At 42.8% G+C, this 72,089-nt stretch overlaps 1 protein-coding gene across 1 annotated transcript; it reads left to right on the forward strand.

The window, feature by feature from the left end:
- The first annotated feature begins 31,912 nt into the window (after window positions 1–31,912).
- Window positions 31,913–54,581, forward strand: LIF (LIF interleukin 6 family cytokine). Its single transcript, XM_033956010.1, has 3 exons — window positions 31,913–31,970; window positions 45,567–45,745; window positions 54,165–54,581. Exons 1-3 carry the CDS (start codon window positions 31,913–31,915, stop codon window positions 54,579–54,581), a joined length of 654 nt encoding a protein of 217 aa, XP_033811901.1.
- The last annotated feature ends 17,508 nt before the right edge of the window (window positions 54,582–72,089 follow it).

The following is a 72,089-nucleotide window of genomic DNA, read 5'->3' on the forward strand; positions in this document are numbered from 1 at the left end:
AGAGCTCAAGTTCCGAAGAGGGGAGGTAAGGTTGTTCCAGAGCTCAGTGATTTTGAAGTGGAGGGAGGTCCCTAGCTTTCCTGTGTGGGAAATGCCTTTTAGCGAGGGGAAGGAGAGTTTTAATTTGTGGGAGGATCTGGTGGTATTAGGGTTTGAGGAATTCCAAGAAAGAGGGATAAAGGGAGGGAGGATACCATATAGGATTTTGAAAGTTAAACAGGCGCATTTATAGTAGACCCTGGCGATTATCGGAAGCCAGTGGAGCTTGGCCAGGAGCGGGGAGACATGGTCAAATTTACTTTTAGCGAAGATGAGCTTGGCCGCAGCATTCTGAATCCGTTGGAGTCTGTGGAGGTTTTTCTTAGTTAGGCTTAAGTAGATAGAGTTGCAATAGTCCAATCTGGAGAGGATGATGGATTGGACAAGGAGGGTAAAATGTTTTTGATGAAAGCAGGATCTAACTTTCCTCAGCATGTGAAGGCTGAAAAAGCATTTTTTTACCAAGGATTGGAGGTGGTCATTGAAGGACAATGTGGAATCAATGATGATGTCCAAGACATTGCTCGAGAACTCAAGCTGCAGAGAGGAGCCAGAGGGTAGTAATATGGCGTGGTAATCATAATATTATATACTCAAACATAACATATGGCACTTAACTCTGGAACCTAGCATGGTGGACATGGGATAGAAAATATTGTTTCGTGGACATAGCACGTGAATTTGTAGCATGGTAGAAATGGCATGGCAAATATAGCAAGGAAGATACAATGTATAGACCCAGGTTTATCAATACAACAAGAAAATTGACCCTGATCCCTCCACAAAAGGAAGCACAACCGAAACCAAAAGACTTGTGGAGAGTTGCTGTCATAAAAATGTCCAGGGCTTGAACCACTGGAACCAATTGGACCCAACTCGGTCCATGTTTCGACAAAATTGTCTTCCGCAGGGGTCCAATGGGTAAAAATATATATAAGTATGAGATGATATGTATCTTGATGCATACTGCCAACATTCACGATTGTCCTTGATACCTCGCACCTCCGAACAGTCTTCACTTACACTATTATTATCGCTCTAGAGGTCACTTTTCCGCTAGGATTTGGCACCAGTCACCATTTTCACATATATAGCTGTTAAAATTTTCCACAAATCACTAACACTCTCATAAATTTGTTCTCATGAGGATTTTATTCCACTTTTACACAGTATACATCAAGATACATATCATCTCATACTTATCTAATCTAATCTTCAGTTTATATACCAGGTCATCTCCCGAAGGAGCTCTACTCGGTTCACAATTGATTAAAATTAAAATGACGTAAGAGTAGGCCTGAGAGAGAGAGTGTGCTATTGGTGTATCATTTCCAGAAACAGGTACGCTTTTAAGATATTGTACTGTAAACCAGTGTTCTTCAACTGCCGGTCCACGGTGCGATCGATGCGGCGTTATCTTCGAGCCAGCTCCCTCTTCCTAACTGATTCAGTGCACAAAGCCATGGGCAGCGGCTCCTACGGGCATCCTGCGCCTGAACCGGAAGCCTTCTCTCTGACGTTGCAACGCCAGAGGGAAGACTTCCAGATGAGGCACAGGACGTGCAAGGTGCAATTAGTACTATTATGGGGGCGGGGTCTGGGGTGGAGATTGGGTAGTGATGGGCGGGGTCTGGCCCACGACTTAGCCCAGAGTTCTTCAATAGCCGGTCCACAGACCGATGCCGGTCCACAGAATAATTTGCCGGTCCATAGGTGTAAAAAGGTTGAAAAACATTGCTGTAAACAACCAAGTTTTTAGATCTTATATATATTTTTACCCATAGGACCCCTGAGGAAAACAGTTTTGTCGAAACACGGACTGTGTTGGGTTCAATTGTTTCCAGTGGTTCAGGCCCCAGACATTTTTATGTGGATTATTTATCAGTTTTAATAAAGTCTTCATCTTGGACATCAACTCTCCACCAGTCTTTTGATTTTGGTTTTAGACCCGGGTTTATATCAGTCTGTACAGGGAAGTCAACAACAGTGTGCAGATTATTTCACCTTGTAATGCGCAGTTGAAGCAGTCAATAAACACCAAAGCTAAGTATGGCAAATCATATGACAAATGGGGTAGCAAAATGGTAGCCAAGTCAATGAATGGGACTCTACATGGCCCATTTTTCTAGGGTTACCAGACATCCGGATTTCCCCGGACATGTACTCCTTTTCGAGGACATGTCTGGGGGGGTCTGGACGGCTATTCCAGGTAGCAGCGACGTCGGGATGGGCATGTGTGGATGCAACGCGGTGATGTAACTCGCATGCGTGCATGCATGCAATGTCATTGCATCTCACCAACACACACGTGGATGCCTTCCCAACAAGTGACCAGGTGAGGGGGCGGATCTGGGAGGCGGGCCTGGGGCAGAACAAGGCGGGTCTAGGGGCGGGGCCATGTTCCTGAAAATCTGGTAACCCTAGGTGTTTCGGCACGTAGAAATGCCTTTGTCAGGGGTCGAACCTTGACAATTCTAAGCTGGTCCAAAAAAGAAATCCCAATTCAAAAAGCACAAGTGGTAAAAAAAAATCTCTGAACGTCAACGCTGAGCTATTACTGCCAGTTGTATTTGTTTCATTGTTTTTATTGTTATCGATTGTTTTATGTATTTGATTTTATGTTATCAATAAACCTGGGCATTTCGAGCCCATCAACTCCACTTTGCCTGCTTTGGCTTCCTGGTTTTTTCGTTTGTGATTTCTTCTTCGCATAGTGGAGGACTGAGGTTCTTTGCCTGTTGCTGCGCTGGTTTTTCCCAGCATCATTTACTGATTCTGGCCCTAAGTGTGTGGTATAACATGGAGCAATGGATCCCCCCCCCTCCCCCAGCCCTTTCAGAAAAACAACTTATTTATCCCATTGACAGAGACAAATAAGGATAGACAGGAGTGTTGCAGCCCTATGCAACACATCCCCAAGTGCTTCTGCCCCACCCATTTGCATCATATCAGCAAGGGAAGGCAATGGAAGGGGCACCATTTTGGCACCCCGGCTTTCCTTGTGCCCCGTGTGGCTGCATCGGCCACCCATAGAAAGCTACAGCCCTAAGGACAGAGAACAGCTATTTCGCCTACTTCTCAGAGACCCTAACTTTAAACTAGCAAGCCCAGTAGCCCGTTCTCACGTTGGCCAATCCAGGCCACTAGTACCTGGCCAAAACTCAAAAAGTGGCAACATTCCAGCATCTCAAAGAATAGCAAGATTCTTGAACCCCAATGAGAGCAACATTCTGAAGCTGAGATTGTGATGTCATAATGCCTCATTCCACAGTGCCTCAGAGCCAACCTCATCAGTGATGTCACAATGGCTTGATTGGCTCACTTAAGAACATAAGAATAGCCTTACTGGGTCAGACCAACGGTTCATCAAGCACAGTAGCTTGTTCTCACGGTGGCCAATCCTGGCCAAAACCCCAAAAAGTAGCAACATTCCATGCTACCGATCCAGGGCAAGCAGAAGCTTCCCCCATGTCTTAATAACAGACTATGGACTTTTCCTCCAAGAATTTGTCCAAACCATTCTTAAAACCAGCTTCGATCTCCACTTTTACCACAACCTCTGGCAATGTGTTCCAGATCTTAACTATTCTCTGAGTGAAAAAATATTTCCTCCTATTGGTTTTAAAAGTATTTCCCTGCAGTTTCATCGAGTGTCCCCTGGGTGCTGGTGTCTGACATGTTGATTTCTATCTATTATCTTTGCTTGCGTTCCGTCTCTGGCTGCTCCTTTATTCTGGTGTTTCTCCCTTCTTCTCTTTTTCTGAGCCTCGTCCTCTTTCTTTCTTTGTTCCCCTCAAAGCAAATATTTTAATCCTTTCTCTGTTTCTCTTTCCCAACATGCTCTCCTTTCCCCAGTCCTTAGCCCCTTTCTCCTAAATTCCTTCCTTCCTCCATCTTTCTGAATTACTAGCCTCCCCATCTGTTCTTTCTTTCCTTCTCCCGTCTTGGGTCCTTTCTCCCTTTCCATTCATTCTAGGCATGGAGGAGTAGCCTAATGGTCAGACCACTGGACTGGGTATCAGGGTTCAAATCCCACCATAGCTCATGATTGATTTTGGGTATGTCATCCCCAGGGACAGAAAAATACCTAATGTACTCATACGTGAATATTCCGAACATGCTTGGATGGCCATCTTTAAACACATAAATGCTGATTCTGACCCGATGCAGGTATTCTCTGCCCTCCCTTCTCATCGCTCATTTCAGCTTCCATCTCTTTTCACTGTAATAATAATAATAATAACAGTTTATATACCGTAGGACCATGAAGTTCTAAACGGTTTACAATGATTAAAAGATGGTACAACTTGAGTGGAATAAACAGAGTTAAGAGCTAGTGATTAACAGGTATTGATTAACAGTTATTGTGGAGAAAGAGTTGTACGGGTCAGCTGCCTAAATACTTCAGGAACAGATGTGTTTTTAGGCGTAAGCAATTGATCTAGATCTTTACCCCATAATGCTGCCTGATGTGAGAAAAGGTGTTGATGGTGTCTTTTGAGTTTATATCCTCTAACTCAGGGATCTCAAAGTCCCTCCTTGAGGGCCGCAATCCAGTCGGGTTTTCAGGATTTCCCCAAGGAATAGGCATTGAAAGCAGCGCATGCACATAGATCTCATGCATATTCATTGGGGAAATCCTGAAAACCCGACTGGATTGCGGCCCTCAAGGAGGGACTTTGAGACCTCTGCGAGGGGAAACAAAATTCAAATGTGAGCTTCTCTTATGTCTGTTGGCTGAGAAGGAGAAAAGGACAATTATATATTTAGGGGCTAGACCAAATAGTGTCTTAAAGCAAAAACAACCGAACTTTGCATTGGCTCCATCGGCAGCCAATGCAGTAGTCGATAATAAGGTGTTACATCAGGGGTGTCAAAGTCCCTCCTCAAGGGCCGCAATCCAGTCGGGTTTTCAGGATTTCCCCAATGAATATGCATGAGATCTATTTGCATGCACTGCTTTCATTGTATGCAAATAGATCTCATGCATATTCATTGGGGACATCCTGAAAACCCGACTGGATTGCGGCCCTCGAGGACCGACTTTGACACCTGTGTGTTACATGATCGGACTTCTTCAGTCTGAAGATCAGTTTAATCGCTGCATTTTGCACCAGTTGTAATCATCGCATATTCTTTTGGGCAATTGCCAAATAGGCGATATTACAGTAATCAAGTTGACTTAATACGAGGGATTGTACCAGAATTGTAAAGGCTGACATGTCAAAATATGCTCTAATGCAGTGGTTCCCAACCCTGTCCTGGAGGAACACCAGGCCAATCGGGTTTTCAGGCTAGCCCTAATGAATATGCATGAAGCAAATTTGCATGCCTATCACTTCCATCATATGCAAATCTCTCTCATGCATATTCATTAGGGCAGTGGTTCCCAACCCTGTCCTGGAGGAACACCAGGCCAATTGGGTTTTCAGGCTAGCCCTAATGAATATGCATGAAGCAAATTTGCATGTCTATCACTTCCATCATATGCAAATCTCTCTCATGCATATTCATTAGGGCAGTGGTTCCCAACCCTGTCCTGGAGGAACACCAGGCCAATCGGGTTTTCAGGCTAGCCCTAATGAATATGCATGAAGCAAATTTGCATGCCTATCACTTCCATCATATGCAAATCTCTCTCATGCATATTCATTAGGGCAGTGGTTCCCAACCCTGTCCTGGAGGAACACCAGGCCAATTGGGTTTTCAGGCTAGCCCTAATGAATATGCATGAAGCAAATTTGCATGTCTATCACTTCCATCATATGCAAATCTCTCTCATGCATATTCATTAGGGCAGTGGTTCCCAACCCTGTCCTGGAGGAACACCAGGCCAATTGGGTTTTCAGGCTAGCCCTAATGAATATGCATGAAGCAAATTTGCATGCCTATCACTTCCATCATATGCAAATCTCTCTCATGCATATTCATTAGGGCAGTGGTTCCCAACCCTGTCCTGGAGGAACACCAGGCCAATTGGGTTTTCAGGCTAGCCCTAATGAATATGCATGAAGCAAATTTGCATGCCTATCACTTCCATCATATGCAAATCTCTCTCATGCATATTCATTAGGGCTAGCCTGAAAACCCGATTGGCCTGGTGTTCCTCCAGGACAGGGTTGGGAACCACTGCTCTAATGGACCGAAGCTTCCAAAGAGTGAAAAAACTCTTTCTGATTAAGGAGTCAACCTGGTCTTTCATGGTTAGGCTCTGATCCAATCTTATACCCAATATCTTCATAGTAGATTGAATAGGGTAACTAAGTTTATTGATGCAGAGTGATGTTTTGGTGTCAAGTGGGTGTGGGGAGGCTACAAAAATTTTTGTTTTTTTCTGAGTTGAGTCTCAGCCTGAATTCAGACATCCACTGCTCCATCAGAGTAGCTTCCGAAAGAGAGTTAGCTCTATCACCTACCTCTCCTCTTCATGTTTGCTTCTCTGAATGGGGTCCTGGCTCCTTTCAATCTTTTCGCAAAACTTTAAAACCAACTTTGTTTGCCAATCATTTTGGACATCGCTCTCATTAGTTTTTCTCTCCTCTGATTTATGATCCTTTTTTTCTTGGTTTTGTCACCTTTTTACAATTATTCTTAACCGAGTCGAGCTCCTCATTTGGTGGTGACGCGGTAGACAAAGCCAAGTTTTGGCTTAGTTTCGTTGTTCCTTTTACTCCCACCTTCTCCCATTCAGATCCTACTTTGATGCCGCTGCTTTTACAATTTTAGTTCAGACACTACTTCTGAGTATACTGGACTATTATCGTGAGCTCCACTGGCTTCCGGTCGAGGCCCGGGTGATCTTTAAGTGAAGTTGCTTTTGGTGTTGTCCCATTATATCTTGCCGACAGATTTGTTATTGTGGCGCCTGAGAATAGTAGAAAATGTCATGCCCTATTTACGTTCCCTTCAGCCAAGGGCTATAAAAGTAAGAAACATCCTGGGCATTGTCTTTCCTACCAAGCAAGATTTCGGTCCATTATTAATTAGATCCACGTCTTATGAACATTTTAGAAAACTCTCTTTTTTAAAAAATATTTATTAATTTTTAAAACTAATACAAAGTGCCAGAAATTATAGAGACATTAATAATCATCGTAAGCACTTCAATTCCATCAATACCAATGCAGAAGAAAAATATCCCGCCCCTCCCATCCAATAATTTAATCAAGAATAATTTAATCAAGAAGATATCTCCCACCCACCCACCCCGTCCTGGACAAACTCTTGAAAACTTTTCTTTTATCTAAATTTCTGATCGATTAGATTTCTGTATCTCATCTTATTCCTGTATTTTTTCATAGCATAGATCTTTTATTAACCGCATTGAACTTACAGCTATGCAGTCTAGAAATCTGCTAATATATTATAATAATAATAATAACAACAGTTTATATATTGCAGGACCGTGAAGTTCTATGCAGTTTACAATGGTTAAAAGATGTTACAAATTAATTAGAATTAACAAGGTTAGAAGCTAGTTATTAACATCGCTAGAGATCAGTTTTTGTGGAGTAGGATTGTACAGGTTAGTTGCCCAAATACTTCAGGAACAGGTATGTTTTTAGGTGTTTCCTAAATTCCCCATAAGTAGTAGGCGTGAGCAGTTGTTCCAGTTCTTTGCCCCATAATGCCGCTTGATGTGAGAGAAGATGTGTTATGTTCCTCTTCACATCATAATTATCGTTTCTCCATTCCCATCCCTCCACACTTCTTACCCTCTTGCCTCCACCCAACTTCCATTTCTTTCCATCTGCTTCTTTTCTCTTCAATATTTGCCCCCCTTCGTCCCCTGCCGCTCCCCTCCCTCCACTTTCCACAGCATCTTGCCCCTGCTTCCACCTCCCTTCGGCACCACCTGCCCCTCATCTTCCTCACCAGTATCCGCCCTGTCTTCTACCCAGTTCCCCCGCCATTGCTTCCTAACTCCCTTTCCCCCATCTTTTTCTGCCTCCCACTCCCCTGCACAGGTATCTGCCTCTCCCTCCTGTATCTCACCCCTTTCTGTCTACGCAATCTACATTGTATATATTTGCTGTTATTTAAAATATAATTTGGGTTAGAAGTTGTTTGTACCTAGTCAGTTCTCTTTGAACTGCTATAATAGCATGTAGCTTATACATTCCATAATTCCTTATATTGTAAGTCATCTTGAAACTAATTAGGCATGGTGTGACTCAGAAATACATGATTAGATTACATAACATTGTATTAATTACACAAGCCAACAAAATATTTTTTTTCTTGGCGCCTTGTTTTGTTTTGTTTTTTTTTACCTGTTCCTGGGGTTATTTGAGGTGCTGATTCAGAAAATTGCATTGGATAGACTGCATCAGTTCTAGTTTCTTAGATATGATATCCTTGTTTTTAATGCCTTTGGGATAGTAGAGCCAAACATGAACATTGGGCAAAAAATGATTGGTCACTGCGGGAATATATAGAGGACACATAGGCAGCGGAACGCTTTTCAGTGATCTTAAGGTGGCCAAACAGGTTGAAAAGGTGACGGCGAAAGCTAGAAGGAGGCTAGGTTGCATAGGGAGAGGTATGGCTAGTAGGAAAAGGAGGTATTGATGCCTCTGTATAAGACTCCGGCGAGACCTCATTTAGAATATTGTGTACCTTCAAAAAGATATAAAAAGGATGGAGTCGGTCCAGAGGAAGGTTACTAAAATGGTGCGTGGTCTTCGTGATAAGGTGTATGGGGACAGACTTAAAGATCTGAATCTGTATACTTTGGAGGAAAGATGGGAGAGGGGAGATAAGATAGAGTGGTTTAAATACCTACGGAATGTAAATGCACATGAGTCGAGTCTCTTTCATTTGAAAGGAAACGCTGCAATGAGAGGGTATAGGATGACATTAAGAGGTGATAGGCTCCGGAGTAATCGGAGGAAATACTTTTTTACAGAAAGGGTGGAAGATGCATGGAACAGGCTCCCGGAAGAGATGTTAGAAACAGAGACTGTGTCTGAATTCAAAAGGGCCTGGGATAGGCACTTGGGATCTCTCGGAGAGAGAAAGAGATAATGGTAATTGCAGATGGGCAGACTGGATGGGCCATTTGGCCTTTATCTGCCATCATGTTTTTATGACTATTGTTGGAATCTTGTGCGGAATTGTCCTGGCAGATCCCACTCTCGGAAGCCTTACAAAAGGAGCTTCTTGTGTGTCGAATGGCTGGAAAGTTTGTATCATAAACTTGTGCTTTTCGTATGAAATAAGCGGATTTTCATGTCGTACACTTTTAATTTTTAAAATGTTTCCTTCATATTAATTTAAATGGTACATTCAAATATCCAGAATTTCTTAATGGGCGAGCGGAGTGAAGAGTGGTATATGTTCTGTATCTCAAAAACTAGAGCTGATAGGATCAAACCGGTGCCATTTTTGGAATCAGCAGGTCAAATATACCCAGAAACAGGTTTAACATTCGAGGCATGTCCGGAGGTCCCCCAAAATTGTATCCTGCTTGACCAGAGCAAGCAGCTATGGCAGGGCAGGGGATGGGGGGGGCTGAATTTTACAAAAGTAAAATCTGGCAACCCTAGTGTTATTTATTAATTCCTTGTGCTATATATTTCTTTGCTTCCCTCCCTCTCCATTTCATCACTGAATAATAGCTCGTCTGTTCCACCCCCTTCCCCCTGGCTCCCACACTTATGTACTTGAAATAGCCGAGACTCTATTTCTGGCTGGGGATTCACCTGGTAGGTACAGCCAACAAATTGAGCAGGTGGAAACTCTGGGAGTAGGCATTTCCTCTTCTCTGATCTGGTACATCATGAGACCAAAAGCTGCAGTACAGATAAGAGAAGCTTCAGCCTCTTTGAGGAGTTTCTGTAGTTGCAGAGCGAAAATGCAGAGCAAAGACTCAGCGAATTGCACGGGAAGAAGGCTCCCAGGTCTCCTACTGCAGCTGGACGTTTCCAGCTCGTGTGAGGGAAAGTGGAAATTGACTCCCTAGGCAGGGAACCAGCAAGCTTTCACAGATGAAACTGGGAGTGCACCTCATCCACTGAAAACTGCAAAAAATACTGTAACTTCGCTGTATCAGAAAATCACTGGTGTCAGGACTTAACTGTGACAAATGACGAAGTGGTGATCACTAGGAACATTCCCATATCTACTGATAAAAAGTGTGAAACTAGATAGTGGTAAAGGGGAAATCCCCATGAATGCCACTGTTAAAAGTGTAGTAACAGCGTTGCCATATGTTGTGGTAAAAGCAGATAGCGCAGCTAGTTTTAAGAAAGGTTTGGACAAATTCCTGGAGGAAAAGTCCATAGTCTGTTATTAAGACATGGGGGAAGCCTCTGCTTGCCCTGGATCGGTAGCATGGAATGTTGCTACTCTTTGAGTTTTAGCCAGATACTAGTGACCTGGATTAGCCACCATGAGAACGGGCTACTGGGCTTGATGGACTATTGGTCTGACCCAGTATGGCTGTTTTTATGTTCTTACATGAGCCAAATATAGGGCAATCGAGCCACTGTGACATCACTGATGAGGTTGGCTCTGAGGCACTGTGGAATGCGGCATTATGACATCACAATCTCAGCTCTGGAATGTTGCTCTCATTGGGGTTCCGGAATCTTGCTAATCTTTGAGATGCTGGAATGTTGCTACTCCTTGAGTTTTGGCCAGGTACTAGGGACCTGGATTGGCCACCGTGAGAACAGGCTACTGGGCTTGATGGGCCATTGGTCTGACCCAGTAAGGCTATTATTATGTGAGCCAATCAAACCATTGTAACATCACTTATGAGGTTGTCATTGAGGCATTATGACATCACAATCTCAGCTCTGGAATGTTGCTCTCATTGGGGTTCCGGAATCTTGCTATTCTTTGAGATGCTGGAATGTTGCTACTCCTTGGGTTTTGGCCAGGTACTAGGGACCTGGATTGGCCACCGTGAGAACAGGCTACTGGGCTTGATGGGCCATTGGTCTGACCCAGTAAGGCTATTCTTATGTGAGCCAATCAAACCATTGTAACATCACTTATGAGGTTGTCATTGAGGCATTATGACATCACAATCTCAGCTCTGGAATGTTGCTCTCATTGGGGTTCCGGAATCTTGCTATTCTTTGAGATGCTGGAATGTTGCTACTCCTTGGGTTTTGGCCAGGTACTAGGGACCTGGATTGGCCACCGTGAGAACAGGCTACTGGGCTTGATGGGCCATTGGTCTGACCCAGTAAGGCTATTCTTATGTTCTTATGACCATCCTGTACCAAGTGTGGAAGAAAGAAGATCATCAAGTTCCATAAAATGTAACCAGATGCCAGAAAAAAGTGGCAGAAAGATCCAGCAATTGATCTAGCCACTAAAATAATTTCTAAGCACATCTCGATGTTTTTCCTAGGGCAATAAATTTCCCTTACTATCTGGTGAGTTCCAGTTCCTTTACCAGACAATAGAAGCATGGTTTATTAGGCTTAAAAGTGATAATAACTGTATAAGTTACAGCATTTATTGATTGATTTATTGCCTTTTAAAGAAATTCACACCAGGTGGTGTACACTAAGACTAAAGCAAATATAGGCAATACATAATTACGGCAGTAAAAATATTCAAATAATCTACATTATGGCATAGTATGCTTCTGAGAATACAACACACATAAAAACAGCTTAACTTTTTATTTATTGATTTAAGGTATTTATAAACTGTGTTACCAACAGGTCTGCTGGTTTATTTATTTTTTAATGGCACAGATATTTTGCGTGTTTTACACATGCAAAATATCTGTCCCCCCCAAAAAAATTTAAAAAATGCCCCACTGCCACCACTGACCCTCCCCAACAACCCGCAAACAATCACTCGCCCCCCCTCCTCCGACAATTGCCGTGACACCACAGGCTCCGCTGACGGGCCCCCGCACAAATGTGGCAGGAGGGATGCCCACTCCCGCCTGATGTCAGACCCCCCTGTGCCGAACTGATATGGCAGGAGGGATGCCCACACCCTCCTTCCGTCGGGTTCCCCCCACCATCGCCCCCTTACCTTTAAGTCAGGAGCAGGAGGGATGATCAGTCCCTTCCTGCTCCTCCGCTGGCCTCTGTCAGCAGTGCGGCCTTAGGCCCCTCACCAGTGCATCATGTGATGGATGGGGAGGGGCCTAAGGCCCTGATTGGCTCAGGCACCTCGGGCTTCTCCCTTGGGAGGGGTCTGAGGCATCTGAGCCAATCAGGGACTTCCTTAGGGAGGAGCCTAAGGAAGTCCCTAATTGGCAAATACAATGGCCAATCAGAGACTTCCTTAGGCTCCTCCCTCTTGCCATATCAGTTTGGGGCGGGGAGGGCGATGGCAGGAGGGAGTGGGCATCCCTCCTGCCATATTTGCGTGGGGTGTGGGAGTGTCAGGGGGAGCGTCTGGTGGTAAGAGGTACATTAGATAGACTGCCCCAGGTACATTAGATAGACTGTGAGCCCACCAGGACAGCCAGGGAAAATGCTTGAAGTACCTGTATGTAAATTGATTTGAGTGTGGTTGTATAACTACAAAAGGGCAGTATACAAGTCCCAATCCCCTTCCCTGATGTCATAATGCATGGCAGAAACCCGTAGATTAGCAACATTCCAGAGCTGAGATTGTGATGTCATAATGCCTCATTCCACCAAAGCCTAAGAGCCAACCTCATCAGTGATGTCACAATGGCTGGATTGTCCTATATGTTGCTCAGTTCTGGTATTGGAGGAGAGTGTGGCGCAGTAGTTAGAGCTACAGCGGTAGCCCCCTAAGGTTGTGGGTTCAAACCTAGGCTGCTCCTTGTGACCCTGGGCAAGTCACTTAATCCTCCCATTGCCCCAGGTACATTAGACAGATTGTGAGCTCATCAGGACAGACAAGGAAGAATACATGAGTATTTGAATAAATTAATGTAAACCATTCTGAGCTCCCCTGGGAGAACAGTATAGAAAACTGAATAAATAAATAGTGTGAAAAGTTTTAGCCTCTGATAATAAAAGCTGGCATTGTGATGTCATAATGCCTCCTTCCACCAATAAGAGCCAGCCTCATCAGTGATGTCACAATGGCTTCATTGTCCTAGACTTGTCTCACTTTTACTACACTTTGATTTCTAGAGTGGTGCAGTGGTTAAAGCAGGGGTGTCAAAGTCCCTCCTCGAGGGCCGCAATCCAGTCGGGTTTTCAGGATTTCCCCAATGAATATGCATGAGGTCTATTAGTATACAATAAAAGCAGTGCATGCAAATAGATCTCATGCATATTCATTGGGGAAATCCTGAATACCCGACTGGATTGCGGCCCTGGGTTAAAGCTACAGCCTCAGCACCCTGAGATTGTGGGTTCAAGCCCACGCTTCTCCTTGTGACCCTGGGTAAATCACTTAATCCCCCCACTGCCCCAGGTACATTAGACAGATTGTGAGGCCACCAAGATGGACAGGGAGAAATGCTTGAGTACCTGAATTAATCCATATAAACCGTTCTGAGCTCCCCTGGGAGAACAATATAGAAAACTGAATCAATCAATCAATCAGAGCAGTGTTGGAGCATTTAGCGCTCCAGGCCATGGAAGAAACATCTACTGCAGCTTAATCAAAGAGGACAATTTCTGTACCTTTAACCATCTCTGTATTTTTTTCCCCATGTGTTTGAAAGTTGGGGGTTTCCCCCTTGACTACTCTGGAGCCAGGGGAAATGAGCGTTTCAGAAGCTATGCAAATGAGGTGGATGTGGGCAGTGGTTTTGGTTCTCTACATAGGCCATTTTGGGACAAAATTGTTCTGTGTCCAGATTACTCAAGAATGCAGCGATCTAGGCTTTTGAAAAGCGGGGCAGATGCGGAGGATGTGGTGTAGTGTGTCATTCTCCACACTTTCCCCTTTTCATCATCCCTTCTGCTTTCTCTCTGTTATTCTTCTGCTTCTTCCAGATTCTTCTAAATTTCTTTCTTTTTCTTTATTTATAACCCGCTTTTTACAGAGTGGTTCACAAAACAGAATATACATAATAAAAACATATACATACACTCAATAAATATTTGACATCCAAACAAAAGCAACCAGCGCACAGAGCTTACAAATCATCAATTCCCATGTTTCATACTGCGCAACAAATGGCTTCAATAACTTCTTGAAAACACCAAGGTTCCCCTGCTGTGGGACATACATTGGTACTCGGTTCCTTTCCTGAGGGCCCATACAAGAGAACATACTTGCACATGATGTATTCAATCTCAAGCTCTCGACAGTAACATAACATAGTAACATAGTAGATGACGGCAGATAAAGACCCGAATGGTCCATCCAGTCTGCCCAACCTGATTCAATTTAAATTTTTTCTTCTGGAAATTGGAAGGACTATACTAAACTTAATTATACCTTTTGGTGGAATTCAGTCTGTCATATTTATAAAATGGAGAGAGTGCTTGCTATACAGCAAGACAATTATAATAGTTTCAAAAAGATTTGGGGGCCATTTATTGCATATTCTAATAATTAGACACCTTGGACACCTTTTTATTACATAGGACTATTTTCAATGTGGGGATGGGGAGGTATGTTATGTGATTTAATGGGTTTATTCCTGATGAATGGGATGGGTGGGGCAGGGGTCTTTTTTATATGCATTTGACAATAATTGTTAGAATGTCAAGTGATTTGTACGAATTATCTGATTGAATTTGGTACACTTGTTGCAAGAGTTAAAACTGAATAAAGAATTTAAAAAAATAAAATAAAATTTTAAACCGCTTAATCAGGTTTCTAAGTGGTATACATATAAAAATTACATAAAAACAGATTAAAAGTTAGGGATACTAAACAATACCAGAGTAGCTTAGTGAAGCACATAATAAGACATATGGACTTACTTCAAACAGTAGGAAAGAAAGGGAAGAACTACAAGCATGAAAGAAATAGCAGAACAAAAAAGGGAAAGAACAATAGATTATGGCAATTCTGGTCCTCGAGAGCCGGAGCCAGGTCAGGTTTTCAGGATATCCACAATAAATATGCATGAGATAGATTTGCATCTCAAGGAGGCAGTGCATGCATATCCATCTCGTACATATTCATGGTGGAGATCCTGAAAACCTGACCTGGCTCCGGCTCTCGAGGACCGGAATTGCCTACCCCTGGGTTAAGGTAAAAAGTGATAAAATCTGTGTGTTTTTGTCCTTAAGAGGACAGTTATTGTCCAAAGGCATCCTGGAACAAAAATGTTTTTAATTTTGATTTGAATTGTTTTATTTTGGATTCACTGTGCACATGATTGGACAGTGAGTTCCAGAGAGAAGGGGCAGTGACGGCAAAATTATTGGAATGCAACGTGTTGATTAATTTTAATGATGATATGACGAGGAGATTTTGTGACATTGAACGAAGTGATTTTAAAGGATTAAAAGTCTGTTAATAGTAACATAGTAACATAGTAGATGACAGCAGATAAAGACCCAAATGGTCCATCCAGTCTGCCCAACCTGATTCAATTTAAATTTTTTTTTTTATTTTTTATTTTTTCTTAGCTATTTCTGGGCAAGAATCCAAAGCTTTACCCGGTACTGTGCTTGGGTTCCAACTGCCGAAATCTCTGTTAAGACTTACTCCAGCCCATCTACACCCTCCCAGCCATTGAAGCCCTCCCCTGCCCATCCTCCACCAAACGGCCATACACAGACACAGACCTGCAAGTCTGCCCAGTAACTTGCCTAGTTCAATATTTAATATTATTTTCTGATTCTAAATCTTCTGTGTTCATCCCACGCTTCTTTGAACTCAGTCACAGTTTTACTCTCCACCACCTCTCTCAGGAGCGCATTCCAGGCATCCACTACCCTCTCCATAAAGTAGAATTTCCTAATATTGCCCCTGAATCTACCACCCCTCAACCTCAAATTATGTCCTCTGGTTTTACCATTTTCCTTTCTCTGGAAAAGATTTTGTTCTATGTTAATACCCTTCAAGTATTTGAACGTCTGAATCATATCTCCCCTGTCTCTCCTTTCCTCTAGGGTATACATATTCAGGGCTTCCAGTCTTTCCTCATACGTTTTCTGGTGCAAGCCTCCTATCATTTTCGTCGCCCTCCTCTGGACCGCCTCAAGTCTTCTTACGTCTTTCGCCAGATACGGTCTCCAAAACTGAACACAATACTCCAAGTGGGGCCTCACCAATGACCTGTACAGGGGCATCAACACCTTCTTCCTTCTACTGACTACGCCTCTCTTTATACAGCCCAGCATCCTTCTGGCAGCAGCCACTGCCTTGTCACACTGTTTTTTCGCCTTTAGATCTTCGGACACTATCACCCCAAGGTCCCTCTCCCCGTCCGTGCATATCAGCTTCTCTCCTCCCAGTATATACGGTTCCTTCCTATTATTAATCCCCAAATGCATTACTCTGCATTTCTTTGCATTGAATTTTAGTTGCCAGGCATTAGACCATTCCTCTAACTTTTGCAGATCCTTTTTCATCTTTTCCACTCCCTCTTCGGTGTCTACTCTGTTACAAATCTTGGTATCATCTGCAAAAAGGCACACTTTTCCTTCTATCCCTTCAGCAATGTCACTCAAACATATTGAACAGGATTGGCCCCAGCACTGATCCCTGAGGGACTCCACTAGTCACCTTTCCTTCCTTCGAGCGACTTCCATTAACCACCACCCTCTGGCGTCTGTCCGACAGCCAGTTTCTGACCCAGTTCACCACTTTGGGTCCTAACTTCAGCCCTTCAAGTTTGTTCAACAGCCTCCTATGAGGAACTGTATCAAAGGCTTTGCTGAAATCCAAGTAAATTACATCTAGCATATGTCCTCGATCCAGCTCTCTGGTCACCCAATCAAAAAATTCAATCAGGTTCGTTTGGCACGATTTATCTTTTGTAAAGCCATATTGCCTCGGATCCTGTAACCCATTAGATTCAAGGAAGTACACTATCCTTTCTTTCAGCAACACTTCGATTATTTTTCCAACAACTGAAGTGAGGCTCACCGGCCTGTAGTTTCCTGCTTCATCCCTGTGACCACTTTTATGAATAGGGACCACATCCGCTCTCCTCCAATCCCCAGGAATCACTCCCGTCTCCAGAGATTTGTTGAACAAGTCTTTAATAGGACTCGCCAGAACCTCTCTGAGCTCCCTTAGTATCCTGGGATGGATCCCGTCTGGTCCCATCGCTTTGTCCACCTTCAGTTTTTCAAGTTGCTCATAAACACCCTCCTCCGTGAACGGCGCAGAATCTACTCCATTTTCTCGTGTAACTTTGCCAGACAGTCTCGGTCCTTCTCCAGGATTTTCTTCTGTGAACACAGAACAGAAGTATTTGTTTAGCACATTTGCTTTCTCCTCATCACTCTCCACATATTGGTTCCCAGCATCTTTTAGCCTAGCAATTCCATTTTTTATCTTCCTCCTTTCACTAATATATCTGAAAAAATTTTTATCTCCCTTTTTTACATTTTTAACCATTTGTTCTTCCGCCTGTGCCTTCGCCAAACGTATCTCTCTCTTGGCTTCTTTCAGTTTCACCCTGTAGTCCTTTCTGCTCTCCTCCGGTTGATTATTGAAACGTGTTGTAAAAGTTAAAGGTAAGATTTTATAACGAATTCTATGTTCAACGGGTAACCAATGTGCGCTGAACAGGAGAGGTGAGACGTGATCGTATTTCTTAGCGCCACAAATGATCTTGATAGCTGTGCTCTGCACAATCTGAAGCCGTCTACTTTCCTTTTTTGTAATGCCTTTATAAAAGGCATTGCAGTAGTCTATGCATGAAATTGCTAGAGAGTGGATCAATGTATTCAAGGAAGCTGGTTCTAGTAACTTTGCAAGAAAACGTATCATTCTAAGACGATGGAAACATTTCTGAACAACCGTTCTAATGTGTTCTAACAGTTTTAAAGTAGAGACAACTTTGATAGGGAGCGACTGATATTTCAGGGGAGCCTGAAGAGTTATTCCTTCTTTGAAAGGAAAAATCATAAGTTTTGATTCATTGATGTTAAGAGACTGTTTGAATCTAACCCAAATATCTGTTCATCTCAGTCCTTTTCTCTAGCTGCAAACTGAGTAAATTTACTCCCTTGTGGGCAAAATACAGAATATTAAAAATAAAGTTATTCTTAAGACCTCCAAACAATATAATTTTATAGGCGCCTATTTCCATGCTTAAAATACTGCTTTGCACACCATAATAGCTTTTAAAATTCTTCCCTTTCTGTATTTCTAAATTGCAATTAAATGTATTCTATTTACTCCCCCTTTTACAAAACCGCACAAGGGATTTTAAGAGCTGGCCGGCGTGCTGAATGCTCTGCGCTGCTCCAATGGTTATAGAGTTCCTATTAGAGAATGACACGGTGACAAAATTCATCACCGTTCCCCTCCCCGCGGATAACCGCGGGAAATAATCCCATGTCATTTTCTAGTGTCTATTTCAACCTCGGTCCTTCTACACCAGCATTCTTCAAAGCAAAGCTTGCGGGTCAGTGGTTGTGGCCATTCATACTCTGATTCTTATGGGAGCCAAGGATAATGAAGCCATTGTGACATCACTGATGTGATTGGCTCTTAGGCACTGGTGGAATGAGGCATTATGACATCACAATATCTGCTCTGGATACCAGAGACTGTCATTCTGTAGTATCTGTTTCAACCTCAGTCCTTCTACACCAGCATTCTTTGAAGCAAAGCCTGAGGGTCAGTGGTTGTGGCCATTCATACTCTGATTCTTATGTGAGCCAAGGATAATGAAGCCATTGTGACATCACTGATGTGATTGGCTCTTAGGCACTGGTGGAATGAGGCATTATGACATCACAATATCTGCTCTGGATACCAGAGACTGTCATTCTGTAGTGTCTGTTTCAACCTCAGTCCTTCTACACCAGCATTCTTCAAAGCAAAGCCTGAGGGTCAGTGGTTGTGGCCATTCATACTCTGATTCTTATGTGAGCCAAGGATAATGAAGCCATTGTGACATCACTGGTGTGATTGGCTCTTAGACACTGGCGGAATGAGGCATTATGACATCACAATATCTGCTCTGGATACCAGAGACTGTCATTCTGTAGTGTCTGTTTCAACCTCAGTCATTCTACACCAGCATTCTTCAGAGCAAAGCTTGTGGGTCAGTGGTTGTGGCCATTCATACTCCGATTCTTCCCTCTCTCCTTAAAGAATGACATGAAGATGGTTTCCCGCGGTTATCCGCGGGGACGGGGACGGTGATGAATTTTGTCACCGTGTCATTCTCTAGTTCTTATGAGCATCATTTGTGTTTTAGGAATGTATAAACTGGAACTCAGTGCTATAGTTATCAAAACGGGCTACTGTTATGATGTGTTATTTTACCACTAAGAGGGTGGCTGATGCCTTGAATACCCCCCCGAGGGAGGTGGAGGAGATGGAAACAGTGACAGAATTTTTAAAAAACCAAACGTGGGAAGAACACAGAGGATCTCTAATTGGAAACTAAAGGGTGTAAAACCAAAATTGAAATGGTTATGTGTGTGCTTGATGTGTCAAATGGAGTTTAGATGGCAATTCCGATTGTCTAGGACTAAGGCCAGTACTGGGCAGACTTGCACGGTCTGCGTCCCGTATATGGCAATTCGGTTTAGGATGGGTTGGGGAGGGCTTTGATGGGAACTCCAGCAATTTGGAACAAGAGGGCAATGCTAGGCAGACGTTTACGGTCTGTATCGTACAAATGATAAGATGGCTTGGATAGGCTGGAGTGAGCTTCGAAGGCAACTTCAGTAATTGAAACCTAAGGACAGTAACGGGCGGATTTCTATGGTCAAAGGAAAAAAGACTACTACTACCACTACTATTCATTATTTCTATAGCGCTACAAGACGTACGCAGCGCTATACAGAGTCACAAAGGAGACAGTCCCTGCTCGAAAGAGCTTACAATTTAAACAGGCAAGACAAACAGGATGTCTTGGATACAGTTAAGGGGAACTGTTAATCTTCTGGCTGGGTTGGAGGGCAGAGAGGAGAACAGGACAATCAAGCCATTGTGACATCACTGATGAGGTTGGCTCTTATTGGTGGAATGAGGCATTATGTCATCACAATCTCAGCTCTGCTTCCCAAAGACTGAAACTCTTCACACTATTAATATGAATTATTTCTATAGCGCTACCAGACGTACGCAGCACTGCACAGAGTCACAAAGAAGAAAACAGTCCTTGCTCAAAAGAGCTTACAAGACTGACAAACAGGATGACATGGAGACAGTTAAGAGGAATGGTTAATTGGTGGGCTTGGTTGGAGGGCAGAGGAGTAGGCTTAATTTTTCATTGTTATTACTGTATATGTGCTTTATCAACTGAAATCACTTGCTGCAAAACTCAAAAAGTGCCACTTAGCTATGAATGTTTTTTGAATTTTGCAGCAACTGATTTCAGTTGATAAAGCATGTGCTGTATATTGGAGAATGACATGGGGAAAAATCTGTCCACGTCACGGCCCCATCACCGGACCACCATTCCCTTCACCGCCCTGTCCCCACCGTCCCCTTCACTATCCCGTCCCCGTCCCCGCCATCCCCTTCACCGCCTCGTCCCTGCAGCATCCATCCTTCCCTCAGGCGGTCTGTGCATCTCCCTCCCCCTTACCTTCATGGCACATTTTAAGGTTTCAGTCTTGTTAAAAGCCGCTGGAGTGTTCATGCAGCATGTGTGTGTGGACAGAAGCTTCGTCAGAGGAGAAGCTTCCGCCCACACATGCGCAACTGCACGTACGCGCCAGCGGCTTTCAACAAGATTGAAACCTTAAAGTGCTGCGAAGGTAAGGGGGAGGGAGAGAGATAGATAGATTCAGGTGGGTAGGTAGGCAAAAGGGAGGGGGCCTCGCGCGTTCCCTCTCTTAACTGCGGGGACAAGGCCATTCACCGCTCCACGGGGCAGTGGATGGCCTAGTCCCCGTACCTGCGGTGAGCACTTTCCCCCCTCCACCGTTTTGGCGGGTTACCCGTGGCTACTCGCGGCTAGCTGCGGGTAACATCCACCGTGTCATTCTCTACTGTATATATAACAATGAAAAATATGAAAGTATAACACATATATCTAAAGTTTAAATTCTTTGACATATGATTACGTTTAACAGAGAGTTTTGGGGATCAATGAAAGACAACGGAACACGGATTATTACAGGCATTATTTTCAAATTGGTTTGTCTTTAGGGTTGCTTTCAACATCAACCGTTGTCTTATTTGAGGAACTTAAGATATCCCAGCCTGGAACGTCCAGAAATTTGGATGTCTTTCCGATTTGGATGTCTTTTCTAAAATACTGCTCTTAATATTTTGTAAACAACCGCTTTGAGTGGTTACCTGGGTCCAAGAAGGTAGGATACAAGTGTCGGAAAAGGATTTTGAACAGAGAAACTAAACCATAAGCTTATATACTGCATCTTCTCGATAAATATAGAGCTCGACACGGTTTACGAAAATTAAAAGGGAAGTCCAGAGGCAGTTGGCGGAAGGGGGAGGCGTAAATTTACATTTTTGAAAATAGCCAAATTTTCAGGTGTCTTCGGAATAGTTGGAAAATGCTGCAGAATTTGAAGCATCAGTTAATATTCAGAATGAGAGGCCAATGGAAAACATTTGGAAAACGTCAGCTGAAATTCTCCTCTAGAACTCCGCCCAATGTAGTTTGAATATTCTCAGTTGTTTGGGGTTCGACTCTATTACATCTGCAATCTGACAAGACATAATAGAAATAAATCCATGAAAGCAAAGGTTTTGGGGAAGAGGGATCATTTTCTGATACGCAAAGGCATTCAGTGTATCTCTTATAATAAAACGCTAAGCGCGCATGCGCACTCTCACCGGCGTGTTGCCTGATCTGTAGTTCCGTGGCCGGCAGAGTGCGCATGTGCGCTTACCACGCATCTCTCTGTCTCGCAGCGGGCTTGCCGGCTCCGGCCAGACAAAGTTCAGGTGCGCTCCAGGTCGGGCCGCATCTTGCGTGAGCGCAGCGAGTCGATGGTGTCTAGGATCCATTCCTGGTAGCGGGGGGTTGGCGCCGGGGCCGGGGGGGAGGCGGCGATGGGCCTGCCATGTCGATGAGGAGGAGGAGACGCGGGGCGCGAGCGCGGCCGAAGGGAGCCATTGGGGCTTGCGTGCGCCGGCCTCTGGGCACGCGGGCGGGAGTCGTCGCCGCCGAGGTGGGTGAAAGCGGCTTTTAAGGTGGACTGGGACAGTTGCAGCCAGGCGCCCTGGCGGGTTTCTGTCTTCATCCAATAGGGAATAGCTTACGGTCCACCGGTTCAAAACTGCTAAAATGGCCTCTTCAGAGGAAATGATTTGATCAGTAGCTCTTGCAGTTTTAGCACAAGTCCCACTTCGTTACTAACAGTAAAATAACCTTTTATATATATATCTACTAGCACCCGTTAATGTAACGGGCTAAAACAATAGTTTTAAGATAAAAAGGATTATCTAGATCTGAGACAGGCATATCAGCTGAGACAGCCGTGCCAGATTCTTTTTTTTTTTTTACTGCTTATTTGGATTTTATTTTTTTTTAATTCTTTATTCATTTTTGTATGTTACAACAAGTGTATCAATTAAACTCATATAAAATTTAAAGATACACACTTGATTAACTCGCATATTAACATTAAATTTAACATTTCATTAGAAAATTAGTATTCTATAATGTTAAAATATTATGTAAGAAATCTAAATTTATATAATTCTTATTGAATATAATAATCCCCCATCCCTCCCTCCCTCCCAATTCAATAATACATAAAATCATCTTTATTGTGAATTCATTCAAATATTGATATATTATGCAATAATCAGAAATAAAATCCCACCCCTTTTCCCCCCTAATCAAATATTTTATCATGGGAAAAGTTAATCATTCATTACAAAAATCTGTTAACGGTCCCCAGACTTTCTGAAATTTACTCACATAACCAGATTCTTTTCTTTCCTGATTCTTGCATTACAAGGAGTTCATTAGTATTAAAATGAGCACATAGCAAGGAAAGTCCACCTTTTAGAGTGCAAACTTTTCCAGCAAGTTGGAGCAGTCAGTAGCATGAAGGTAGGAACATTTTGCTTGAATTTTAAAGGCAATGCCTATGCATGTGTACCGTGTATAGATGTGTATCTTACAGCTGTGCCTAAAAGAAAAAAAGACTCCCAAACTCACTACGGTAGAGAGGCTTCAATGGCAGGTTTTTGTTTTTGCCCTTGTTGCTGCTTGTTTGGAGACTGAGAGGGGACATGATCGAAACGTTCAAGATAATGAAGGGAATAGACTTAGTAGATAAAGACAGGTTGCTCACCCTCTCCAAGGTAGGGAGAACGAGAGGGCGCTCTCTAAAGTTAAAAGGGGATAGATTTCGTACAAACATAAGGAAGTTCTTCTTCACCCAGAGAGTGGTAGAAAACTGGAACACTCTTTCGGAGGTTGTTATACGGGAAAACACCCTCCAGGGATTCAAGACAAAGTTAGACAAGTTCCTGCTGAACCAGAACATAGAAACATAGAAACATAGAACATGACAGCAGAAAAGGGCCACGGCCCACCTAGTCTGCCCACACTAAAGGCCCACCCCCTAACTACTTCCATGAAGAGATCCCACATGCCAATCCCATCTTTTCTTAAAATCTGGCACGCTGCTTGCCTCAATTACCTGTTGTGGAAGATTATTCCAGCGATCAACCACTCTTTCGGTGAAGAAATATTTTCTGGTGTCGCCATGAAATTTTCCACCCCTGATTTTCAACGGATGCCTTCTTGTTGCCGTGGGTCTTTTAAGGAAAAAGAGATCCTCTTCCACCTTGATACGACCTGTGACATATTTGAACGTCTCAATCATGTCTCCCCTCTCTCTGCGTTCCTCGAGTGAGTACAGCTGCAACTTACCCAGTCGTTCCTCATACGGGAGAACCTTGAGTCTCGAGACCATCCTGGTGGCCATTTGCTGAACCAACTCAACTCTCCGCACATCTTTTTGATAATGCGGCCTCCAGAACTATACACAGTATTCCAGATGGGGGTCTCACCATGGATTTGTACAACAGCATTATGACCTCGGGCTTACGGCTGACGAAACTTCTACGGATACAGCCCATGATTTGTCTAGCCCTGGATGAAGCTTTCTCCACTTGATTGGCAGTCTTCATGTCTTCGCTAATGATCACCCCCAAGTCACGTTCTGCTACAGTCCTTGCTAGGATCTCACCATTTAGGGTGTAAGTCCTGCATGGATTTTTGCCGCCAAGGTGCATGACCTTGCATTTTTTGACATTGAAACTTAGTTGCAAAGTCTTTGACCAATGCTCCAGCAGGAGTAGGTCCTGCGTCATACTGTCGGGCATTGAGCTTTTGTCAGGCACTGTGCTTTCATCTGTTGTGCAGTTGCCTACCATGTTGCATAGTTTGGCGTCATAGGCGAATAATGTAATTTTACCTCGAAGCCCCTCAGCCAAATCTCTTACGAAGATGTTAAATAGGATCGGGCCCAAGACCGAGCCCTGGGGCACTCCGCTGATCACCTCCGTCGTATCGGAGAGGGTACCGTTTACCACTGCCCTCTGAAGTCTACCTCTAAGCCAGTCCCTAACCCATGCGGTTAATGTTTCACCCAGTGCCATCGAACCCATCTTGCTCAATAACGCAGGTATGGCTAGTCTCAGTTAGGGCACTGGTCTTTGACCTAAGGGCCGCCGCGTGAGCGGACTGTTGGGCACGATGGACCACTGGTCTGACCCAGCAGCGGCAATTCTTATGTTCTTATGTTTAGAAACTTTAATTTAAATTATTTCAAAGAGAAGGCAGTGCAGTGACTCTTAAAGTGCTATTGATACTTATTAATTAGGCTCTCCCTCGCCTCTCCCTTCACCCATCTTTCGTCTTGCTCTTTTTTTTTTTTTATACAGATTGCTTCTGGGGGGTCAACATTTTCCTCCTGATTCACTTAATTACATTGGCTGGCCCTTGTCTTTGGTTGAGATCCACTCACTAGTCTGCCTACGAGACTTTCAGGAGGCCTCACTCCTAGCAGTTGGAACAACTGTTTTAACAGAAAAACCTACTTCTTGTCTGTCTTAATTAGATTTCAAGATCAAGAAGCAGGGACTGTCTCCTACATGTGTCTATAAAAGACTGTGTACACCTAGTAGCACTATAGACATTAAAATTAAAAAAAATGTACAACTAGGTATGGGTCATTGATGTGTCAATATCAGGTCACAATAGAGTAAAAAAAAAAAAAAAAAAGCAACTCAAGTAGCTAACAAAATTCAAAGAGATACAAGTCAGAACTGAGCAACTGTGGAAGAAGAAGGCATTTGTGCCAGTAGAACCCGATGCTCTTGGTACAATTCCCAAAGACATCAGGCAGCAAAAAGATTTCCAGCTGCTGCAAAAAGCAGAGCTACTTGGCACAACCAATATCCTATGATGATACCCCTAGATGTCTTAGGCCCATGGGAACGGTATGATACCTAGAGATCTAAATCCAGTCACTAATATCTGGTAGATTCTATGGAATCGATGTTCAAAAGGATTTAACCGGCTCCATAAGTCTTGTGTCTCCGGAAATGTTCTTATTCGTTATATTCACTCTGCTCGTAAACCATCCGTTCTTTTCCCCTACATGGATCCAAGTTTTGCCAAATTGGGACTACATAATGGTAATGAAGATTTTAGTGGCATTGGCTGTGGTGTTATCACTTTCACACTTCAAGATAAGTATTATGACTTTTATTATATTTATCCACATGAAATAGTTGATGCAAGCTTGAGATGGTGCCTTTAAAGTGATAGTATAACCCAGAAGAGTCAAATCCACAATCACAAAACCAAAGGAGTGAATAGTGGCGTACACTCTTTGACAACGCTTTCAACTATTAATGGACTATCTTTTTCTGTGAATTCTTTCATTACAAAACAAGACTTGTGAGACTCCTGAGGCAGGTCCTTTTGGGCCGAAACATGTACATGTCGAGTCGTTGAATGTTTTATTGAAGAAATAAAGTGAGTTCACCAGTCTTCTTACACTTACAGACTTTAAGTCAAAACTAAAGACATTTCTCTTTCTTGACACTTTTGACTCCTAATTGTCCTTTTAAGGACTACCCAGTATTTAGAAGGAATCTTAATACCTGTCCCCCTTCCTATTGTTCTGCTCCCTTTCATGTTCTCTTTTTCTTTACATATTGTAGTTCCAGCCCTCCTTTCCCACTTGTCTCTGTTCGTTAATTTTTTTGTTAGTTTATTAGTCCTTAAAAGCTAGTATTTGCCCTAGTGTTGTTGTGTGTTTTTTTAAACTGTATTTTAGTCAGTAGATGGTTTTAACATTTTTGTACATCACTGCTGTTCAATATATTCATAAACGACCTGGAAACAGGGACGAAGTGCGAAGTCATAAAATTTGCGGACAACACAAAACTCTCCAGTAGAGTCAGAACCGTGGAGGATTGCCAAGAATTACAAGGAGACCTAAACAGACTGAGTGAGTGGGCAATAAGATGGCAGATGAGCTTCAATGTAGAAAAATGTAAGGTCTTGCATGTGGGGAAGAGGAACCCAATGTACAGCTATACGATGGGAGGGAGGGTACTGGGGGAAAGCAGCCTTGAAAAAGACTTGGGAGTTGTGGTGGATAAAACGATGAAGCCAGCGGCACAATGTGCAGCAGCCTCAAAGAAAGCGAACAGAATGTTGGGCATAAACAAAAAGGGTATCATTACCAGAACGAAGGAAGTTATTCTACCATTGTATCGAGCGATGGTTCGCCCACATCTGGAGTACTGTGTCCAGTACTGGTCACCGTACCTTAAGAAGGATATGGCGATACTCGAGAGGGTCCAGAGAAGAGCGACACGGATGATAAAGAGCATGGAGAATCTTTCGTATGCTGAAAGGTTGGAGAAGCTGGGGCTCTTTACCCTGGAGAAGCGGAGACTTAGAGGGGATATGATAGAGACTTATAAGATCATGAAAGGCATAGAGAAGGTGGAAAAGAACAGATTCTTCAGGCTAGCCGGGCCCACAAAAACAAGAGGGCATTCAGAAAAATTGAAAGGAGACAGATTCAAAATGAACGCTAGGAAATTCTTCTTCACTCAGAGGGTGGTGGACACCTGGAATACGCTCCCAGAGGAGGTGATAGGGCAGAGTACATTATTGGGTTTCAAAAAGGGATTGGAAGACTTCCTGAAGGAGAAGGGGATTGAAGGGTATAGGTACAAGTATTAAATGAATAGGGGATGAAAGACTTAGGTAAGGTCCAATGACAGGTCACGGACCTGGGGGGCCGCCACGGGTGCGGACTGCTGGACACGATGGACCCCTGTTCTGACCCAGCAGAGGCAATGATTATGTGCTTATGCTTATGTGCCTAGAAGGTTTGATTAGGAATTTTAAATAAACTTGAAACCTGTCCACTCCTTTGCCTTTTAAATGATGACGCTGGTTGGCGCATGAACCTCTGAGCACCCTCACACAGTTTGTTGAATGTGTATAAATATTTGTTCAGAAAATTGTTTCTCATATATTTGGCGACTTATAGATAGTAATGTATTTTGTAGTTATTCCCATATTTTTGATTTTCAGTCTGATAGTAGATGCTACATTTGGGTTTGAGGAGGGAAGACTTATAAGTGCTTCTAGTGGTGCGTTTCGGTCAGAGAAGGAAAACTATATATATCAGTGGTCTCCAACTCAAACCCTTTACAGGGCCACATTTTGGATTTGTCGGTACTTGGAGGGCCGCAGAAAAAAAATAGTTAATGTCTTATTAAAGAAATGGCAACATTGCATGAGGTAAAACTCTTTATACTTTATAAATCTTTCCTTAATGGCTTCTGATCATTTCAGCTATACACAGCTGAAAGCAGTGCAACATGCAGAAAGTGAAGTTTAGATAGTTTTTCATTTTCTGCATGTTGCACTGCTTTCAGCTGTGTCTAGCTGAAATGATCAGAAGCCATTAAGGAAAGATTTATAAAGTATAAAGTTTAACCTCATGCAAAATTGTGATTTAGATTCTAAAGTGTCAACTGCAAGAGACAAGATTTTGGTGTCGTCCTCTGGGGGAGAATCAGTGCCCGACTTGTGCCTGGAAAGCCTGTGCCTTAAGTGTCCAGTGGTCGCGTCCGCAACCGCCTTCCGCTCTCGCCTCCTCCAGCACCGGGACACAACCGCCATCTTACATCAAGCAGTCACCGCCAGGAGAGGTGCTGAATTTCACGAGAGTTCACGAGATGACGTACACACGCACAAGCTGTACCGCCTCCAATGGTTACTTTACGTTCTGGACCGTTGGCCGCCTCACTGCTGTAACCTCACGCAAGCGCTTTCCTGCATCTGTACGCGATTGTCCTCTCCACTCTACCTCACAATCGCGTACAGACGCAGGAAAGCACTTCTGTGAGGTTACAGCAGTGAGGCGGGCAACGTTACAGAACAATGGTAACATACCGAGGGCTTCAAAATAGTACCTGGCGGGCACTGATATGCATGGATAGCATCATCATTCTTCTGATCAAAAATCTACCTGCAGATGCAAGAGGCTAAGTCTACTTTGCTTCGGTGGCAGCTTTCAAAGGGAAAGTATCTGTGTATTATTCCTTTTTAAAAACTGGTGACAGAAGCAGATTTTAAACCAATACAGTGGTGCCTCACACAACGAACTTAATTGGTTCCAGGAGCAAGTTTGTTATGCGAAAAGTTCGTTATGTGAAATGCGTTTTCCCATAACAATACATGTTAAAAAAAATAATTCGTTCTGCAGCATAAAATATGCTAAGATGACATAAAAAAAGATAAATTTGTCAAAATGGTGAAAATGGTGGTCTTGCTGAGGCCAAACTCTTTGACGAGGTCACACTGTTTTACCCCACATTCACTCCTAATTATTTCCCGTTTCATTTCAACAGAAATCACCTTCCTGCTTTTTTTAGAAGCCATGATATATAAAAAAATATTGAGTTTATCTTAAAAGGACGACTGTATACAGTGAGAGAGGGCAGTTAAGCGCAATGACTAACGACTGCCTGCAGTGCCTGCGCGGAAGGATGCAATACATCGGCAGCTCGTGCGACTTCGTTGTGTGAAACGAAGTTCGTTGTGTGAATCAAGACATGAAGTTCGTTGTGTGCAGTGTTCGTTGTGCGAGGCGTTCGTTATGCGAGGCACCACTGTATATGCAGTCTGAAAATAAATATTTCTTCAACAGAAGGACTGTATATAACAGAGAGCGTGAACACAGAATATGTTCCTTCGTGAACAGAACATTTAACTCAGGCAAGCACACAGAGATGAAATTATTAAGCACGGGCTGCTGTTTGCAATGACATGAGAAATGAAAAAGATATATCCCATGTTATTTATTGCATGTCTCAATTTCAGTTTATTTGATATACCGCAAATACAACCACAGTTAGTCTAAGCGGTTTACAATAATAATAATAATATATTATTAAAAGAAAACTAAAAAAAATTTTTTTAAACATAACAAGGGAGGCAATATACAAAACCAAAAATTCAACCAACATACAAACACAAACGGGTACAAGGGAGGGGGATAAAGAAAGGGGAGGTTACGATAAAACTAAAAAGGTTGGGGAAGGGAAGGGAAGTCACAGTGAAATTGTGCCCAAACAATTAAGGATATAAGTCGAGAAGAAAGGGTGATCCATAGCATGAGTAAGGTAAGGGAAAAGGTCAAAAGCGGAAAGCCAAAGAAAAATAGTAGGACTTCTATTGCGCCTTAAAAGTCGCAAAAGATTAATGAGCAGAATTCGTACATTCAGAGAGTGCGCGTACCTTTGAAAGGATGTTGTCTTTCCCAAACAATGTGCCCCCCTCAAACTATTGTGCTCATGTGAGCCATTACACATGTGCAGACTACTGCATGCATGTGAAAAGCATGTGCATGCATGTACTTTTGTTAATGATTGTCTGTGCCTTATGTTATGGGGGACAGGGTTTATTTTTTAGACTGTATCTTTGTGGTTTTAATATGTTTTATTACGTATACAATGATTTGATCCGCTTAGAATTGTGGATTTGCGGGTTATAAATTTTTAAATAAATACTTTTGGGAATAGATTGTGCCCTCTTTCTGAGTGTGTATTCTTTTGAGCGAGTGTACACTCAACGACTTTGCTCCAGTAATGATGAAATGGCCAAACAAAACTGAATAAAAACACCATTCTCAGAAATAACGTGAAAAGAAGAGAAAACAAACATTTTCTGGTTGTCTCATCTCTAGAAATTATGAAAAGCCTCCCAGAGGTAGTGGTAGGGTGGTTGTTCCATACTGCACAGTTACTTACCATAACAGGTGTTATCCAGGGTCAGCAGACAGATATTCTGACATGTGGGTGACGTCATCCACAGAGCCACGCTACCGACATTGTTAAATGTGAACTGTTACTTTAAGTTTTAAGAAATTTTGCGACTGCCCGCACCGCACATGTGTGAGTGCCTTCCCGCCCAAACGTCGGCTCACAATTCCTCAGTTCCGTAAGCAAGCTAAGAAGCCAACCAGGGGAGGTGGGAGGGATGTGAGACTATCTGCCTGCTGTCCCCGGACATCACCTGCTACGGTAAGTAACTGTGCTTTATCCTAGGACAAGCAGGCAGCATATTCTCACATGTGGGACTTCCTAGCTTATTGAAATGGAATAGAGGAAAAGTTGGCCATTAGGAAGAAAATAAATTCTGTAAAACTGCTTGGCCAAAACGACCATCTTGTCTGGAATAGGATTCTAGCCCAGGGATAGACAATTCCGGTCCTCGAGAGCCGGAGCCAGGTCAGGCTTTCAGGATATCCACAATAAATATGCATGAGATAGATTTGCTCTCAAGGAGGCAGTGCAAGCAAATCCATCTCATATATATTCATGGTGGAGATCCTGAAAACCTGACCTGGCTCCGGCTCTCGAGGACCGGAATTGTCTACCCCTGTTCTAGACAATAGTGAGATGTGAATGTATGAATTGAGGACCAAGTAGCTGCTTTGCAAACTTCATCAATGGGAGTGGAATGTAAGAAAGCTACTGATGATGCCATAGCTCGGACTTCGTGTGCTATTATATGACCCTCGAGCTGCAGCCCAGCCTGAGAATAGCAGAATTTCCACAGGCTGCTTGCCATGTGGAAATAGTTTTCTTGCCCAATCTGTTAGGATCAAAGGAGATGAACAGTTGAGGTGAAGTCCTGTGTGGCTCTGTCCTTTGTATGTAATAAGCCAAGGCACGCTTACAGTCCAAAGTCCACAAGATGTTCTGGGGGAATATATCAGCCAACTTCTTTACAAGATGTTTAAAGTAAAATGCCATGTAGAAGTTGTAATTTAGCACTTTATTAGCCAACAGAGTTTTGGTAAATACGGTGACCAAATTTGTCCATGAATGGACCCTTACGCCCCAGTGGTGCAGAAGCATAAACTCTGGTACTGGAAAAATTTTTAAGGATTGACTCCACAAGCAATGATTGGTGTTGTAGCTGCAGTTTGTCAAATCCAGGACAAGAAATTATTCTATAGAGCGAATCAATCTTTCTTGGGGCTGCAGTAACAGAAAAGAAAGTCTCCCAGTTTCGAAGAAAATGCCTCCTTAAGAAGATAATGCATAGGTAACTTGAGTACAGTAGTTCCTTAGGAGGTTCATCATAATCTAAGCATCTAAGAGCTCTGCTCTGGGCTTAATGTCAGTTTCCAATTTGACAGGGAGGACCTTACCCAGCTGCTAACGTATTTTATAAAAGAGAGTCCTTCCGGAGGAGATTTTCTTCTTGGAGGAGGGAGAAGGAGGAGGAAATGGATCTGAAGGTATACCATATGACTCAGTGGCAGACAAAGTAGGCTCACACTCAGATCAGAATCAACTGCAGGGACTCCAGGCAACTCTCTGCAAGATGAAGAGTGTAGTACAGAACGATGAGAAGGATGAAATGATGCTTCTCGATGTCTACGGTACTGATTCGATGAAGATGATGAAGAGGAGCGACGAGAAGCTCTCTTACCCCTAGAAACATGTGACTGATGCGATGTAGAATGACATTTTCTCAATGGAGAGCGTCTAGTTGATGAAGAGTGTCGTGATGGAGGACATCAATGCCCTGATGGAGAACGTTGATGTCTACTGGTAGATTGATGAGAGGTAGACTAACGCCTCGATGGGGATCTGGTATCGGTACCCCGTGGCCTTGAGGTGCTATGCTTAGGCTGGGATGGTACTGAGGGAGTTGATGTAAACACCAGTGTTGCATGCAATTTAAGCATTGAGTTGTTCTTTGAAGAGCTGCACCGGTACCCTTGGCTCAACAGCCAATACCATCGGTGCGGCAGGGTGTCTAGGGGTGGGTGACCTTGAAGAGCAAGCACACCCTGAAGAAGAAACAACTTGCAGAGATGGAGAGCAATGGCATCGACATTTGGCCTGCATCGAGGGACTCGATGCTGTAGAGGCCTGTGCCACTTGTTGGAAGAGGATGGCTTCTTAGCAGGCTTCCCTGATGCTGGAATTTCATCTGATGTCGATGCCGGTACCATCGGTACCGCAGGCTCTGAGCTTTTCTTGTTGAATGTGGCGAGCCTTTAGAAAGCGCTTTTGTAAGGTGCAACAGGGTGCGAAGATGTCAACACGATGCTCAGGGCCCAAACACTGCAAACACCAACTATGCGGGTCAGTGATTAAAATAGGATGTTGGCACCGACAGCACTTTTTAAAACCGATCAACGGTTTCGAAATGGACGGAAAAATTGCAACGGTGAAATTAAACTCAATAATAACAATGGAAAAAGCCTTCTGAGAAAAGAACATGAAGGCTGAAGGTCCAAGATGAAAGAAAGAAACAAAAATATATTTAAAAAAATTTTTTTTTATAACTACGAATATACTCAAAGAAAGAAATGGCTAAAAGCCACTGTAGAAATGGAATGGGTTGAAGGCAACGCAGACTGGATGAAATCCAGAAAAACACACTTCACTCCACAGAAAACAAAGAACCTAGGAACCGCGAGCCAATGTTGGATGAGAAAACAATCGTGTATGCGTTGTGCGGGCAGTCTCAAAGTTTCTTAAAACTTAAAGTGACAGTTCACATTTAACGCTGTCCATACCAGGCTTCGTGGATGTCATTACCCAAATGTGAGAATATGCTGCCTACTTGTCCTAGGATAACAGAAGATATGGGATTCCTCTCGTAAATGGGCCCTCTTCTTCCCTGAATTCCCCCTCCCATATTGGTTGCTTGGGTGAAATTTACACCACTGGCTCAAGATTGGATATAAACATAGAAACATGATGGCAGATAAAGGCCAAATGGCCCATCTAGTCTGCCCATCTGCAGTAACCATTGTCTCTTCCTCTCTCTAAGAGATCCCACGTGCCTATCCCAGGCTTTCTTGAATTCAGACACAGTCTCTGTCTCCACCACCTCTACCGGAAGACTGTTCCACGCATCTACCACCCTTTCTGTAAAAAAGTGTTGCCAGGATTACTCCTAAGCCTATCTCCTCTTAACTTCATCCTATGCCCTCTCTTTCCAGAGCTTCTTTTCAATTGAGACTCGACTCATGTGCATTTACCCCACACAGGTATTTAAACATCTCTATCATATCTCCTTTCTCCCTCCTTTCCTCCAAAGTATACAGATTGAGATCTTTAAATCTGTCCCCTTACGCCTTATCATGAAGACCACACACCATTTTAGTAGCCTTCCTCTGGACCGACTCCATCCTTTTTATATCTCTTTGAAGGTGCGGCCTCCAGAATTGTACACAATATTCTAAATGAGGTCTCACTAAGTCTTATACAGGGGCATCAATACCTTCTTTTTCCTACTGGCCATACCTCTCCCTATGCAACCTAGCATCCTTCTAACTTTTGCCGTCACCTTTTTCAACCTGTTTGGCCATCTTAAGATCATCACATACAATCACACCCAAGTCTCGCTCTTCTATCATGCACCTAAGCCCTTTTATATTCTATACCGTTCTCCCAGGGGAGCTCAGAACTGTTTACATGAATTAATTCAGGTGTTCAAGCTGGTTTTGCTAAAACAATACAAAATACAAAAAGATTGGTATTATGAGTGATGATCTCTCCTTAAATGTCCCTGGGGGTGATACAGAAAAAGAAAAATATATACCCTGAATAAGTATAAAAAACACAATCAACAAAATAAATCAAAAGAATCAGTCAGTACAGGCCCGGTGCCCTCGTTTCAACCATTGGCCCCGGGCAGTGTTTTCTTTTTCTGTATCACCCCCAGGGACATTTAAGGAGAGATCATCACTCATAATACCAATCTTTTTGTATTTTGTATTGTTACTGATATTGGTATTTATTTATATTTTGGTATAGTTTTTTGGCCATTTTTGCTAAAACAAGACATAAGTGAAGAAATTGCCTAATGGTTAGAACAGCCTGATTCAAATCTCACTTCTGCCCCTTGTGATCTTGGGCAAGATACTTCATTCTCTGTTTGCCCAGATTCAAATTTAGATTGTGAGCCTCCAGGGACAGAAAAATACGTAGTGTACTTGAAAGTACACCGCTTCAATAGCTTTCAGGCTACTCTTCATATTTTGAAGGTGAATTGTGATGCTCCACACTGAAAGAGAAACCTTGGAAAGCTTCAATTATATTACATGAGTATAAAATTATTTCCACACCTAAAGAGGGCAGATCCTCGGCTCACTACCTATCAGCTGGAATCTCACCATCCAATAAAACCATTCTCCTCTACAAACTAACCAGCTTTAAACACTGATATTCTTTCATTTTTTCCTTCCTGAACTCCAATTTTGGCAGTAAATCCGATGTGACGATTTAAGAGCAAAGGAGGCAGGAAAACCACAACTTTAATTCATGCCTAATGAAATGCAAAAAGATTGTACAATGCTTCTTAGAAGAAAAAAAAAACTTCATTCACATTTTCCAGCTTACTTCCTGCTTGAGCGAGTCATACAGGGAGGGCTACAAATGACTTCAGTATATAATGAGTTCCTAATTTCAACATGAAACACACGAAACCTGCTCTGTCACAGCATCAGTTTCCAACAAGTTACCTACCAGAATAAGCTACTGACAATGAAGTTCTTGGTTACAGGTAAACTCATATTTTCAAGTGCAACCATGTTTTGTGATTAGATTATTTTGGACAAGAATTTACTCTGCTCTGAATTAAACCACCAAGTTGGCATCTGCTGCTGATAGAGTTATCGGGGTTAGTTGAATTGGTCGAGATTTCTTGGCAGGTGTGTTGGACAGTTATCACACGGCTCCAGATGGAGGCTGATGAAAATGCACCCCCCAAAGAACGGACAAACAGGGAAAGCAAGAGTTGTGAACTGTAATTGCTTTGGATTGTCATTATCTATATAGAATAGAAAATTGCTAAATTTTAGGAAGTTAACCTTTTCTGCCCGGACAGGGACCGTAATTCCTAGCATTTGTGGCTAGCGTTTTGTGCGAGAGTCTTACTGTGCGTTCTGTAGGGCCGAGACCAATTGCGCTAGCGTGCGCTAACCCCGCGCTAGGTGGCTAGAACGAACGCCAGCTCAACGCTGGCGTTAGCGTCTAGCGTGCGCAGCATTGTAGCGTGCGCTATTCCACGCTTTAAAGCCCTAACGCAGCGTAGTAAAAGGAGCCCCAAGTTTATACAAGAGCACTGTGATACGTTAAGCTTATTTTGTCCATTCTGTATCAATGGGAAAATATTTGGAAATGGCTATGTTTATTTATTTATTTATACCACTTATAACCTAAGTTGTATACATTCGGCTACTTAAGCATTTTTCCCTCTCTGTCCTGGCGGGCTCACACTCTATCTAACGTACCTGGGGCAATGGGAGATTTTGGGCTCCTTTTACAAAGCCGCATTAGTGGCTTTATCGCACGGACATTTTTAATTGTTTTAAGTTTTTAATTGATTTTTTCATATACCAACAAGTGCTATAAATTTTCCATACAATTGTCTTAACAATACACTTGAAGTCTCTATAATGTACTTTATATAAACCATATTTTATATTATTCTTCTTATGAATTTATATAACATATATATTGTAATAATTTTATTAATTATTATTTAATTATGAACCCTTTTCCCTCCCTTTATTACATTAATTTCACATAAGATTATCACTCATTATAATATATTATTTATAATGTATTATAAAGAGAATAAATTCCTTACCCCTTCCCTCCCTCCCTTCTTTAACCATTATCTTATTATGGGAAAAAATGAAAATCATTCATTGCAAAAATCTGTTAATGGTCCCCAAATCCTCTTGAACTTATCCATATATCCTTTTTGTGTTGCGGAAAATTAACGCACGCTATTACGCGCGTTAAACCGCTAACGCGGCTTCGTAAAAGGAGCCATTTACTTTTTTTTTTAACAATATTGTGATCATTCAGCAAAACAAATACCAAGAATCTGTTTATTTTTGGCACCTTGGAAGTAATTTGTGATATCACTGGATGTTCACAATGTGGGTGATTCCACCCCCTAAATTTTGGGGTTTCAGATTTAAAAAGAAATGTAATCTGATGAAATTTGTGAAATGATGTCCAGGTTTTCCATTCACAACTTCTGGTTCTCAGCATGAGGGTAATAGATTGTGCTGTAATTATTATTATTTTTTTTTAAATACCTACTATTCTGTCATATTCTGTACTTTAATAAATTAAAGTGGCGGTTTTTACCAAATGGTTAAAAGGCATTGAACTGCCGTCGGCATGACTGCATTGGACATACTGGGCTCCTTTGATCAAGGCGCGCTATGGGGGTTAGCGCGTCGGACACTTCATCATGCGCTAACCCCCGCGGCAAGCCCAAAAACTAACGCCTTGTCAATGGAGGCGTTAGCGGCTAGCGCAGCAGGCGGTTTAACGCGCGGTATTCTGCGCGTTAAACCCTCTACCGCGCCTTGATAAAAGGAGCCCACTGTTTCAAACAGCAAGAATCCCTCCTTGGAAATAAACGTCTGGTTCAAAACACAAGCCAAATTGATACGGAATGAAATTGGCTCACGAAGAGTCGACTTGAGAAAAATATCTACTACACTTCCTGCCCCAATGCTGTCAGAAAGAGAAGGCAATTTCTACGTTTTATTATCACGTTACAAACTTATCAAACAGATACGTTTTTAATAACTTTCTAAAAGCATAATATGATTGTGCTTGAGGAATCAGAATACTTAACCAGGAATTCATTTTGCCTAACTGAAATGCAAAAGTCTTATCTAAAAACCTCTTATAACGACAAGCTTTCAAAGATGGACACATGAACAATTATTTCGGGTATTTTTAGTCGACTTATAGTGGCTCGTCTCTGCACCCTCTCCAGCAGAGTTATATCCTTCTTAAGGTATGGAGACCAGTGTTGGACACAGTATTTCAGACCTCACTTGGAATACTGTGTCCAACACTGGTCTCCATACCTTAAGAAGGATATAACTCTGCTGGAGAGGGTGCAGAGACGAGCCACGAAACTAGTCAAAGGTATGGAGAATTTGAGCTACGAGGAACGCCTCAGAAAACTGGGACTGTTCGCCCTAGAGAAGAGAAGACTGCGAGGGGATTTGATAGAGACTTTTAAAATATTAAAAGGATTTGATAAAATAGACCAGGAAGCAGCATTGTTAACATTTTCGGAAGTCACACAGACACGGGGTCACAGCCTGAAACTGAGTGGCAGCAGGTTCAGGACAAACGTCAGGAAGTTCTGTTTCTCACAGCGAGTGGTTGGAGCTTGGAATGCTCTCCCGGAGGAGGTTGTGGCGGAGACTACTGTTCTGGGTTTCAAGCGCAAGTTGGATGCACATCTTCTTGAAAACCATATTGAGGGATACGGGAAATCCGGGTCTCCCAAAAGGTGTACTTAAATGGGCCACCGCGTGAGCGGATCGCCGGACAAGATGGACTTCGGTCTGATCCAGTGAATGCATTTCTTATGTTCTTATGTAAGAAAAAGAAAAGGTCATTAACTAAGGGCTCCTTTTACGAAGGCGCGTTAGGGCCTTAACGCGCGAAATGGCACGTTAGCCGCTAGCGCCTCCTTTTGAGCAAGCGGTAGATTTTCAGCTAGTGCGCGCTACTCCGCTGCGTGCATTAAAACGCTTAGCACACTTTGGTAAAAAGAGCCCTAAGTAGTTACATAATTAACGGACAGGACTTAGACTGGTTTGATACATAAGGTAGTGGTTAGGATGGGAGAATAAAATACATCGAAGTAAAATAAATAAATAAATGGGAGGAAAGGAAATAAAAGGAAGGTGTCGCTTCTTAAAAGTGGTTCAATTTCTTCCTTGATCAGAGGAGGGGTGGGAGAAGAGTTCTTGTCTCATGTTAGAAAGGCGTCTTGGAATAAGAATGTTTTGAAGTTGGTTTTTTTAGAGAAAACGCAGAAAAACAAACACCACACTGAACAACAAAACGGCATAGACAGGAGTACATAGGTTTAAGAACATAAGAATTTGCCGCTGCTGGGTCAGACCAGTGGTCCATCGTACCCAGCAGTCTGCTCCCGCGGTGGCCCCCAGGTCAAGACCAGGGCCCTGAGACCAGCCTCACCTGCTTACATTTTGGTTCAACAGGAACCCGTCCAACTTTGTCTTGAATCCCTGGAGGGTGTTTTCCCGTATTTGAATTCCTGGAGGGTGTTTTCCCCTATGACAGACTCTGGAAGAGCGTTCCAGTTTTCCACACTCTCTGGGTGAAGAAGAACTTCCTTACATTTGTACGGAATCTATCCCCTTTAAACTTCAGAGAGTGCCCTCTCGTTCTCTCTACCTTGGAGAGGGTGAACAACCTGTCTTTATCTACTTTGTCTTGAATTCCTGGAGGGTGTTTTCCCCTATAACAGCCTCCGGAAGAGCGTTCCAGTTTTCTACCTCTCTCTGGGTGAAGAAGAACTTCCTTACGTTTGTACGGAATCGACCCCCTTTCAACTTTAGAGAGTGCCCTCTCGTTCTCCCTACCTTGGAGAGGGTGAACAACTTGTCCTTATCTGCTAAGTCTATTCCCTTCAATATCTTGAATATTTCAATCATGTCCCCTCTCAGTCTCCTCTTTTCAAGGGAGAAAAGGCCCAGTTTCTCTAATCTCTCACTGTACGGCAACACTGTACCCCTCTCAGAAGATTCTCCACCCCCCCTCCTATAACCAACAAAATTTAAAGGACAGAGTGTGTTCTCCAATGATCAAATCTACGCCACACCTGAATAAAGGCCCCATTCTGCGATGTTTACAAGCAGTAAGCATATACAAGGCATACTAGGTATCTAGTTTTTGAAGAAGCAAGGCACGGGTGGGGGAGCTTGGTTTCTTCCAGAGAGCCGCAACCACCAGGCAGGCAGCAGACAAAAATAATTTACTACAAGTCACATCCTCCTCCTCAAAGTCCGGAGGATATAGATGCAAAAAGACTAAGGCAGGCAAGCAAGCCACACGAGTTTGATCTTACATTTGTCGAGAGATTCTTCTAGTTGGATGTCGGGTGGGAGAGAATTTCAAAGTGTGGGCGCTGTAGCGGAGAAGATCTTGAGACTAGGGCTTTCCGAACCTGTTCAAGGGTCCACAGGAAAGCTCAGTGTAGGTAAGTTGATGTCATGTGAATATCCTGAGGGGGGGGAGAAAAATCAAGTTTTTGTGGGATCCCTAGAAAAAGTTTGGGAAACCTTGGAGACTTATTCAAACAGAGCTACGGTTTAGACCCATGACAATGACAGTTCTTGCAAATTATTTTATTCTGGTTGTTTGGTTGGGGCCATTTAGATATTTTTATTATTAGACATTGTATGTTGTAGGTAGATTTGTTTAGTTTTATGACTGTTGAAAATACTATTGCAATTCCCCCTAAATTAGGGATCTCAAAGTCCCCCCTTGAGGGCCGCAATCCAGTCGGGTTTTCAGGATTTCCCCAATGAATATGCATTGAAAGCAATGCATGCACATAGATCTCATGCATATTCATTGGGGAAATCCTGAAAACCCAACTGGATTGCAGCCCTGAAGGAGGGACTTTGAGACCCCTGCCCTAAATGTAAAGAAATGAAGAGAAGTCAGAGTTAAGCTGAGGTCAATCGCTGTGCACTATTTATGAAACTGGGCAGACTAGATGGGCACTGCAGTCCTTATCTGCTGACGTTCTCGATATTTCTATATAATATATACAACCATACTCACAAAGGTGTACTGTAAAGAGCTAATAGTAAGGTAGTGGATCAATTTTTCACTCCATCAAAAATGACAAACACTAGGGGACACTCGATGAAACTGCAGGGAAATACTTTTAAAACCAATCGGAGGAAATATTTTTTTCACTCAGAGGATAGTTAAGCTCTGGAACACGTTGCCAGAGGTTGTGGTAAAAGCGGATAGCTGGTTTTAAAAAAAGGGTTGGACAAGTTCCTGGAGGAAAAGTCCATAGTCTGCTATTAAAACATGGAGGAAGCCTCTGCTTGCCCTGGATCAGTAGCATGGAATGTTGCTACTCCTTGGGTTTTGGCCAGGCATTAGTGACCTGGATTGGCCACCGTGAGAACGGGCTACTGGGCTTGATGGACCATTGGTCTGACCCAGTAAGGCTACTCTTATGAAAGCAGAAAAAGACCACAGACTCATCCAGTCTGTCCTACTGATATTCTTTCACTTGGGTTAGATAAGCATACAATACTAATAAACAATGCAACACCAGTTACTGACCCCACCCCCTTCAAGTCTTTATCTGATTCTTAAACATTTTCCTACCATTGCTCTCCATATCAGTTTCCAGCAAGGCCAGAGTGAGATATGTGAGATATGGTCACACAGGGCACAAGGGAGGAGAGTGTGGCATCGTCGTTAGAGCTACAGTCTCAGCACCCTAAGGTTGTGGGTTCAAACCCTGCCCCGCTCCTTGTGACCCTGGACAAGTCACTTAATCCTCCACTGCCCCAGGTACACTAGATAGACTGTGAACCCACTGGGACAGACAAGGGAAAATGCTTCAGAACCTGAATGTAAACTGCTTAGGCTATAAGCAGTATATAAATAAAACTAGTGTTTAAGCCCGTTACATTAACGGGTGCTAGAATATATGCCTGTCTGTCTTTCTTTCTTTATGTCTTTCTCCCTGCTCCTGTCTCTTTCTTCCTTTCTTTCTGTCTCTCTTCCTCCTGCTATTTTTTTCTCTCTCTCCCTGGCACCCTTTGTCTGTCTGTCTTTCTTTCTGTCTGTCTCTCTGGTCCCCTGTCTGTCTTTATTTCTGTATGTCTCTCTCTCCCCCCCCCCCCCACTTTCCTTTGCAGAAGCAGCAGCGGTATTTCCCTTCCCCTCCAGGTCCCTGTGAAGTAGTAGCAGCATTTTCCCCCACCCCTATTCCCTTCTCTCCCCCCCCACTTTCCTTTGCAGAAGCAGCAGTGATATTTCCCTTCCCCTCCAGGTCCTTGCTGAAGCAGTAGCAGCATTTTCCCCCACCCCCATTCCCTTCTCTTACCGTGAGCTGTCCTGCTCCGTTCGGCCCCTCCCCCTTCCCTTCCCGCAGGCTGGCCTGCAAGTTTCAAAGTACCAGGCTCTTCTCACGATCCCCATGGTGGCTGATCCTCCTGTAAAGAGCAGCCTGCGATGGTAGCACGTTTCCTCTGACGCGATCCCGTGCGTCAGAGGGAACGTGCTACCGAGGGTGGAGAGCGGCCTGCGAGGTTCGCTAAAGCCAGACACCATTGCAGGCTGCTCTTTAGAGGAGGATCAGCAGCAGCGGCGGTGAGTTAGGGCGGGAGGTGTGTTCCCTGCTGAGGACGTGGCAGGGAGAGAGCTTGCCTGGCTTCCATGGCGAGTGAGGGCGGGAGGAGGGGAGTGAGGGCGAGTGAGGGCGAGTGAGGGCGGGAGGAGGGAGCTAAAATGTTCCCTGCCGCCGGATTGGCTGCCACGGATCAGAAATCACAGTGGCAGGGATCACGAAATTTCAAGAGCGCATGCACGCTCTAGGGTTTTATTATATAGGATAAGACTGCATCCCATTCCTCTGCTTGGCCGTGACATAATGGGTGGGACGAGAGCAGTAGAAGGCACACAGGACACCGTTCCAGTTTGGAACACTCCTAAATGCCAGTATGCCCTAAATTTGTGAATATGCTGATCTCCGTGACCTTCACTGGAAGGCTAATTCAGATCTTATTGGCTTCCTATTTGATTTTTACATGACCAACACTCAATAATAATAATAACTTTATTCTTCTATACACCAAGAGAAGCTGTACAATCAGCAAGAATACAATCACATAGAATATACTAGTTGCAATTTTAAAAATTCCTAAGTTAGGTAATGAATTTGTCAAACAATGTAGTCTAAACTGATTTTCAAAAAGAGCAATACAACATGGCATGATGGATACATTCACCTAACCAAGATTGCAATTTGCCTGCTTGAAATGCCAGTGTTCTGTCTAGAAAAGTCTTATATCGGCAGGATTTTACCTTAGGATAGGTAAATAATTGAAATCTTCTGGTTTCCCTCAAGTCCTCCCTACCGAGCTTTCTAATAATCCATATAGCAAGCAAAGCCAGCAAGACTTTTTTTGTACAAAACATGCAGCCACCACATGCACATCAAAGTATGAATTATAACACTCTTCAGGAACTCCATGCAGGTTAGCCCAGCCTTCTTAGAAGTTCAACGCAGCAATACCACGGCTGTTAGGGTCATAACCGATGCTTCTTAGAAGATCAATGTACTATTTTAGAACTGCAACATATCTGTGTTGGCCACTCCCTTGGCTTGTTCCACTAGTTCATTCTTCCACTGATTAGTTTATCTCAGACCTCTCTAGTTACATGGAGGGGCATTTTCGATAGGAAGTCTAAGTCTGAGGTTGGACATTTTGGGCAAGATGTCCACAAACCCAGCAGAAAAAAATGTCCATTTTCAAAACTGCCAGATGTCAATCTTTCATTTTTGAAAATGACCTATGTGTAAGTTTTGGTCCTTATGACATCTATCTTTTTTGGCCATTTTCAAAAAATAGAAACGAATCACACAACAGCAAGTTTTGTAGATGTACCCAACTACCTTGTCTGATCGCGGCAGAGGACTCCCCATCAGCTGAGCCGGTTTCGGGGATTCCTGCTGGCTCAGCTGATGGGGATTCCCCTTGCCAGAATCAGCTGAGCTGCAGAGCCCTACACCCCTCCCCCTGACATCCCTGGATCCCCCGGCATCCCTCAACATTCTGGACCCCGACATCCCCGGACCACCTGTACCTTCCAAAGACAAATCGGCAGGAGGGAAGCCCTGAGAATGATGGGCCTTTCCCCTCCCAATGCATCTTGGGATGAAGTAGGAGGGGCCTAAGGCCCCGATTGGCTCAAAATGGGATTAGGATAGAGTTTGCAAAGCTCACATGTTCCACTACAAGGGTAGTGGTTAGAGTGGAGTATGACACTTGCAGGCACAAGGGCTATTGATGTGGTGTACAGTTGGGTACAGTGGGTGTTGGAGGCTCACCAGACACTACAATGGGGTTAGGGTGAGATGTGTACCTGGGCCTTTTTATGTGAAATTCATTGCAGTGTTCCCTAAGGTGCCCCACTGCTCTGCTGGGATGTCTGTGTGGCCAGTCTACTAAAAATGCTGGTCCCTCCTACATCCAAACGGCTTGTTTTTTTGCGTTTTTCTTTTGGATCTTTTTTTTTTTATGGTTCACAAAGATAAACGCACTGAGGACAAGCACTTCTGAGAAATGGCCATTTTCGAAACAAAAATATTTTATTTTATTTTCGTAAATGGTCATATTTACTATTGGAATTTTGTCCATCTTCTGCAGAGTATCCAAATTCAGATTTGGATGTCACATCGAAAATGCCCCTCCACATTGAATGTAGGGCAGGCCCAACAAAAGAAATCAGAAAAGGGGCCATTGCTACAGTGATGTTCCCCCTCACTGCAGCTTTGATCTCCCCCACACATCGCCTCTCCTAATATCACCCTACACTAGGGTTACCATATGAACCAGAAAAAGGAGGTCGGAGTGAGACATCTGAGTTTTATTTCCATTACTTTCAGTGGAAGTAAAACCTGGATGTCTCAATCCATCCTCCTTTTTCTAGAGCTATATGGTAACCCTGCCCTAGTGTCCCAAACACTACACAGCCTCTTTCCAATTCCCCCCAACAGTGATAGACCCCTTCTGATCTTCCCAACAATGACAGACCTAGTCCGATTCCCCCTCCAATAGCAACAACTCCCCCCTTTTCAGATCCCTCCAAGTGTGATAATCCCCTTTAATTCTCCCCCCCCCCCCCCCGGTACAAAATCCCACTCTCTGAGACAAACTCTGCCCTCCAGATCCTGACCCTCCCCCCATCCCCGCACTAGGACTTACCCAGTAGTCTCCATGGTGATTCAGTAGTAACTGGGCAACAACATGATCCTCTGCTGCTGCTGCCTGGGATCCAAAATGTCTATCTTGACCTCTAGTGGCCATCTCATGGTACTGCAGTAGCACAGCGAGATGATCACTAAGGGGTCCTTTTATCAAGCCACGCTAGCTGGGTTAGCGCGTCGGACATTTCATCACGCGCTAACTCCCGCGGCCGGCTAAAAAAACTAACGCCTGCTCAGTGCAGGCGTTAGCGGCTAGCACGGCAGGCAGTTTAACGCGCGGTATTACGCGCGTTAAACCCCTACCGTAGCTTGATAAAAGGACCCTTAGATATCATGGTGGCCATTTTTCACATTACAAATGTTTGTTTCTTTATTTACATTCCGCCTTTATCAAGGCGGAGCACAAAGTAACATACACAATAAAATGACATACAAGCATTTATAAAATTATAAACAATGTCACAATACATAACCAAACCATCAAATCCTGCCAGAACTGAGTTATTACATATTCTTTTCCACGCTAAACATCAATGAAACCAAGCAGAGCATGAATCTAGAAGACAAATATAGACTCAGACTCCATACTTCATGAGACAAAACAAATGTCGTTTAACAAATTGGCTTTTAGCATGCTAACTTCTGTCAAATGCAGGCACTCTATACCTGGTGAGGTCTGTTTTTTTATCCTCATGGGAAACACATGCCTTTTCTCAGTTAAGCTACCTAAGAACACCTATTAAAACAAGCTACAGTTTCAAAATGTAAAAGACCGATTATGGCCATCAATTACTTGCTGGCCATGGGAAGAATGCTGAAGACAGCCAGCTCCGCTGAGTATTAAAAGAGTTTGCGGAAGTCCGATTCAGTCCTGTTTTATTATATGCATGGACTTCTAGTTGATTTAATTAACCCCCTCTTTTGCTAAGGCGCACTAGAATGCTAACGCGTCCATTCTATGGACGCATTCGTGTTTAGCGTGTGCTAATTCGGTTAGGGCGCCTTAGTAAAAGGACTCCTAAGTGAAATAGCATTACATGTCCAAGCATGAAATACAGTTATAAATCTGTCCTGAAAAACGTGGATGCAGTTGGTTTATGAGTAACACTACCGACATGAAATGGAATCGCAGATAAGAGCATCTCACCTCACATGCTTCAGCTTTTCTTCTAATTTTCTCCTTTGTCAACAGGAGCTGTACATTTCTTGTTGCTGTGCCACTTAAGACTGGTAGTTAGTAGGGCGCTACCAGTGAATCCCCAGATCCCTATCTGTGAAAATTTGGGTTGGTGTGGAAACAACACCATGCAACAACTTCGGAGTCAACTGCAGATCTTAAACAACTCGGCAAAAAGTTTATATGGGACCTACGTAAGTTTAGCTTGTTCTCTTTTCTTGGTCTGTGCAATTTACTTCTGCTTTGTACTTCCAGGCTAATCAGAATCAGTTCTGGAATCTGACACTCTAATCGCAGCTGCCTGAGGCCTTCTCCCCTCCCACCCTGATTTTAAATTCCCCAGAATGCCTAGTCTGGGCTTTGCACTATGGCTACTTCCTTTCATGCATAATTCTGCCCCCCAATACTACTTTAAGCAATAACCACAACTTCCTGCTCCCTGCTGGGGGCTGTTACTGTAGCCTTCATATGTGTACTCTCAGGCTAGGCACGGAAATAGGGACCTTCCACATGCCACTAAGCCATCCTAATTTGATTTTTTGCAGTAATACTTAGAAGCCAGTTTTAGAAGTGGATGCAGTTGGTTAATGTGAAGAAAGTGAAGTACAGATATACTTTCTCTTTCAAAAATCACTGCTACTGCATGCTTATCACAGCAGGATGCACATGTGTGTGTTTTCACCTGCTCTGGGAGAGGCCGATTTTTAAAAAGGGTTCCAGAGGTATTCCAGGAAATTATAGACTGGTGAGTCCGACGTCAGTGTTGGGCAAAACGGTAGAGACTATTATAAAGAACAAAATGACAGAACATATACATAAGCATGGATTCATGAGAGAAAGCCAACATGGTTTTAGTCAAGGAAAATCTTGCCTCACCACCAATCTACTGCATTTCTTTGAAGGGGTGAATGAACCTGTTGATATTGTGTATTTGGCTTTTCAAAAGGCATTTAATAAAGTACCTCATGAAAGACTTCTGAGGAAATAAAAAGTCATGAGATAGGTAATGTCATTTTATGGATTGAGAACTGGTTGTTTAGTAAAAGACGGGGGGGGGGGGGGGGGTAAATTTGCCAATGACTCAAAGTTGTTCAAGGTTGTTAAAACGCATGTGGATTGTGAAAAATTGCAGGCGAATCTTAGGAAATTGAATGACTGGGCGTCCAAGTGGCAGATGAAATTTAATGTGCACAAATGCAAAATGATGCACATTGGGAAGAATAACCTGAACCACAGTTAGCGGATGCTAGGGTCCACCTTGGGGGTTAGCGCCTAAGAAAAGGATCTGGGTATCATTGTAGACAATACGATGAAACCTTCCACCCAATGTGTGGCGGCAGCAAACAGGATGCTGGGAATTATTAAAAAAGGGATGGTTAACACAACTAAGAATGTCATAATGCCCCTGTATCGCTCCATGGTGTGACCTTATCTGGAGTATTGCGTTCAATTCTGGTCTCCTTATCTCAAGAAAAATATAGCGGCACTAGAAAAGGTTCAAAGAAGAGCAACCAAGATGATAAAGGGAATGGAACTCCTCTCGTATGAGGAAAGACTAAAATGGTTAGGGCTCTTCAGCTTGGAAAAGAGACGGCTGAGGGGAGATATGATTGAAGTCTACAAAATCCTGAGTGGAGTAGAACGGGTACAAGTGGATCAATTTTTCGCTCTGTCAAAAATTACAAAGACTAGGGGACACTCGAAGTTACAAGGAAATACTTTTAAAACCAATAGGAGGAAATATTTTTTCACTCAGAGAATAGTTAAGCTCTGGAACGTGTTGCCAGAGGATGTGGTAATAGCAGATAGCGTAGCTGGTTTTAAGAAAGGTTTGGACAATTTCAAGTTTATTAGGTTTTTATATACCGCCTATCAAGGTTATCTAAGCGGTTTAATTACACTCAGGTACTCAAGGTACTGGAGGAAAAGTCCATAGTCTGTTATTGAGAAAGACATGCGGGAAGCCACTGCTTGCCCCGTATTGGTAGCATGGGCTATTGCTACACCTTGGGTTTTGGCCAGGTACTAGTGACCTGGATTGGCCACCGTGAGAATGAGCTAGTGGGCTTGATGGACCATTGGTCCAACCCAGTAAGGCTATTCTTACGGGCATCAAAATGGCAGATGACGTTTAATGTGAGCAAGTGCAAAGTGATGCATGTGGGAAAGAGGAACCCGAACTATAGCTATGTGATGCTGGGTTCTGTGTGAGGAGTCACTGTCCAGGAAAAGGATCCAGGTGTCATTGTTGAGGATACGTTGAAACCTTTAGCTCAATGTGCGGCTGCGGCTAAGAAAGCAAATAATTCCTAACATTCTATCAGGACAGAAATGGAAAACAAAAATGAAAATGTTATAATGCCCTTGTATCGCTCTATGGTACAACCGCACCTTGAATTCTGCATGCAGTTCTGGTTACCATAGCTCAAAAAAGATATAGCAGGATGGGTCCCAAAGTGATGGGCTGGATCAAGAACTGGTTGAGTGGAAGGCAACAGAGGGTAGTGATCAATGGAGATTGCTCTGAGAAAAGGAATGTTACCAGTGGTGTGCCTCAGATGTTGGTCCTTTAGATCTGCAAGAGGCACGTTGCATCATGACATTCGACTGTTCCCTACTTACTGTTTTTTGGGATAGAGTTTGGACAGACACTTCAGATCACCTGCCCTTTGTCGTTCACCATTATCATTGTTGGAGGCTTAGGGGCTCCTCAGCCTATGACAAGAGATCAAGATAACTTATTGTACATGTTAATTCTCATTCTCTCAAATTGGAAAAACTCTGCTGAAGTGGAGCAAACCATGTGGTGGAACGCAGTATGCTTGGTTGCCATGTATGAACGCTTTGCTGCTGAACGTTCCCATTCCATGAAGAAATTTGAACAACTTTGGGCACCTCTGTTGCACTATGCTAAATTGCCCTATTATCCCTTCTGATTGCTTTTTCACTATATATACGGGTTATCGGATAATGTCTCATTGTGATAGCATTAAGTAACTGATTTTTTATTATTATAGTATTGGAGTTTAGGTGACTGACTTACAGGTGTTTCTTGCACTTTTTCTTGTTTTTCTCCTGACTCTATATTTTTTACCTTTTCTTGTCCCCATTCCCTCATTAATTACTGCCTTCATTATTTCGCTTTCTTTGTTGTTTTATGGCCTCGCCTTGTACATGAGTATTGCAAGTTTGTAATTGTTGAACTGTGCCATTTCTGTTTTGTTATTGTTATATTGATACTTCAATAAAAACTTACTTGAACTTAAAAAAAAAAAAAAAAGATCACTTAGCTTATGAGAAGCACTCCAAAAGCCCAAGAAGTTCCACTCCTGTTCTGATGAAGCAGAAACGCTGCACCAAGGGTTCATAGGCCAATCCAAAATAGTACCATGTTTCGAGCTACAAGTCTTCTTCAGGGATTCTACTTCAAGAGAATGCTTCAGAAGCACCACTCCAAACCTTCTGTGACTATGTTTATTCACGATGCTGCCGCACATGGTTCAATTATTCTGTAAAGCAAACATGGTGTCAAAGAATTTTTCAGCACATTGCTGAAGTCACATGACAGTTCCACCACCTTTAACATCAAATCAAAGTCATCTTTATTGAGACCCATAGGCAAAACAGAGCACAAGGTAAATATTCAGAAATTTTGGTACATTTTGTCCCCTCTTCAATTATTTCAGGATCCTCCATTAATACCATATCATGGGGGTGGGAGATGGAATTACTACAGGCTTCATTTGGTGGAGGATGGACTTACCTTCTTTCATTCAACATGTGGAAAATGATTTTAGTATATTGACACCATTTAGGATCAGACTCAGACAGTCCTTTCAATCAATTGGGTTCTTTCTGCCTGTACTAATACTGTGATTCAACCTATGTAATACATGTTATTGTTTGTTGATGTGGACTTTCTATTTGGGACACACTACAAGAGAGTTGACATCTGCATTATCTAAACCCATAGTGGCTCACTCGATTAAGAAGGACAATATACAGGACATTAAATGGTGTATTATTGAACAGGTCCCCTTTAACATCAGGAAACTGGGATGCTTTATTAAATTAATTATTATGAACATTATTGGATATTCACCTTGTGCTCTTTTTCGCCTATGGGTCTCGATGAAGAATTGGATTTGGAGCTACTGATGCAGCAGCTCTGATGTGATTTCAGTGGGGTGCTGAAAAACACTTTGGGCTCCTTTTACAAAAGTGCGCTAGCGTTTTTAACACCCGCACCGGATTAGCGCGCGCTAGCCAAAAATCTACCGCCTGCTCAAAAGGAGGCAGTAGCAGCTAGCGCAATTTAGCACGCGCCATTCTGTGCGTTAAAGCCCTAGCGTGCCTTTGTAAAAGGAGCTCTTTGACTCCATGTTTGTTTATTTGCCTTACAGAATAATCGAACCATCGTGAATAAACATAGTCACAGAAGGTTTGAAGTGAAGCTTTTAATTTTTCAAGTAGAATCCCTGATGAAGACTGGTAGCTTGAATCACTATACTGTGTTGGACTTGCTTATGGGCCTTTGGTACTTCACACAAGACAAGTGATCTTTTAAATTATATTGATATGGGATACAGTTATATGAACATATTAATTTGGATACTTTTGAGAAAACTAAGTTGGACATAATTGTTTGGACAGTATTTGGACCAATGAGGATTTTGAGGGTTTCAAGGAGCTGTTACATTCTGCTTGATTTGTAGGTTGGTTCCTATTCCATCTGATGGTTCTTTCTTGTTCATAACTATTTAGGAAATTTTGATGGGTATGTGAGTTTTAGTTTTGGCCATCATTCCTTGTGTTTTTTTGGAGATTATTTTATAAATGCAACCTAGGTGCCTAAGTGCATTCATTAACATAGGCTCCAAGAACTGGTTCCTACAAGCGAATAACATTATTTATTTAGCTCGACCTCCCAAAGGAGCCCAGAACGGGTTACAAGAGTACATTCATAGTATGGTTAGGACAAACTTTAGTGAGAAATACAGACTTTACAGCATTTATAGTATAAACAAAGGGGTTTAGATTACAGTAAAGACATAACATGCAGACTTAAAATATAGACTTAGTAGACATAGGGTGGATTAAATTGCAGCACATTCAGTGTAGATTTCACATGGAAATAAAATAGCTTTCTTAGCAAGTGGGTGCACGTTTGTTGTTGGAGAATGTAATAGTAATTCAGGTTATATTTGCGCTGGCATGCGAGTATTAGTGAGATCCATCCGCCAGGGGTGTAGACGTGGGTCTTCAAGGAGCTGGATTTGTAGAGAGGAAGATTTTCACAGCTTTTCTGAAGTTCCAAAGACTGTCTAGTGATCTAATAGATGGGGAGATGATGTGCCACATTCTGGGTATATAGTGAGAATATGAGTGTCTTTGGGCTGTCTCAGACGTGAGTGAGCAGCCCAGGTGGCAGGACCAGCCGTTTTTCTGTTTGGGATCTTAGTGATCGGTTGAAGACATAAATATATAGTTTTGATGCTATGTAGTTTGATATCATTTTGTGGAAAGTCTTGAAGGCTAAAGGCGCATCATTTTTGGATAGATAGCCAGTGCATGGATGTTAGCGCAGGGGTGACATGTTCGTGGAAGCCCAAGTTTTTTAGCAGTTGGATAGCAGCGTTTTGCACCCCTTGGAGACGGGAGAGTGTTTTTGCGGGTAAGCCCACTAGTAGACCGTTGCAGTAATCTATGGGAGATAGTACAAATGCATATAGTAGCTGGGTGAAATCGCTTTCTGAGAAATAAGCACGAATGCACTTTAGTTGGCGGTGGTAATAGAAGGATGAAGACACAAATTTTGATACATAGTCTGAGAGCGACATGTTTGAGTTGAGAATCACTCCTAGGTTGCGGACATTGTCTTTGGCTGTTAGGGTATAATTTCCCCAGGAGAGAGATGGGCGGGGCTATGCACAGGTGTCCTTATGTATCCAGAGAAGTTCAGTTTTTGACGCGTTGAGCTGTAGTTTATTTGCCGTCATGCAGTTTTTTTTATTTCCGTTAGGCAGCAGTGAAGTTTTTTTATTTGTGCATCTCGGTGTTGACCTAGGATGTATGTCATCTGCGTACGAGTGTATTTTGAATTGGTGTTTTTTTGCAATGTCGAGTACTGGTTTGACATATAGGTTGAAGAGGAGTGGGGATAATAATGCACCCTGGGGGCACTCCGTAGTCGAGAGGTTTTGGTTCCGATAAGGAGGGTTCCAATAGTAATTTCTGAGAGTTTCCCAGTAGCACACAAATTCTTACGCACACGTTTAAACCTGCTCTGAAGAGGTAAATGGAAGGTAATCCTATGCATGTACATATACATATTTTATACAAAAAAACAAAACAACTCGTACACCACAACTCTTCCCCAGCTCCATCCAAACTACGAGCACCTCTAGGAATACCTACGTGTGGCATGCGTATAAAAATGCTATGTTATTTTCATGCCTAAATTTTATAGCAGGAAATTCCAAAAGGGGCTTAGGCAGGTCAGAGGTGTTCCCAGAAATTAGGCGCATTATAGAATACCTGCACATGTGCACCTGACTGCCATCAGCTGGGCGTGAGCAAGTACACTAACCTTTGCAAGATTTTATTTATTTAAAAGATTTCTTAACCACCTATAACTAGGCAGTTTTACAAAAAAAAAGTCATATAAAAAAACCATACAACACATATCATACAAACAATAAATTCAGCAATTCTTTCATATCAGCCATTATTTACGGCATTCGTTCATAACCCAGGATAGACCTTTATTGAAATGCTTCTGCAAATAATGTAGTTTTTAAGAGTTTCTTAAACTTCTGAAAATCTTGCACTCAAAGTTAGGCACAAACTGGGGAATTCTATAAACGGTGCATAGACCATCGCCTAACTTCATTAATAAATTGGCTTCAATGATGAGTTTTAACAAGGTCAAAATTGAAAAAAATAAAATTGAATTGGGAGTTAGACGTTTATCTGCATAGATGCGATTCTGCAAAAGATAGGCAAATTTTTTTCATTAAACAAGTGTGCCTTTGCCCAAAAAAGGTTGAAAAACACTGCTCTAAAGGACTTAAGCACCTCTAATGTAGGCCTTTAAAACCCTGGCCTATATTACAGGCTACTAAGTTTTAAGTTAGGCGCAATTCTGTAAGTGGGATTGACATGTAATAGGCACCTAACTTTAGGCGCCTATCATTTTTGGGCACCAGTTATGGAATCTGGTCCAAATTGCACGCTAAGCTTGTATTCTTCAGAGTGTCCAGAAAAAATGTGACCCTTTTCACAGTTTCAAAATACTTTGCAATTGTTTTAACATTTAGTATGACCTTTGAAAATACATTAGTATAATGGGAGTTTTAAGTAATTAATTCATAACTCGTTCAAAGTAACCTCCTTCAAACCTGACACATTCAGAGTCTTCAACACCACCGAGCTGTTGGCTCAATGAATTTGGTGTCAGGTCAAAACCGCGGAAGACAAAGGTGCGCGCTGACAACTGAGCGCGCCACATTGTGGGGTCGTTGTGGGGTTGTAACCCCCCACATTTTACTGAAAACTTCACTTTTTCCCTAAAAACAGGGAAAAAGTTAAGTTTACAGTATAATGAGGGGGGTTACAACCCCCCAAACCCCCCACAACGCCGCTGCGATCTGTATAAAGTAAAGTGGGGGGCTCCCCAACAAAAATCCCCGTCGGAGCCCCTAAAAACTGTCATTTTCTTTGGCGCGTGCCTCCGTCTTGCACTCAGTTGTCTGCGTGCACCTTTATCTTCCGCGGTTTTGTCTATGAACCATGAATTCTGGGGGTTCATTAATTAAGAGCTCAACTGTTCTGCAAGCTTGAATGCACTCGAGCTCCATCAGTTGAAGAATACAGTACTCAGAAATGTCTCGAATTTCAGGCAGATGTTTCTGCTGCAGTAGGACATTTTTGGGTCATTTGGAATAATTGTTGGGGATCCCTTTTTTTTGGACCCTGCTTTGCACAAAGCACCATTTCTAGACTACTAGCTTAGCACGGATCATCCCGGCACCTAACTGTATCATTTATTGAATCCAACCCATACTTTAGATCAGTGTTCTTCAACCACCGGTCCATGGACCAGTGCTGGTCCACAGAAATTTCCTGCCGGTCCACAGGGCCAGCACGTGCATTAGACCCAAAACAGTGTTCTTCAACCGCCGGTCCACGGTGCGATTGATGTGGCGTTATCTTTGAGCCAGCTCCCTCTTCCTAACTGATTCAGTGCACAAAGCCACAGGCAGTGGCTCCTATGGGCATCCTGCACCTGAACCGGAAGCCTTCTCTCTGACGTTGCAATGTCAGAGGGAAGGCTTCCAGATGAGGCACAGGATGGGCCAGGTGCAATTAGTACTATTATGAGGGCGGGGTCTGGGGTGGAGATTGGGTAGAGATGGGCGGGGTCTGGCCCACGACTTAGCCCTGTGTTCTTCAACTGCCGTTCCACAGACCGATGCCAGTCCACAGAATAATTATTTTATTTCTGCCGGTCCATAGGTGTAAAAAGGTTGAAAAACACTGCTTTAGATCATCTGACCTGAACTGTTATAGAAGTATGAAATGTCAATAACACTTTAATTCTTTGTCATCCAGGTGGACAGTCAAGGGGTGAGGGAAGAAATCTGCAAGCCAACTGGCATTGATTTCCCTAGCTTCCACATGAATGGAACACATGGCAAACCGAGAATGGTTGAATTGTATAAACTTTTCGTCTATATGAATGCATCACTTGGCAATATCACCCGAGATCAAAAAGACCTGAATCCGACGGACAAGAACCTGTTGATGTTACTAAGGAATACTACCACAACCATTAGGGGGGTAATCTCCAACCTAACGTGTCTACTGTGTGAGAAATACAAGGTTACTGATGTGGACGTGGTATATGGCAGAAGCACTAAAGGGAGTAATACATTTGATAAGAAGCAGCACGGGTGCCAGGTTCTCAGGAAGTATATGCGGGTTATAGATAAAATTGCTCAAGTGACTCAGTCAGAAAGGGACAGTTAGAAAACTGACAACCAGCTAAATAAAAATACAAAAACTTTATGTCATCAGGAAAGTTTTCCAAGTTACCGAAGCAGCCTTCCCCTGCCCTAGGTTGTCTCTATTTTCAATGTTCTTTATATGTTTGTGTTGCTAATTTCTTATAGAAAAGCTAAGAACAGGGAACTGGGGTTTGCAGCCAAACAGGACATCCTTGTCTGCCCTGTGATTTAGGCTGTTTTACAACGATCAGACACGAGACAGGCATTTAATATATTGATATAACTTTATAAAGCAAAAAGACGTTTAAAAAATCTGCCCCAGACATAAAATAAAACCAATAGGATAGGAGTTCTTGGCTGTGGACCTCAAGGGCTATAAATAGGTCTGGCTTTTGGGGGCAATCAACCTATGCAAATTAGTTCTGCTCTTTTAACAGTAGGGCAGATTCTGAAAACTGAGTGGAGAAATTGTTTCATGGTTAGTGTAGTGGTCTGAGGAACAGGGTTCAAATCCTATTCCAGCTCCATGTGGCTCTAGGCAAGTCACTTAACCCTCTATTACTCCAGGTACAAAATATGTGTATCTGTATATAATATGTAAATTGCTTTGATTGTAACCACAGAAAGGTGGTCTATCAAATCCCATCCCCTTTCTTCAGCCACCACGATAGGTAAATAATTTTTTATTTGTTGAGAAATACTACTTTCTCCCAAAGAGAACCCTTTCATGATAAATAAAATGGGATACAAATCCATCAGGCTTAAAAAAACCCCCTATACATCCAATTTGCAAATCTGCCTTTGAAGCAAGCCTGATAAAGGTATAATACTTTACATAGTTTAAGACCAGCTTTCTTAGATTAGAAACTTGATATAAAATATTTGGGGATTGATAGAAAACATTAGCTAGTTCTCCTGGCGATACAGTTTTTGGTGCAATATAATTTTTAAAAAATAGAAGCTCATAACAGATAGGCAATTTAAAATGTATATTTATTTCAAGTTATTTATTGTTTTTAATTTATAGATATTTATTTGGGTATGTTTGATAGTAGATGTCCTTTGAAATTCTATAAGCAAAGAGGGAATCAAAGTATAAACAAGAAAAAACACACCAAGGGCCTTCAAGGGTTGGACAATCAACCTTCTGTTTATTGATGGACCCGACACGGACCATGTTCCGGTGTAAATGTCTGTGTTGGGGTCTGCACAAAGTAAACAATATCATTTCTTACCTGCCAATTATTTATGTATGTATTTTAAAATTTGTGTAGATCCCTGACACAGGGCCCATGTTGGGTCCATTAGTAAACATAAGGTTGATTGCCATACCCTTGAAGACACTTAGGCCTGGATTCTCTATCCGGTGCCAAATATTTAGGTGCCAGTAGGCATCCAAGCTCAGTAAAAAACACCATTCAAACTATGTTCTTAACTGAGTTTCAAAGCGCCTACCGGTGCCTAAGAAATTGGCACCGGAATAGCGCCTCTATAGGCGCTTTAGGCCATCTAAAGACACTGTGGGCATGGCTAATCCTGGAAGTAATCAACAAGCCACTGTTGTTCAGTCTGACAAGTCATATACTGGTTTGTCTAATACAACTAACTTAAAGTACAAGCAAGTGTTGAATGCATCTACCTTTGGGGGTGCATCTATCATATGTATGGACCTTCAGGCAGCAATCGGGTATATAACCAGTTGCTTAATGCTTCGTCGGTCCAACCTTTATTAATTCAATGAATCACTCTCCTATTTATCTAAGTGCCATTTTTTTAGTGATTTTTTTTTTTTATATATATATAAAACCTATCATTTTTTCAATAACAGACCATCACTTAGCTTATAGTGAGCCTGTGCTGTCTTCACCTATCCCGACATGCATGTTTCAAAAAAGAAACCTTTCTTCAGGGTCAAGGGAAACGGTTTGATGTTACAAGGCAATTGCAGCTCCCTCAAACCGTTTCCCTCGACCCTGAAGAAAGGTTTCTTTTTTGAAACATGCATGTCGGGAGAGGTGAAGACAGCACAGGCTCACTATAAGCTAAGTGATGGTCTGTTATTGAAAAAATGATAGGTTTTATATATATAAAAAAATACATCACTAAAAAAATGGCATTTAGATAAATAGAGTGATTCATTGAATTAATAAAGATTGGACCGACAAAGCATTAAGCAACTGGTTATATACCCGATTGCTGCCTGAAGGTCCATACATATGATAGATGCACCCCCAAGGGTAGATGCATTCAATACTTGCTTGTCCTTTAAGTTAGTTGTATTAGACAAACCAGTATATGACTTAGTCCTGGAAGTGGCATTAGATGGCTTAAAGTGCCTACATAGCTGTGATTCAAGGCAAAGATAGGCGCAGAAAAAGTAAGCCTGGAAAACCCTGGCCTACATTTCCGGTGGCTATCTTTCCCAGAGCCATGATTCTCTATATGGCGCCGTCGCATTATTGACATGCGATCGGCGGCTGCTTTTTAGGCGGCCACTGATATCGGCACCATAAAGAGAATCCGGCCTTTTTTTTCTCGTTCTTTGAAATTCTATGCCTTACAATGTGGTGTTACCGTTGCTTATACCATATAGACTTGCACACCTGACTACGATCAATCCTGACATGCTAATTACAGTTCAGGTTCTGTCCCGTTGCCCTCTATGGGGGGAAGTTATTAATGTGGGTGGCTGTTAAGTTGAGGTTTTTGTCACATAAGAACATAAGAACTGCCATCTCCGGATCAGACCTTCGGTCCATCAAGTCCGGCGATCCGCACACGCGGAGGCCCTGCCAGGTGTACACCTGGCGTAATTTATAGTCCACCATATCTTTATATGCCTCTCTTAAGGAGATATGCATCTAGTTTGCTCTTGAAGCCTAGGACGGTCGATTCCGCAATAATCTCCTCTGGGAGGGCATTTCAGGTGTCAACCACTCTCTGAGTGAAGCAGAACTTCCTGACATTAGTCCTGAACCTGTCCCCCTTTAGCTTCATTACATGTCCTCTAGTCCGTGTCAAATTGGACAGTGTAAATAATCTTCTCTGCTCTATTTTGTCGATTCCTTTCAGTATTTTGAAGGTCTCGATCATATCCCCACGCAGTCTCCTTTTCTCAAGGGAGAACAATCCTAGTGTTATAAGTCTATCCTCGTATTCCAGTCTCTCCATACCCTTCACCAGTTTTGTTGCTCATCTCTGCACCTTCTCCAGCAGTTTTATATCCTTCTTTAGGTAGGGAGACCAATGTTGGACGCAGTATTCCAAGTGTGGTCTGACCATTGCCCTATAAAGCGGCATTATAACTTTCTCCGATCTACTCGAGATTCCTTTCTTTATCATGCCCAACATTCTATTTGCCTTCTTTGCCGCTGCCGCGCATTGTGCCGACGGCTTCAGTGTCCTATCTATCAGTACACCCAGGTCCTTTTCTTGTTCACTCTTCCCCAGAGTTGCACCTGACATTGTATACTCGTATTCCTTATTCTTATTGCCTAAATGCATTACCTTGCATTTCTCCACATTGAACTTCATCTGCCATTTCTCCGCCCATGTTTCTAACCGACACAAGTCGCTCTGGAGTTTCTCTCTATCCTCCTGCGATCTGATCGCCCGGCATAGTTTTGTATCGTCTGCAAACTTGATGATCTCACTGGATGTTCCTTCCTCCAGGTCATTGATATAAATATTAAAAAGGATCGGCCCAAGTACCGAGCCCTGGGGTACACCACTAGTCACTTTCTCCCAGTCGGAGAACTTCCCATTTATGCCCACTCTCTGCTTTTGGTTTTCCAGCCATTTGCCTATCCATCTTTGTATATCTCCCTCTATGCCACAAATCAGGTTACCGTATTTTCACGCAGATAACGCGCACCCGTGTAAAACGCGCACACGGGTATAGCGCGCAGAAACCACGATTTTATGTACAAAAACTTTTGTATACCGCGCTCACGCGTATAACGCGCGAGGGGTATGCGCGGTAGGTAAAAACGCGTATAACGCGCGCGTTATATGCGTGAAAATACGGTAGTTTACCACAGGGTTCTGCTTTGTGTGATGAGACCCTATGCTAAAAAAAACCCAACTTGTGGTAAAATAACTTGACTTAATGGTACCCATTTTGGCAACCCCTCCCCCATAGTCTTTTAGTTTTCTATATTGAAAAGGCAGAACTAAAAATCCATTGATGCAATGAGAGAAAACCAGCAGTGAATTTGCTTGTTAGGGTTGACCTGAATTTGGTGGCAACTCTACTCATACATAATGGTAACATTCTAGGTATTGCTTTCACACTTTTCCCATAAATAACTTTTCACACTTTCTTTCTGCTGTGGTGCTTATAATGTTATACTTGTACTATAAAGATTAACAGGCTGAAACATTCATGTTCATTTTATCTCAGTCATTCTGCTCTAAAGCAAGTCTATGGAAAGCCCAACATGAAATCATCTTTAGAATCAATTTTCTTGAACTAATTTTTCACATTGCAAAAAAAATCCAAACAACTTTCTTTTATTGAGAAAATAAGCATATTTTTATATTTCAACAATTATTATACTTGTATAAAGCCTTTGGGCTCCTTTTACTAAGCTGTGAAAGTGGTTTTAGTGCGTGCCTAGCATTGAGCTGGCATTAAGTTCTAGCCGCGTAGCGTGGGTTTAGCCCACACAGAAATTCTACACGCGCTAAAAACGCTATCGCAGCTTAGTAAAAGGAGCCCTATGTATGAAGCACTTTGGAGGCAAAATATGCAATTAGAAAAATTTTAAGTTACCATTAGGACCTGTTTTATCTACCTCAGAAGGAAGAAAAGCTAAGTCAAGCGTGCTGCAGGCTCACAGAGTCATTAGGCAGCAGAATTAACATTTCGAGCTAGGTACAGCGTCATTTGTATGCAGAAACAGTGAGCAATATCCTTAATGTGTGTCAAGAGTTTGCTCCAGAATGCAGAAAGGCCGTTCTCAGGAAAGGACTTTTGTTGAAACCTTCTGAATGTAACTGCCTTAATCACTTTGGAAGCTATGATATACTTGTTTGAAAAGATACGCTGAAAAATGTGAAGCAATATACTGTGTATTAAGTGCAGTCAGGTTTGCCTGTGTGCAACGTTTTACGTGAACTTGGGTTGGAATATGCATGATGTGTTTACAGTACTACTACTATTAATTAATTATTTCTATAGCGCTTGCTGCACAGAGTCACAAAGAAGAAGAAAACAGTCCCTGCTCGAAAGAGCTTACAATTTAAACAGGCAAGACAGACAAACAGGATGTCATGGGTACAGTTAAGGGGAACGGTTTATCAGCTGGCTGGGTTGGAGGGCAGGACAATCAAGCCATTGTGACATCACTGATGAGGTTGGCTCTTATTGGTGGAATGAGGCATTATGACATCACAGTCTCAGCTCTGCTTCCCAAAGACTGAAACTCTTCACACTACTACTATGAATTATTTCTATAGCGCTACCAGACGTACGCAGCGCTGCAGAGCCAAAAAGGAGACAGTCCCTGCTCCAAAGAGATTACAATCTAAACAGACAAACAGGATGTCGTGGGTACAGTCAAGGGGAACGGTTAATCAGCTGGCTGGGTTGAAGGGCAGAGGGGAGTACAGGACAATCAAGCCATTGTGACATCACTGATCAGGTTGGCTCTTATTGGTGGACTGAGGCATTATGACATCACAATCTCAGCTCTGCTCCCAAAGACAAACAGGATGTCATGGATACAGTTAAGGGGAACGGTTAGTCAGCTGGCTGGGTTGGAGGGCAGAGAAGAAGGGTTAAGAATTGAAAAGGTGGGTTTTAAGTCTGCTTTTAAACAAGGGAAGGGGCTTGATGGACAAACTCGGGTAATTTATTAAAAAACAAATACCTTCTTGCTGGTATTTAGAAAAGGTTCATTTTCAATGTTTATGTTGAAAAAGTTGTGAATTACATATGTGCTCTATAAAATGTTATGTTTTGCTATTAAAGGTTATTAGTAAGCACATCCTGAACAGTATTCTATGCAGTAAAATTGCAATATAAAATCAAAAATGAAAGGGCAAGAAAAGAGCTGGCCGCCATTGCTTTTGTATTTTTTACTTTAACCTCCAATCTATCAAGTCCCATCTCTTCCATTAACCCTTTCAGACTCTCCTCCTTTTAAGTTCTCTGGGAGAGGGGAGTCGCTCTTTATTCATAGAGCTGGTATGGCCTGCACTGTGGACAAGCTGATTCAAGCCTTTGTAGTCAAACACCAGCCTTTATTCACCCAGAAATAATGAACCGACCTATTTGACATTTTCGTAAACATGGCCATAAGCAAGCTTGAATCAGACCCTTATTGTACTCTCTCAGGGCCCCTTTTACAAAGCTGCAAATGTGACACCGTCCATAGGAACTGAATGTTGCATTTGCTGCACGGGACTCGCTGCCATGGCTTTGTAAAAGGAACCCTGAATATTTTATGTGAAACGTGGCATTTTTTGTCATTTTCTTTGAAATGCAACCTATCATATGTTGAAAGAAAAAGAAAGCTAAGCTGAAATACATATTCACAGATTGGGTAATGAATGTACTTTAACCAAAAATGTTTAATATAAAATATTTTAATATTTATTTTTTATATTATTGAACTCTTTTGTAATTTATTTAAAATGTATACATTTCATATGTACATATAATAAAATTAACTGTTTTATTACACTACATGACTATCAATATTATTCATGAATGACTGAAGTCTATTTTGTTTGCAGTGGTTCTGTGGTTTGAGAATGGTGTTTTTTGGTGGATTGGTTTAATTTGTGGGTTATGTTGTATTGTATGTACATAAAGTACAACATAATCTACAATTATTGTATTTTGTGCTCGACTTTTATGCCTTTTTCCCCCTTTACTCTTTTTTACTGGAGTCATTTGGTAAACAAAATACAATCTAATCTAATCTAATACTTAGGGGTCCTTTTATCAAGCCGTGTCAGACATTTCATCACGTGCTAACCCCCGTGGCCGGCTATAAAACTAACACCTGCTCAATGCAGGCGTTATCAGCTAGCGTGGCAGGCAGTTTAACGCACGATATTATGTGCGTTAAACCCCTACCGCAGCTTGATAAAAGGACCCCTTAGTTTTGTAAACCGAGACTTCAGTCCAGGAAAGCTCGGCTCAGTTTACAACGATTAAGTTAAGATTAGTTTCCAAAATGTTTAGTGAACAGAATGGTTTTCAAAGACTTACGAAAAAAAGGAAGGGAACCGGAACTTCTCAAATGAAGTGGAAGGTCGTTCCAGAGTTGGGTAAGCTTAAAAGACAGAGATTGACTAAGAGTCTTGATTCTTTTAATACCTTTACTAAATGGACAGGACAACTTGAATTGTTGGTCACCCCTTGCAAAAAAGAATCTATAAGAGTTCCAAGATAAAGGGACTAGGGGAGTAAAAACACCACAGAGGATTTTAAGTGACACAAGCACATTTGAACTGGACTCTAAAATATACAGGGAGCCAGAGAAGATTATAGAGCAGTGGGGTTACATGATCAAACTTATACTTCCCAAAAATCAATCTAGCAGCTGTGTTCTGGACTAATTGTAGTCTAGTAAGACAGGTTTTAGTAATAGTGAGATAAAGAGCATTGCAATAGGCAAGGTGAGAAAAGAATAATCGACTGAACCAAAATAGAGAAATGGTGTTGATGAAAAAGGTGTCCGAAATTTCTCAGCATGCGTAAGTTGAAAAAACATTTCTTAATCACAGAGTTGATTTGATCGTTAAAAGAAAGAGAGGAGTCATAAGAACATAAGAACATAAGCGTTGCCTCTGCCGGGTCAGACCAGGGGTCCATCGTGCCCGGCAGTCCGCTCCCGCGGCGGCCCCCCAGGTCCATGACCTGAAAGTGTTCCCTACCTAACCTAAAATATCCATACCCTATTCGCTCAATGTCCTGTAAGGTAAACCTCTATCTGTACCCTGTTATTCCCTTTGCTTCCAGGAAATCATCCAGTCCCTTTTTGAACCCCAGAATTGTACTCTGTCCTATCACCTCTCCGGGAAGCGCGTTCCAGGTGTCCACCACCCTCTGAGTGAAGAAGAACCTCCTTGCATTCGTTATGAATCTGTCTCCTCTCAGTTTTTCTGAATGACCTCTTGTTTTAGTTGTCCCTGCTAGTCTAAAGAATCTGTCCCTCTCCACCTTCTCTATGCCTTTCATGATTTTATAAGTTTCTATCATGTCCCCTCTCAGTCTCCGCTTCTCCAGGGTAAAGAGCCCAAGCCTGTCCAACCGTTCGGCATATGAAAGGTTCTCCATACCCTTTATCATCCTCGTTGCCCTCCTCTGGACCCTCTCGAGTATTGCCATGTCCTTCTTGAGGTATGGCGACCAGTATTGGACGCAGTATTCCAGATGTGGGCGCACCATTGCTCGATACAGTGGCAGGATAACTTCTTTTGTTCTGGTAGTGATACCTTTTTTGATAATGCCCAACATTCTGTTTGCTTTTTTTGAGGCCGCTGCACATTGTGCCGCCTGCTTCATTGTGTTATCCACCAATACCCCCAGATCTTTTTCTTGGCTGCTTCCCCCGAGTACCCTCCCTCCCATCGTATAGCTGTACATGGAGTTCCCCTTCCCTATGTGCAATACCTTACATTTCTCCACATTGAAGCTCATCTGCCATTTTTTTGCCCACTCACTCAGTTTGTTCAGGTCGCTCTGCAGTTCTTTGCATTCCTCAACAGTTCTGGCCCTGCTGGAGAGTTTTGTGTCATCCGCGAACTTGATAACTTCGCACTTTGTCCCCGTTTCTAGATCATTAATAAATATATTGAACAGCAATGGTCCCAGCACTGACCCTTGCGGAACACCACTTGTGACCCCTATCCAGTCAGAGTAGTGCCCCTTTACTCCTACCCTCTGTTTCCTGTCCGCCAGCCAATTTTTAATCCATCTGTACACGTTCCCTTCCACCCCGTGACTCCACAGTTTCTTCAGTAAGCGTTCATGGGGCACCTTGTCGAAGGCTTTTTGGAAATCTAGATATATAATGTCTACTGGGTCACCTTGGTCCAATTGCTTACTTATCCCCTCAAAGAAATGCAGTAGATTTGTTTGGCATGATCGGCCTTTACAGAAACCATGCTGGCTTGATCTCATCAGATTATTTTTTTCTATATGCTCATTGATACCTTCCCTGATCATTGATTCGACCATCTTCCCCGGAACAGAGGTTAAGCTCACCGGTCTGTAGTTTCCCGGGTCGCCTCTCGATCCTTTTTTGAAGATCGGTGTAACATTCGCTATCTTCCAGTCCTCCGGGATTACCCCTGTTCTCAAGGACAGGTTGCAAATATGCTGCAGTAACTCTGCTGTTTCATCTCTGAGCTCTTTTAGTATTCTCGGGTGGATCCCGTCTGGGCCCGGAGCTTTGTCCGTTCTTAATCTATCTATCTGCCTGAGAATGTCTTCGAGGCTTACCTCCATGCATGATAATTTCCCCTCTTGGTCTCCCCTGAAGATTTTTTCCGGTTCTGGCACACTGGATGTGTCCTCTATTGTAAAGACCGACGAGAAGAACTTGTTTAGCCTACCAGCCACCTCTTTTTCCTCTTTCACCACTCCCTTCCGGTCACCCTCATCCAGGGGCCCCACCTCCTCCCTCGCTGGCTGTTTCCCTTTCACATATCGGAAAAATGGTTTGAAATTTCTTGCTTCCTTTGCTAGTCTCTCCTCATACTCTTTTTTGGCTTTCCTGACTACTCGGTGACATTCTTTTTGTTGCTTCCTGTGCTCTCTCCAGTTTCCTTCAGTTTTGTCCTTTTTCCACTTCCGAAATGATTTTTTCTTGTCTCCTATCACTTTCTTTACTTCACTGGTTATCCATGCAGGGTCCTTTGTCTGATTCTTCTTGGAACCTTTCCTAAATCTTGGTATATATAGGTTTTGTGCCTTGTTTACTGTGTCCTTGAATAGGGACCAGGCTTGCTCCACAGTCCGAGTTTCCTTGGAGCTGTTTTTGAGCTTCTTTCTCACCATTTGTCTCATGGCATCATAGTTCCCTTTCTTGAAGTTAAATGATGTTGCCTTGGTTCTCTTTCCCATAGGTAGTCCTACTTGCACTTTGAACTGAATCATGTTGTGGTCACTGGTTCCTAGTGGTCCTATGATCTCCACATCCTTCGCGGGGCCTTTCAGCCCATTGAGGATCAGATCCAGAGTCGCTGATTCTCTCGTTGGTGCTTCGACTAGTTGTTCCATGAAGCAGTCCTGGACTGCTTCCAGGAACTCCGTTTCCCTTGCACATTTTGAATTTCCAAGACACCAGTCTATCCCAGGATAGTTGAAATCTCCCATAACTATGGTGTTTGGGTTCTTGCATTCCCTTCTCAGCTCGGCTACCATTTCTGTATCTTCAGCTTCAGTTTGCCCAGGTGGATGGTAGAACAGTCCCATCTTTATCTCGGATCCGTTGCTTCCTGGTACTTTGATCCACAATGACTCCAGTTGGGCATTTGTCTCTTCTGTGTCCACAGTGGTTGAGTGGATGGTATCCCTTATGTATAGTGCTATTCCTCCCCCCTTCTGGTACGTCCTGTCTTTTCGGTAGAGTTTGTATCCTGGCAGTACTATGTCCCATTTGTTTTCCTCGTTCCACCATGTTTCCGTGATCCCTATGATGTCTAGTTTCTCCTTATTGGCCATGACTTCTAGTTCCCCCATTTTGTTCTTTAGGCTCCTTGCATTTGTATACATGCAGTTCAAGTCTTGGCATTTTCCCTTCCTTTCTATTTTCCCTTGCATTTCATGCTTCATTCTGTCCCCTTCCTGGCCTGTCAACTCCTGAGTATTGTCTCTTTTGTCCTCTCTTTGTGGTAGATTCCTATTGTCTTCCCCTTGTGGCGTGTTCCTATTGTCCTCCTCTTGTTCTTTCTCATCATCCAATCCCGTTTTGACTTCCCCTTCCAGTATGTTCATCCTTTCCCCCTCTCTCTTCATCTGACTCCCTTGTTTGCTCATAGTCTGTTGCTTGCCACTTGTGTCTTCCCCAGAATCTTTCCCCTCAGTACCCTCACTGGGTACTGTTTCCCGAACCATCGATACCAGGTCGACTGTCGGCTTTCCCCTTCTACTTAGTTTAAAGCTTGCTCTATTGCTCTTCTGACATTATTTGCTAGTTGTCTAGTTCCCGCCTTGCTCAGGTGTAGACCATCCTTCTTGTAAAGCTTGTTCTTTCCCCAGAACGTTGTCCAGTTCCTCACGAAGAGAAATCCCTCTTCTTCACACCATTTTCTCATCCATGCGTTAATTGATTGTAGCTCTGTCTGCCTCTTCGTTTCTGCCCTCGGTACTGGCAGGATCTCTGAGAAGGCTATCCTCTGGGTCCTCATCTTCAGTTTCCTTCCTAAGATCTTGAATTGTTCAGTCAGTGCATTCCTGCTGTATTCCCTCCTGGTGACATCGTTTGTCCCGACGTGAACTATCACTGCTGTCTCTTCCGTCTCTGCTCCTTCCAGGATTCTCTCAATCTTGTCAACGATGTCCTTTGTTCTTGCTCCTGGGAGACAGGTCACTAGCCGATCCTCTCTCCCTCCTGCTATGTGACTGTCAACGTGCCTCAGGATTGAGTCTCCCACCAGGATTGCAGATTTCCCTTCTTTCAGCCTCCGTGTCGGTCGCAGGTCTGTGTCCTTGGTGTTCTTTGTTTCTTCCAGCAAGGTTCCTCCGTGGGTATCCTCTACCTTGGTGTCAGATGTTTCTTGTCCTCTGCTCTGTGTGTCTTCCTCATTTCCGTGCTCCTGTTCTTCCACTCTCCTGTAGGTTTTCTAGAATCTTGGTAGAAAATTCAATTTGTAGAGAGGATCCAGAAGCTAGTACTACAGAACTAGGGAGACAATCCAATTTTGGGCCACGCCACAACAGTTTCATCTTAGACGCATTCAATTTCATCCGAACAGATTGGGCCCACATTAGAAGTTTAGAGATACAAAGATTTATTTTAGGCACTAAATCGGTAGTATCCGGATCTATCTCTAATAAAATAAAAATGTCATCGGCATACATGAGTAAGGTTTCATAAGTAGACAATTTGAAAATATTAAGAGTGGTCATATAGAGATTAAATACAATCGCGGAGAGCCTTGAGAAACTCCACAGGAAGGTTGCCATGGGACAGATGTATTGCCATCAAAGTTCACTGAATAAAAGCGATACCAAAGAAATTTAGAGAACCTGTCCAGAACAACTTGGTGGAGACCTATATCGGAGAGTAGTTGAAGAAGGATATCGTGGTGAACCACATCAAATGCTGCAAATAGGTCAAATTGGAGTAAGATAGAATATTTGTTTTGAGATTGAATTTGTTGGATTTTGGATAGGAGAGAAATCAATAAAGTATCGGTGCTAAAATTAGAACGGAATCCATGTTGAAATGGCTGGAGAAGGGAGAATTTGTCAAGATAGTCGAAGTTGACTAGCTACAATTGATTCTAGCATTTTTGTCAATATAGCTCTTTATACAGCTGCCAGAAGGATTCTGGGCTGTATAAAGAGAGGCGTAGTCAGTAGAAGGAAGAAGGTGTTGATGCCCCTGTACAGGTCATTGGTGAGGCCCCACTTGGAGTATTGTGTTCAGTTTTGGAGACCGTATCTGGCGAAAGACGTGAGAAGACTTGAGGCGGTCCAGAGGAGGGCGACGAAAATGATAGGAGGCTTGCGCCAGAAGACGTATGAGGAGAGACTGGAAGCCCTGAATATGTATACCCTAGAGGAAAGGAGAGACAGGGGAGATATGATTCAGACGTTCAAATACTTAAAGGGTATTAACGTAGAACAAAATCTTTTCCAGAGAAAGGAAAATGGTAAAACCAGAGGACATAATTTGAGGTTGAGGGGTGGTAGATTCAGGGGCAATGTTAGGAAATTCTACTTTACGGAGAGGGTGGTGGATGCCTGGAATGCGCTCCCGAGAGAGGTGGTGGAGAGTAAAACTGTGACTGAGTTCAAAGAAGCGTGGGATGAACACAGAAGATTTAGAATCAGAAAATAATATTAAAGATTGAACTAGGCCAGTTACTGGGCAGACTTGTACGGTCTGTGTCTGTGCATGGCCGTTTGGAGGAGGATGGGCAGGGGAGGGCTTCAATGGCTGGGAGGGTGTAGATGGGCTGGAGTAAGTCTTAACAGAGATTTCGGCAGTTGGAACCCAAGCACAGTACCGGGTAAAGCTTTGGATTCTCGCCCAGAAATAGCTAAGAAGAAAAAAAAAAAAAATTTAAATTGAATCAGGTTGGGCAGACTGGATGGACCATTCGGGTCTTTATCTGCCGTCATCTACTATGTTACTATGTTTGGCAATTGGACGATAGTGAGAAAAAACAGTAGAATCTAAGTCATCTTTTTTAAAAAGAGGTAAAAGTGTTATTTGGCCCATAGAATGTGAAAAATAGCCTGTTTCCAGAGAAAAGGTAAGTAAAATAGTCAGCCATGTAATAGCTTGGAGGTATATTAGTGAATAAATAAGATGGGAAATGATCCAACGAGCATTTACATTTACTCATCCTTTCACATAATCTGAGAACTTGAGATTCAGAACCTAAAGCAAATGAGTGCCAGAAGCAGTCAGTTGGAATTCCCTCTATAGAATTTTTACAATGAGCAGAAGAAAAATTGATTTCAGTTGTTGGAAAAGAATGTCTGATAAGGGAGATTTTATCTTGAAAAAAGCAAGCTAAAGTTTCCGCAGGAGATGAATGTTTCTAACAAACTGAATTCTAGATAATCTGATCTAATCTGAATTTCTGTATCACACTTTTCCAGTACAGGATCAAGGCGATTTATAAGCAAAGAGACCCAAACAGTATATGGGGATATTACAGTGTTATTGACAAGTTAATTACACCTTAAAGGTGCACAAGGGACAGTAAAGTATTTCACAGTGATATTAGTGAACAAGATATCCGGTCTATCACCTGTTCCTAATGATCAGGGCACTAAAAGCTGAGTTCTTCAATGTGAAAACATAGAAACTGGGCTGAATGACATTGCATCTCATTCAAAATTTGATTTTTATGCTTATTCTCTTTTTCTGTTCCCCTCTTCCACTGTTCATATACATCTATGATACTCTGTAGTCTTTTTACTAAGCTGTTGTAAGGGCTACCGTCTGCTTGCCAGACTTTCAAATAACTTACAGATGGACACACATAGGCATCCTGTAGTAAGTTCCAATTCAGCATATGCTGACCGTCCATTAAATGATATTTTTAAAATTTAGTTAGAGGCAGAGTGTGGGCATTCCTGCGCTAATTAGCATGTCAACATTACCGCACATTGACAAGTGCAGGATTACCACATGAGCCCTTACCACCTACAAAATAAGAGGCGATAGGGGAGAGTGTGGCGCAGTGGTTAAAGCTACAGCCTCAGCACCCTGAGGTTGTGGGTTGAAATCCACGCTGCTCCGTGTGACCCTGGGCAAGTCACTTAATCCCAACTCCTATAACTTTCTCACTTATATTCAAGCAATGATTTACTTATGCCACAATTTCATTGTATAGAAGATTTTTGGGGGTATACAAGTCACTTAATCCCCCCATTGCCCCAGGTACGTTAGATAGATTGTGCGCCCGCCGGGACAGAAAGGGAAAACTGCTTGAGTACCTGAATAAACCATTCTGAGCTCCCCTGGGAGAACGGTATAGAAAATTGAATAAATAAATAAATGCTCATGCAATTATTTTTTTTAATGGCAACATTAGTTCATGCTACTACAACTATATAATGATTGAATAAGTCAAAAATAGAATACCACGAAAAAATCCATTCAAAAGATAAGAGAGAAAATGCACAAGGATTTCAATTGATGAGAGGAGAAAATACCTCAGTGTTGCACAAAACCTTAGTGAAGGATTCTAACAAACCTCTACTCTATAGCAACTTCCCTCTAATGCTCGTAACCTCAAAAGAGGTGAACACATCACAGATTTAAAAAATTCTCCTCATGCATGATGCATCAACAAGTGCCAAAATCTTTCAAAACCTACTCGCATTCATTGTCTTTCCCCTAATACATAGCAATATATAGATACTGAAAAATGAAAACCTTAGTGCATTTATCTTTCAAAATAGTCTCTCAAACGTGGCAGAGCTCGATACTTCATGGTTTCTAAACAGCCATAAATCTGATGCGTACTCACAATGTGCAATTGTCATAACTCTCGAAGATGTTGTAATTCCTCCGAATTGTAATCCAAGTTGTCGTCCCACATCTGGATTCCCACCAAGGGCCCCCGTCTAACTACAGCTGCTTCAGGGGAACTGCAGAATGCCCGCCATCTAAACACTGAGGTTTGTTCTCCTTTCATCGACTGAAGTCCTTATGTATTTTTCTCTTTCTTTTTAATGGATTTTTTGGTGGTAACATTAATGCATGACCATTAATTCAAGAAGAGGAAAATTGTCCGTCATTGCTGTGGTAATAGAGGCCTTAGTGCAGGGAAAATACATGTAAGGATGCGCCAAGGTCACTTTTTACTAGCGCTGCCCGATTCACCGGTTCGAATTGATTCAAATCAATATTTTTTTTTTAATTGGGCTCTCCAATTCGTTCTAAAGCAGGAGCGGCAGCACTGTCTCTTGCTGGCCATCCACTGCCGCTGCTGCTTTAGGGGATGAGGGTCAGTCTGGAAGTGCTGCATAGACCTTTGTAACATCCTCCAGCTTCCCCCCTGGCCTCCCGGTCTTACCTTCAATTAATTAGGGCAGCCTGCAAAGGATCACCGGTGCTGTAGCGATCCTAGCAGGCTGCCGTCATCCTCTGCAGCACGTTCCCTCTGCCGTGATCCCGCCCCTGAGGACACTGTAAAGAAGGGGGGGGGAACATGCAGGCCTTCGGGGGGGAGGGGACCCTGACATAGAAGTACATAGAGGGAGGGCAGGAAGGGGGGGGCAAAGAGACATGCATATGCTAGACTGGGGAGGGGGGAAGAAATAATGGGTCTAAAAACAGGTGAGGGAGAGAGATGGTGGACAATGGGATTCAGGAAGGGAAGGAACAGAAAGGGAGAGAAGTTGGACACAAGGGATGGTGTGTGTATGTGTGATAGAGATACTGGATAGGAGGGTAGTTGGGAAGTGAAAGGGAAAGCTGGTGGACCCTAGAGTGGTGGGGAAGGAGGGAGAGATGCTGGATGAAAGGGTAGTTGAGAAAAGGAGAGATGGTGGATCTGGGTATGGTGGGGTCATTTGCTGCTGTTGCGGGGATGCAGACAAAAAAAAGGAAAGATGTCAGACCTCCGGGGGAGGGAAGGGAAATGAAAGGGGAGGACAGAAATGGACGGAGAAAGAAGAAAACGGCAAATGAGCAGGAGACCTTGGCAAGCAAGTTATCAGAAGATGTTTGTTGCAGAGCCTGGGACCAACATGATTTGAATAATGACCAGACAACAAAAGGTAGAAAAAATAATTTTATTTTCTATTTTGTGATTACAATATATCCTACCAGAGCTGGTGTTAGACTGCGAACGTGAGCTAGGATTTAACAGAGAGAAGAAAAGTCTTTCTTGTTTGTTTATTTTGTTTATACAACAGCACCAGTGTGGTTAGGAGAGGGCAAAGGGGGTGGGGTGGATGAAGAGGCTATAAAAAAACCAGGATGTTTAAAAAAAAAAAAAACAAACAACCAACACACCCAATTGGGCAGGAAAATCGAATCGAATCAAAAAATCAGTTCAATAGGTTGAATCGAATCGAAATTATTTTCCTGAATCAGGCAGCACTACTTATTACCACAGCTTAGTTAAAGCACACCTCTCATATTAAAAAAAAGCAAAGTGTGACTAAGAACATAAGAATTGCTGCTGCTGGGTTAGACCAGTGGTCCATCATGTCCAGCAGTCCACTCACGTGGCAGCCCTCTGGTCAAAGACCAGCACCCTAACAGACTAGCCCTACCTGTGCACGTCTGGTTCAGCAGGAACTTGTCTAACTTCGACTTGAATCCCTGGAGGGTGTTTTCCCCTATGACAGACTCCAGAAGAGCGTTCCAGTTTTCTACCACTCTCTGGGTGAAGAAGAACTTCCTTATGTTCGTACGGAATCTTTAACTTTAGAGAGTGACCTTTTGTTCTCTCTACCTTGGAGAGGTTGAACAACCTGCCCTTATCTACTAAGTCTATCCCCTTCAGTACCTTGAATTTTTCGATCATGTCCCCTCTCAATCTCCTCTGTTCGAGGGAGAAGAGGCCCAGTTTCTCTAATCTTTCACTGTATGGCAACTCCTCCAGCCCTTGTCTAACTTGGTCTTGAATCCCTGGAGGGTGTTTTCCCCTATTTGAATCCCTGGAGGGTGATTTCCCCTATGACAGTTTTCTACCACTCTCTGGGTGAAGAAGAACTTCCTTACGTTAGTACGGAATCTATCCCCTTTCAACTTTAGAGAGTGCCCTCTCGTTCTCCCTACCTTGGAGAGGGTGAACAACCTGTCTTTATCTACTAAGTCTATTCCCTTCAGTATCTTGAATGTTTCGATCATGTCCTCTCTCAATCTCC

Source organism: Geotrypetes seraphini, chromosome 8, assembly GCF_902459505.1.
Source record: "Geotrypetes seraphini chromosome 8, aGeoSer1.1, whole genome shotgun sequence".
Lineage (NCBI taxonomy): Eukaryota > Metazoa > Chordata > Amphibia > Gymnophiona > Dermophiidae > Geotrypetes > Geotrypetes seraphini.

What these genes read in the sequence shown, in the direction of transcription:
- LIF (XM_033956010.1), top strand. Translation starts at nt 31,913, where the DNA reads ATGAAGAGTGTAGTACAGAACGATGAGAAGGATGAAATGATGCTTCTC. An exon ending in GATGCTTCTCGATGTCTACG is followed by an intron (nt 31,971 to 45,566) that starts GTACTGATTCGA and finishes CTTTGTCAACAG; the next exon opens with GAGCTGTACATTTCTTGTTG. An exon ending in AAAGTTTATATGGGACCTAC is followed by an intron (nt 45,746 to 54,164) that starts GTAAGTTTAGCT and finishes TTTGTCATCCAG; the next exon opens with GTGGACAGTCAAGGGGTGAG.